This window comes from Mytilus trossulus, chromosome 6 (genome assembly GCF_036588685.1).
Source record: "Mytilus trossulus isolate FHL-02 chromosome 6, PNRI_Mtr1.1.1.hap1, whole genome shotgun sequence".
NCBI classification, from domain to species: domain Eukaryota; kingdom Metazoa; phylum Mollusca; class Bivalvia; order Mytilida; family Mytilidae; genus Mytilus; species Mytilus trossulus.
Genome location: NC_086378.1, coordinates 52,795,285 through 52,857,676, shown reverse-complemented (window position 1 = coordinate 52,857,676; position 62,392 = coordinate 52,795,285). Strand labels below are relative to the sequence as shown.

The 62,392-nt window shown below is 32.3% G+C and overlaps 1 protein-coding gene across 1 annotated transcript; it reads left to right on the top strand.

The window, feature by feature from the left end:
• Positions 1-2,039: 2,039 nt before the first annotated feature.
• On the top strand, positions 2,040-54,219 carry LOC134721522 (adhesion G-protein coupled receptor D1-like). The gene is made up of 6 exons (XM_063584602.1): positions 2,040-2,100; positions 2,757-2,842; positions 5,331-5,457; positions 7,410-7,451; positions 51,956-52,021; positions 53,742-54,219. Exons 2-6 carry the CDS (start codon positions 2,781-2,783, stop codon positions 53,826-53,828), a joined length of 384 nt encoding a protein of 127 aa, XP_063440672.1. The 5' UTR covers positions 2,040-2,100; positions 2,757-2,780; the 3' UTR covers positions 53,829-54,219.
• The last annotated feature ends 8,173 nt before the right edge of the window (positions 54,220-62,392 follow it).

Genomic DNA, 62,392 nt, shown 5'->3' with positions numbered 1-62,392 from the left:
TATAACACGGACAGAAATTAAGGTGAGAACAAACAAAAGACTTATTTTTATATAAAACATTATATACTGTACATTATGAAGTAATTACATTGAGTTTATTTCTAAAGTTTCTCCTTTTAAAATTTATGATAAGTTGTCCAAAAGTTAAATATGTTCAACATGAACATATCATTCTGGTTTGGATGCACAATACATGGGTTGACATAACCATCAGCAGCAACGCATGAGAAAAATTACCATGAACTACTTACATGCTTTATCTAGATTTTACCACTTAAAATATTTCAAAACAAAACGGTCCAAATCAGAATAGCCGCAATTGCAGTTCACCTAAACGAATTCTCAGCACAAAGATAAAAGCTATTCATTTTTAGTTTAAAATGTGTAACCTTCTTATAACTTCTTAACCATGTAAATATCACAGAACTAGCTGCTGTTGTATAGTTTAGAAATACACTCCCAAATCAACGGGACAATATGAAAATAATAGAACGATTTTGGATAAGTATAGTTTATACTCTTGTGAGATGATACACTGTAGATTGAATATAACTCGTTTTAAAAGCAGTCGATTTACAAGATCAAAAAAAATAAAATAAAAAAAACAACCAAAAAAAGGACAATTTTATCTGAATAACAATATCACTCAATTTAAATTTTAGCATGTCCATGTTAGAACTATTTACACTCATGGCACTTTACCGGCAGAAAACTACACTACTTAATTGCGTATGTCAACAATTGAAAATTTGAACAAAAAATATATGATTCTGTGTCTTTTTTGAATTAGAAAACCTTCGTGGATAATCTTTTAAGTAATATAAAGAATGAAATGTTTTACTTTTCAAAATGAATGATTTAGTATATAATAATCAATGGGCACTTGGTCTGTCTTATTCAAAGGGAGTATGTACAGCAATCGCAGTTGGTTTACACTATATGTTCCTAACAGACTTTTGTTTGATGCTAGCTGAGGGAATTCAAATAATGAGAATGGTTGTCATTGTTTTTTCAACAAGACCTATTGTACATTGGCTCTTGCCTCTGTGCTGGGGTTAGTATTCTTCTTCTTGTTTTTATAAACGTCGACTTATATTCGTGATTCTTGACCTGTAGTTTCTGTAGACTGTGTCTGTTATCTCTAAGGTTTGAAAACATGTCTATATTATGTGTATATTCAGGAAATTTTATTTTCGTATTTAAAAAAACACCAACGAGGAGAACTAATTTTCATATGAAACAAATAAGTATTGTAAACAGTACTTTATTTTGTCAAAAAAAAAAAAAAGTGGATATATAAAAGTATAAGTCAAAGACAAGACAGCTTTTAAACAAAACAGTTTAAAACGATTAATAAGAGTATTTTCAAATCAAAATCAAAACTATTAAGCACAATGGATAATAAAGAATGAAAGAGTAAGTGGTATTTCACCATACCTTTTTTTCCATTTTTCTCTTTAAACAACCGCTGAAATAATATGCTAAAATTAACTTAATTTCAATAGAGTATCATCCTGCAATACATGTATATAGCATTGGAGCCCATTATGTGTCTTACGTGACATTTCTTAAACATCCACTGGACGTTTTTGAAAACGCCTTGATTAAGTCACTTCTATCTTGTAAAAACAAATCAAATCTTTATTTTCAGTTGTACCTGGTATCATTGTTGGAATATCTGTCGGCGTAACAGAACTTAAAGGCTATGGCAACCAACAGTTGTATGTATCTAATAAAAATATTCTTGCTATTTTTTTTTTAAATATCATTCAAAGTAAAGAAATACGTGCACCCGAGATCAATCTCGGTTGAATAGGATTGTCATTTTGCATACCTAAGTTCTTAGGTTCTCTTATGGTACTCCGCCTTACTACATTGATAAGAACTGACCGCCACGATATAGCACGATAGTGTTGAAAAACAATATTTAATAATAAGATGCATAGAAATCATTAGTACTGACAACTCAAAATAATACACAGTGCTATAAGTTGTCTGCATGATTAAAATATCTCTTTCTTTTAATAATTCAGTTGTTGGTTGAGCCTTGAATCAAGCCTTATCTGGGCGTTTATAGGACCGGCATTGCTTATCATTTTGGTACGCATTGGAATTAAAGAAGGGATATGATTTAGACAATTTTACATCGTCACGATGACAAACGAGATAACAAATAAACAAAAATCCTACATCACTACATAGAAGCGAAACACTGACAAACACGTATTATCCACAAATGACTGTCAGTTTAAGTTCTCTGAAGGGTAAAAATATCCTGCTCCACTTGTGCAAGAAGACAGTATTGTGGTTACTACAGTGGACCATATCCTTCATCATCTGTGACACAGACATTTTATAACGACCAACCTACTCGATGTGGTGCCCGTTAATATTGCAAAATAATGTCTGCTACATTAGCATTTTTAACCTTTGGTTACATAGCTTCATTGTTAGCAACAACTTTCTATCATACGCAATTTCTAGAACATCGTTGCAAATGGGTGATAAATATTCCATATGCAGTATCTGTTAAATTTTTACTACATAAAAATAAAAATGTAACAATCGAAAAGCTTAAATAATGCGTTTGTGATAAAGCTGTGTTCTCAAGTAACCCTAATTGTCAACTAATAAATGAAAGAAAAATAAAAATAAGAACATTTCAGCAACACTTGACGTCAACATTTATTTTAGATTTGCATGCGTTTGTAGATAAAAAAAAAAGATGCATATTGTACTATAATTGTATATTGCAGATTAACTGTGTTATATTTGTCATTATGGTATACAAAATGATGACTATTAGGGGAATAGCTGGCAAAACGCTAAGAGAAAAGGCAAGGTAATTTTATAATTAACATATGTGTTTTTTCTCTTATCAATTAAATATTTTGATAAAAAGTTGAATAATTTCGCTAAAAATAACAATTGAAATTTAACAAACCGTGCACAATCACAACAAATCTACAGACAATTTAATTACTTTCAGTGTGCAAACGTACTAAAAAAAATCTTATTAAAATATTGACAGGGAGATGATTGGAAAACAATATTTCCACAGCGAATGAAAGAAAAAGTAGAAACACAGTTTCTTTGTATACTGTCAAATAAGGAAATAAACAAAAAAGAAGATTTCGCATTACACATAATACCAGTTACACCTGAGAGATGAAAAAACATAAAAAAATCAAATAGTTGTCTCCTGTAACCAATATAATGAAACTGTAAAGAATTTTTTTTTTAAGTTGATATTATATAAAAATGATGTGAGGATGAATTATAATTTAGAATTGAAATGGGGAATGTATAAAAGAGACAACAACCCGACCATAGAAAAAACAACAGAAGAAGGTCACCAACAGGTCTTTAATGTAAAGAATTCCCGCACCCGGAGGCGTCTTTCAGCTGGCCCCTAAACAAATATATACTAGTTCAGTGATAATCAACGCCATACTAATTTCCAAATTGTACACAAGAAACTAAAATTGAAATAATACAAGACTAACAAAGACCAGAGGCTCCTGACTTGGGACAGGCGCAAAAATGCGGCGGGGTTAAACATGTTTATGAGATCTCAACCCTCCCCATGAATAAATATTTAGATTCGAATTAACAATCAAAACAACACAATGTTATGGAATGTCAATGGTATATGTAAATATATAAAATGCATTATGTAATCGGAATTGAGTTTATGACTAAAGGAGTATGTCCAGTTTTTGGCCCCAAAATATAGCAGTTTTACAAAATTGTTAAAATGTTAACTTTTAGTTTTTATTGGAAATTAGAATGATTCTGTTACCTAAATATGGGCTGTTTTTTACAAAACAATGCACATTTATCGGTTACTAGTATGATAAAGTCAGGCTAAATTACTGAAATCTTCACAATTTTAGGATTTTAGTTGAGTTTTAGACGGTTTCCTTCTTAAATGAAAATGGCCGCATTTGTGTTCATTCGTAATATTGAAATGTTAGTTGTATTTGATGATAATACATAACATATATAAAGGTTGAGGATGAACATGATTTTTTTTATATTTAAGCTTGAATCGGAGCGATTTAAAAAGTAAATCAGTTAAAACCTTTCACAAAAGTAATTGAATCAACTGAAATAGACAATTAAGTGTATAAAAAGTATCCAAAATTTTTCGGCAGATGAACATGAAATTTGAGGCCTAATCGGCCCTTACAGGACCTACTCCTATCAAATCACAACTTTCTTATATGTATATGAAATGGCGAATCATTTTAGTTTAAACAATCGGTTTACTTCTATGACTTGTATCTCTCAAACTTCGTTTATAGTAGACAATTAAAGGCAACAGTAGTTTACCGCTGTTCGAAATTCATCAATCAATAGAGAAAAAAATCCTTTTTTAATAACGACAATGACAAGAACATGTTTATATTCGTACGTTTATAGTTATATATTTTCAATGTTTAGAAAAGTTGTTCTTTAATATTGGAGGACCACGGTGGTCTAATTAGTTATACTACTGTAATCACTAGCTAGTGGACACTGAAGTTGTGAGTTTGAACCCTGCTCGTGCGGGTTCACGCGACTTTAATCTTAATTGACTAGAAATGTCAGTTTTCTATCGAAGGTTGGTGTTTTGCTCCGGGCATTCCGGCTCCGTTCGCCCATAGAAACTGACCGCCATGAAATAGCATAAAATTTGTAACACCAACAATCCATCAATCGTCAAAAATTGGAAACGATTAAAAAATACTCTCAGTCCGCATACTAATGATAAACACTGTTCATTGTAGACAAAAGATAGCTATGCAATAAGCATCATATGATAGTAATTTTCCTAAACCACTCCTAAACCGTCGTGTTTTGCATTGAAGGCCAATCAAAACATAGAGAAAATGCATTTCTGTTAAATCAGGTTTATATATATGCAATGTATATTCAGTTTCTGTTACAAATTTCACATGAACAGTAATAAACAGACAAGTATTTTATGTCAACATGAGTTCCATGTAAAAGAAACAACGAACGAACAGACGAATTCACTCCAGAAGCGGCATCTGCATCAAATTAGAGATTAAAGGAATTTATGTTGCTATTAATACAATAAGAATGAGTTCGTATTATTGTGTTGTAAAGTTACGTATAAATTGCATAAATGCAAAATTAAAAATTGGATAACTTTTAATGTGATTATATGCTTTATTTTCACTTTTAACACAGCTCATGTATAAAGGAAAACAAACTTAAAACTTTATATCACTTATTTATTTGTGATTCAAACATTAAAAAAAAAATATTTGTATAATTACAATAAATCACTACTCTTTCATGAATATATTTGTCTGCTCTAGGATTGGATTAAAAAGTATCTGCATTATTTTACCGTTGTTTGGAGTAACTTGGGTACTTGGTGCATTTTCGGTGAACGATGACCTAGTCGTGTTCCAATACCTATTTGCTATTTTCAACTCTCTCCAGGTATTTTTTTTTCTATTTCTATAAGTTTTTCTTTGAACAAGTGTGCGTTTCATTTTTCTATCAATTTGTATTATACCAATTCTGACGGAATAGAAAATAACAGAACTCTTAACTGATACGCGACGCTCGTGCATGTATACAATGAATGTATTTCGTTCATAAAAAACAATGCTACAACAACGAGAAAAACGACTGAAACTGCCACTGCATAAGATTAAAAAAAAAAGAATGATTGGTGCATTCATTAATGAAGTCACTGTGTTTTTTTACAATTCAAATAAATGTCCTTTGTATAGATACATGTATATAGTACACACGCATTGAAATTGTATTTAGATAGATCGATGAATTATAAATACAAACCATTCATTTGTAAATATCGTAAATCAGCTCATATATTAAGAATAGAAACAGGCAGATATTATAATGTTGAAAAAAATAGTATACTATGTCTAAATTGTTATACTAGCTCTATTGGAGAAAAAAACCATTGTATACTTGAATATAAAAAATATCGTCAAATTCGAGAAAAATATATAAAAAAGTATTATTGGTGAAACATTCTACATTTAATTTAATTGCAGTAAATAGTATATTTGTTCTCACTTTATTTAAGTATTATATCATTCTCCGCTCGTATTTTGTATTTTGTATTATGTATTATGTATTACATTTTCTTTCATGCACACCTCTTTTTTTGTATATATTATATATCTCTTGTAAAATTCTAATATTGGCGCAAGCAAAACTATGTATATGTATTCTATAAAAGAGGGACAAAAGATACCAGAGGGACAGTCAAACTCATAAATCTAAAACAAACTGACAACGCCATGGCTAAAAATGAAAAAGACAAACAGAACAAAAATAGTACACATGAAACAACATAGAAAACTAAAGAATAAACAACACGAACCCCACCAAAAACTAGGGGTGATCTCAGGTGCTCCGGAAGGGTAAGCAGATCCTGCTCCACATGTGGCACCCGTCGTGTTGCTTATGTGATTACAAATCTAGTAAATAGTCTAATTCGGTAGGTCACATTCATTAAAGGGAAGGGGATTGTAGTTACGACGTAAGGAACATATCCGATTTTATTTGTGAAATGGTTATTCCATAACGGTCAACCAACTCGTGATGGCGTACGTAAAATTTACGAAGGTATGATTTCAACTTCACCATTTGGAAATTTTGGTTTAATAGCTTCCTTGTGAGCACCAAACCTCTTTAAAAAAAAATCATGATAGGAAATGCAAGCACGGGAATATCGTATCAATTGAAAGATATATACCCCGTATGCAGGTGCTGGAATGTTGCTACTTAGAAATTGAAAGTTCACAATTGAAAAGCTGAAATCATCTCTTTTGTCGTAAAGTTTTGTTTTCAACCGACCCTCATTCTAAATATCTAGATGTAAGTCAAAATATAAAGCCGACTTAACTGTATCTGTAGTATCCTTTATCTCTAGTTCGATGGGATAGATGCGTTCCACATAGTATACGCTGTATTGCTTTCAGATAAAGTATTATTATTATTCTAACAGTAACTTTAAAGAACTTCATGTAAGATACGATATAACTGTTTAACATCAGTGTTGATTCACATGTCGGGTTATAGATATAATAATGTTATGGATCTGCAGCAGGCGATTGCTACTTTATCTACGCTCTTAAGTCTCGTTCCTTTAGGAGTTCAGCTTTCCCTTCAATCTGTGTTTGTTAAGTTGTTTGGTATTACCTTAAACGATAACGAACATTTCAAATCTACAGTTACCAGTTTTTAAAGATATGATATGCTAAGAAATACAACTTTATGCAACAAGTATTGTTCGATATAATATGACCATCATAAAGCGTGGATAGTACTGGCTTTAAAATATTAAAATTCATTTAAGTTTTTCCGACTGATAGAAAATATGGGTAAAATGATTTGTTTTTTGTTCTTTTAAACAGGGTCTTTTTATTTGTGTGTTCCAATGTTTTCTTAATAAGCAGGTGAGTGTTATTCTAGAATTTAATACATATTATCATTCGGGGAAAATTGACTATTTCTAACAGATACCAATATTCGTTTGACCGCAATCAAAACAAGCTTACTTACAAGATGTAAATTATTACATCCTCTGGTATTGCTAAATTGCAACCCCTTGTACCTACCAACTAATCATATTGGTTTATTTCGGAGTGCGGTGAGACACAAATGTTCATACATGTTATTCATAGGAACGGAAAAATAAGTTTTCTCCAAAGTAGCATTAAATATTTAACCACTTATCATTGTCAATTAAGTCTGAGATTTGGTATTTATAACATAGTTTTCTAAAATAACACTGTAAATTGTAAAGAGTACAAGACGAATGCAAAACTAAACTTTTGAAAATTGTCTGGTCTCTTTATTTATGAAATCGAATCTTAGAACTACTTTACAATAATATCAAATATAATTATAAAGCCTAACAATGTAGTTTTCAATACAACAATCAGTTTATAGATGATGGATCGACAAGTATACGCAGACTGATAAAGTGTTACTAAACTTTTCTATGAGAAAAAAAAAATGTTAGCAAATAGATATAAGTGCAAAATATAATGATGTGTTATAACAATTACGGAAGTGGCGGAAGTGACCAAGTTGCATAGCTGTTGTTAGGCACTGTATACACGGGCCTTCACATATTATTTTTCACCAATATTTTTTGTATAGAAAAAAATAAGAATAAGAAAAACTTATCTGTAGTTGCACGTAAAGTTATATAACACTTTAATTATCAAATGGCATGTGTACACTAGTCTATCATTATTAGTAAATGAAATGTTTGATCGACTTGTTTCTCGAATTCTTCGTAAATGTATCTCTTTCTGCACCCATTGTATAAAAAAATAAACCAACGTGTGGTCGTTCGATCTCAGTTCTTCGTTGGTTAAAATCCGATTATGACGTCAAATTGTCTTGCTTTCCTCTGAATTTCCTATTGTGACGGCATGAAAAAAAGGCAACCATGCTTGGTGACGTCATATAGAAAGAAAACACATATGTTTGCAGATTATTTGAAAAGGAATAAGTTTGCCTGCATATTGTTAGAAAATCATCAGAGAAACAGATTCCACCACCAAATCTCGTGTAAAACGATATTTCACTCTCGACAGATAAATTTTAAATTTGACAGTTTAACTGCCTCTAGTGGATAAATATCGTATCACACTCGATGCAGTGGAAGCATCTTTATATTTCAGTATGTTCCACCTTTAATATTAACTAAAAACTGGAACTTTGTTTGGATCATTTTACTTCTATCAATATATATTGGAATAAATCTCAACATGATCAAAACCCGGACTTTCTATTCTTAAAACATGATATTTTTTATAATTTGTCGTTGACTTTTAAATTGCTCTCCACTTGGTCTTAATCCAACCTACAATTAGCAACAAATCAACAAATCAAATAGCTTTCAGTAACTTCGAGTATTCTCAGATAAAAAAATAAAATTGAGAATGTGAATGGGAAAGGTTTCAAAGAAACCACAAATCGACTGAAGAGCAAAAGGAATTCCCTTGCAATTCCAATTGGTCTTCTTTATAGCGAGACAATCCAGCACTCGTACGCGGGTTTCAGTTTTGCTCTTCAACTAAAATGTGTACTAGTTGATTGAAAATGGACGACACGCTAAACGCCAAACACATAATGAACTAGAATCTAGAATTATAAAAAAATACTAGACTAATAAAGGCTCGATGCACCTGATTGGAATAGGCAAAAGAATGACCATAAACATCTAAATTCTTAGCAGGATATTACAAAGTATGAATTTTTCGGAATTTTTTAAGATAGTGTGGTCAAAACAGAACTTCTGCATGAGGTATCGACTGTGTGTATATGTGTTTGTATGGCGTGGGGATGATAGTGGTTTAATAGTAAAAAGATGAATGATTGATTTGTAGTCTGAAGGATAGTATTAGATTATAGAATTCTCGGATTTTACGTGTCTATTTGTTAATGACGGATCGTTGTGTACAAGTTATCATTTTGTACAAATTGTAATTTGTACAAAAATATTGAACAACTTATAATTTGTATTTTGACTTTGTACAAATTGTAAATTGTACAAAAAGTGCTTGTACAAATTACAATTTGTACAAAATAGGACAAAAATTCACTTATAACTTGTACAATGTTTTTTCATATGGATTTTGGCGAAAAAGCACTGATACACTTTGAAGTGCTACTAAATAACCAGACAGTACACCTAAGTTACAAAATTCAAAAGTAGTTCTTTATCATTCGTTTGTGCATGGAACTAGTGATTTATGGAATCAGGTATTGCAAACCATCTTTTGACTCTCAAATCGATAACGACCTGTTTTACAGGCATTTTAACTGTTGAAGCTCAGGAACCGTTGCTGTGAATAGACATGTGTATTTAACTGCTTCAGTCAGACTTTTAGACAAAATAAATATCCCAAAAGATTAAACACCCCATTTGGTTAGGAATATGACTATGCTAAAGTCAAGAATATGTCAGTTGGTTTTTTTGCCGTTTTTTTATCAATGTTTATTTTTCAAAAAGGATCTTTGTTTTATGACTGTACATAACAATTAACGGAAATCAGTTGAGACATTCTAAACTTTAAAAACAAAATAAAATTTATGCAGACCATACAGACGGACTTTTATTTTATAAGAAAACTAGTTGATGCAGTATTATAAAATCATCAGACCCAATGGCATTGAACCATCAATCATTTTACAAACAAAAGTGAAGCGGATTAAGTCATGTAAATCCAATCTTTTTATGTACCAATTACAAATATAAATTAAAAACCGATTGTTCAGAGAACCATTGATGGTCTTTCCACCAGTAAGGATTTTTTTTATATGAAAATATTAAAATTTGGTTTCAAATGTCAGTTGTAGCCTCAAATGACAGCTTGTTAAACATTGATTCCAAAAATGTATGGTTTCTATGGAAAAAAATATAGATAATGGAAATAATTGTTTACTTCCGGTTCAAATTATGTTATTTCCGGTAGAGTTTGATAGTTAAATTGACACTGATTCCAAAAATATATGGTTCTACATACTTTTACATTAATTTAGAACAAAAAATAGCTACTTTCGGTAAACAAAAGGTCACGGTTGGCTTTTAGAAGTTCACATTGCTCTCAACCTATTGCAAAAAGTCCCATGTCTTTATCATGTAAACATATGAGGTACAAGCAAAGGTCAATATCTGGAACGTTTATTTTGTCTATGACCTTGAGCTCAATTTCAAGGTCAACAACCAAGGACCTAAAATCAAAAGACCCCAGGCCTCTACTTTATATTGTTAATGAGTTATATTACCATACAACTAATATAAGATATAAAAGGGGTGAAAAGTCGCATCAAATGTTTACGTACCCTTTCAACTAAAATTTACGTGTTACGCCATGTCGCAACACACATTGTGTGAAAATATGTTGTCGATATCTTATATCATTTCTGAAAATAAGAGATAACAAGCCAAAATCATATTTTAAACATGACCTTGACCTTTGACCTTGATCTCATTTTCATTTTTTTGGACCAAGGACCTCAAATCTAAAGACCCTAGGCCTCTATCACTTATGGGTTTCCAGTAACAAATTTATTTCATTTACTTCAATACAAAAGGGGAAATAACTCTCATATGGAGTCTTTGTAAAGCTTCGGTGAAAATAAAACGTAACATCCTGAGGATATAACGAGCAATTTGGAAAAATAAATTTGTCGCTTTCTTTTACGGTTGCAGAGGAGATCTGATAACAAGAAAAACAGTGTTTGGGGAGATAACTCTTACAAAGAAAAGTGTTCGGTTAAACAGGGTCAGTTTCAAAAGCGTATAGACTGTATGATATCATATACAAAAAAACTAAGCGAAATCTTTTGAAACATTTTTACACAGCAAGAAAAAAATTAGGCGGAAGAAAAAAAAGAAAAAAAAATTAAAAACCAATTGTTCAAAGAACAATAATTATTGAAGGTCTTTCCACCAATAACGGACTGCAATAAATTTTGATACTCTGCAATATTCGTTCTCAAAATGGATTGTTTTGAATCTTTGCAAATTGGCTAAAATTCTATGTTTTTTGCCTGAAATCTAATGAATTTCTTTTTGTTTAGAGAAATTGCATCAAACTTTTAAATACTACAGCTTAATTCAATTTTTCTTAGAAAAAAAAGACAATTCTCAGCTACCTTAAAATTCTTCCTGCAATAACAAAAGAAAATAAATAATATACATACTAATATTTTAGCATTTCCCTGTTCTAAGTCATATTGTACTTTTAAATTTAAGACAATAAGGATCTATTTTGATATGACAATATTAAAATTCAGTTGAAAATGTCAGTTCCTATGGCTAAATGATATATAAATATGAATTTCAAGCAAAGGTCAAAATCTAGAACGTCCAATTACCCTATGACCTTGACCTCAATTTCAAGGTCATAAACCAAGGATCCCAAATTAAAAGACCCTAGGTCTGTATTATGTATGGTTCATGAGTTATATCACTTTACGCATAATTCTTAATATAACAGGGGCAAAAATCCCATTTATTCTCTTCGCACCCTTCCAATCAAAATTTATAAGTTACGACATGTCGCAACTAACAATTTAGTAAAATTAATTTGTTGAAATCTTATACAGTCGGGGCACTTAGCGAACTCCATAATATTATGGAATTGGCTAAATTTGACTGCTTTATGAAAATCCATAATATTATGAGATTAAATAATATTTCCAGTAATATTATGCGTGTCCATAATTTTGAATATTATTGAATTTCATAATTATGCATGAAAAAATAAAATTTGATGTGTCCCAAAAACAATGTTTTGGGTACTGCTAACAAGTTCCGTAATTTATTAATCTTAAAATGCTATTTTTATGATCATCTATTGATCATATTCATTCGACAATCGTCGCCTTGCTTACGTCATCATTATAAATGCTTCCGTCTTCAATGTCTTTTATCGAGGACAGTATTTTTACAAGGGAGACAAATCGTGTCGTCTTATAAGCCATATTTTTCTGAAATGTATTATCGTTCCTTAAACAATGAATAAATCGTGTTTTAGAAAATAAATGTAGAAAATAAGTGTGTCAGTTGACCTCGTTTACAATACATTAGTTTTATGAAGGGGAAAAGTAATAAAAAAATAGTACACATCCTTCAGACGTCTTTATAAATTATAAATGACTATGTACACAATAGGTATAGAAACACATTACTTTCGCGTGTTTATATGTCCTGATTTGACGAAATTTAATTTAACTTTAAATTTAAAGTTAGATCCACAAAAATGTATTACCTGCAATTGTTATTGTTTCAATTTCAGTTTATGTTGCAGACCGTTTTAATGTTGCTTATGTGTATTTGTGTATATTGGGTAAGGAGGGTACATTAATTCGAATACACATACATCGTATTTTTTCTGTCACCTTCAAAATTGAAATGTTTCTTTTCAAATCCTTTAAAATTAAAATTGTGCCTGTTAAAGAAAAGTCTCTTGCGTTGTCTTACATGTTAACAAAAATTACATCTTAGAATAAAAATCGAAACATCAAGACAGATTTAAAAAAAACCATAATCTATAAACATAGGCAGGTAGAAATTAGATATTCATTTTGATGTATTACCAATTAATATTTATTTCGACGTCGGTCAATATTTGATGATAGATACACCTGAGTATTTAAAACAGCACATTGGCATGTATGATTGTTGTTTTCCTTCATAACACGTTGCATATCAAAATTCAGTTATTGTCCATTTACTCAGTACATTTGACTTCTATATATCTGCAGAAAAAAATTCTTAAAAAATTAAGATAACATATTGGTTCTCGAGAACCACAAAATTAATGTATATACAAGTATAAAAACAGCAAAAGAAATAAATTGTAAATATTAAACTATTTCAACGCGAAGCAAAGTCATGTAATACAATATTATTTAGTTCAGCAGTATGATCAATTGGTATGAAACAGATGACATAATTTGCGTTTGATATGAAAATTTATACACATTGCAGAATGAACTCATAATATTAATGCCTAGTTGAAATTATATCACAACGTACTAATGGGAGTGCAACCTGTCAAAATAATCTTTTGACAATAAAGATATTTTAGTACTGTATGAAATGTGGATGATGACTTATGCATGACGACATTTATAATAGACTTTTATTTTTGTTTGTTAATATATAATATTAAAATCGAAAAAAAAATATTCTATTTCTAATTATCCAAATTTATTCGTTGACTTCTGTGCACATCATACTAGTCAAAACACGAAGTTTGTTAGTCAAAATATAATATAGAATAATATAAATAAATATATTAAATATTTATAATATAGAGATTTTAACACTCCAAAGGAAAACAAATATCAATCACTACGTGTTAATCGCAATTCATTGAATGGTAAATCAGTTATTTCAAACAATCCAATATAATATAAAAGCTACGAGAAATGTTGTATAAAGGTTTAAAAATTGTTCTATTATCTCGGCTAATATTCTAAAACTATAACACCTGTATTCCTTAATTTCCAAATTAAGTAGTATTTTTTTATTGAGGGTAATGACTTATTGCTCCGGATTCACAATAATATGTCCGAGTAGGACGTCATGTCTAATTACATAAAATTGAGATCGAAATAGGGAATATATGTAAAAGAGACAACACTCCAGCGAGATAGCAGACAACAGACTGACGCTTTGTGAGCTAGCAAGACTTGAATCCTGGTCAACATTTCAGACTAGTAAAAAAAACGGGTTGATATGGTATTATCGTGTTTTGTCGTAAGGAAACTGTTTTTCTCCAATTTAAGTTTAAACGAGTGAATTCATATAAGATATATGACGTCCCATTGAATTGCTTTAAACGAATACAATAATAAATTACATAATATATGAATGTTACTACCTATTAAGTTTACAAAAAAGTCGCGCTTACAAAATACTAAAACAATATAACCACTCTCTGTGAAAGATGGGCATCAGATTCCAGAGGGACAGTCAAACTTATAGATCGGAAATAAACTGACAACGCTATGGCTAAAAAAGAAAAGACAAACATTCAAATAATAGAACCCAATACACAACACAAAAAGGTAAAACCTGAGCAACACCAACCCCAACGAAAACTGTGGATGATATCAGGTGCTCCGGAAGGGTATGCTGATCCTGATCCACATGTGGCACCCGTCGTGTTGCTCATGTTATTACAAACCCGGTAAATACTTTAATTCGGTATGTCATATACGTGAAAAGGAAAGGGGATTTTAGTTATGAAATAAGGAACATATCCGATACCATCTGTAAAACGGTTAATTCATAAATATCATTTATCATCTACAAAATACCACATTTAATAACCATACTCTATCGACACCATTCAAACTCTCGTTAATGGTCATCTTTGGAAAACTAAAGCTAATGATTGAAGAGTTTTGAAGAAGGCTTATTTTCTTTGGTAAAGTGCTAGTTACATTACACCATAACGAATATTATGGTACACCATAATTTAAGATTTAGTATAAGAATCAATAATATTATGAGATAGCATAATGTGTGGATTAATATTATGAAATTAAATAATTCTGGAAATGCTTATAATGCATCAAGATATTAAAAAATCGAACATATCGTGAAAACGATTTTATTGGAATTTGTTTTTGTTTCGGTAGACATATCTATCATTTGGTGGTCTCATAGGATAAACACTGGCAAAGTTTTGAATTTGACATACTTAGGTAACAATTTATTCAAAAATAAACCAATCGTCCAACATTTCTTTTACTTTAAAAACAAGTGAAACTGCGAGCTACTGCTCACTGAGGATACCCCCGCCGCAAGTGGATAATATTAATAGTGTAAAAATATGCAAGTGTTCGGTAAACAGGAAGTTGTCGAGTGATGAATCTGAAAACGCATCACACGGTATAGCTGACTTATATAAATCCTGAAACCAAATTTCAGAAATCCTTGTATTGTAGTTCCTGAGAAAAGTGTGACGAAAATTTTCAACTTGGCTATCATGGGTAAAATCATACAAGTGTTCGGTAAACAGGAAGTTGTCGAGTGATCAATATGAAAACGCATCACACGGTATAGCTGACTTAGATAAACCCTGATACCACATTTTAGAAATCCTTGTATTGTAGTTTCTGAGAAAAATGCGACGAAAAATATTCATGGGACGGACGGACTGACGGAAGGACAGACAGAGGTAAAACAGTACATCCCCCCTTTTTTAAAGCGGGGGTATAAAAATCATAACTAAAAAACAGGCAGAGGATACCCAGAGGACATAAAAACCCACAAGTCGAAAATAAACTGACTAAGCCATGGCTAAAAAATAATACAAAAAACACTCTGAAAACAGTACACATTACAGAAGAATAAAAAACGTAAACAATTTCATCTAACATTTACAACATACCCCATTTAATAACCATACTCTATCGATGTACTCTTCGATTCTATTATATAAGTGCATTAATTTTAAAGCTGAGCAATGCACTGATTCTTTCATTCAAATAAAGCAGTCAATATAAAAGTTTCGGCACAATTCAAACTCTGGTTCATGGACATTTTTGAAAAACATAAGCTTATGATCGAAGAGATTGGAAGAAGGCTTATTCTCTTTGGTTAAGTGCTACCCAAAGTATGTTTTCGTGAAAGCAGCATACCATCCGTATATACATTGGACATCCGTTCTGTCCGGACATCTTTTTTTTCATCCGTTAGGCGTCCGTTCGTGCTATCGGTTAAGATGTGACCGAAGCACGAACGGAAGCCTAACGAATGAAAATAAAAGTTGTCCGTTGACAGAATTGTTATCCGTTGGGAGTCCGTTGATGTACTGACCGAATACAACAGACGTGTAACGGATGCCTAACTGACACATACCGGTTATGCAAAGTACGAGAAACGGAAACGTACCGGACAGAACGGATGTCGAACGTACATCCAACGGAAGAGTACCGCATAAAACGCACACCTAACGGAAGCGTACCGGATAAAACGGATAAACAATATATACGAAAAAAATAAAAGGCAACAATAATAATACATGTACATCTCATAAATATTCAAAATGTTAAGGTGTAACTGTTTTTGGTTTATTCTTCAAACTACCGCAAAAGGTCAGTGTCTGACCTGAATAAGAGCTGCTTGATAGTGAAGAATCGCCCTTACTCTAAGGTTGATTATGAATAATAAGAATTCATGAACCTTAAGAAGTCTGACATACCAATAATTGGCCTTTCTGACGCAAAATGTTCAAATGGCAAATATCCGTTTCAGATCCGTTTATCATCCATTTTATCCGTTATACGTCCGGTAGAAGTCCGTTTCTCATTCGTTCAACATCCATTGTATCCGTTAAACGTCCAGTTGAAGTCCGTGAGTTTATCATCCAGACCACCAACGGAAGTATAACGGAAGTATAACGGACACGTAACGTATACAAAATGGAAACGAAACGGACGAGTACCGTACAAAACGGACGCATAACGGACGTTCAACGGACATTTAATCCGTACGTTCAACGTTTTAAATATGCTCAAAATGTTCCACCGGACAGAACGGACGTCGACGGATAAAACGTACGCTTAACGGACATGCAACGGATATGGACGGACGTCTTACGAATAAGAACGGACGTCTAACGGACATGAACGGATTGAAAAAAAGTTTTTCGTTAGGCGTCCGTTCGAGCTATCCGGTAAGATGTGACCGAGGCTTTTCTGCTTCCTTTTTTGCAACACACTATAAAACACGATTTTACATTTCTAGCGATAGGCTTTACATCTACAGCGCTTGAATTTACATCTTCAGTGCTTCACTTTATACGGATTTTGCTATACTTTTTGGACCTTTTGTATTATAGCTCGTCATCTTTTTATAAGCTTTGGATTTCAAATATTTTGGCCACGAGTATCACTGAAGAGACATATATTGTCGAATTGCGCATCTGGTGCAAGAAAATTGATACCGTTAATTTTATTATATCTTCAGCGCTAGACTTTACATCTTCAGCGGTGGACTTTACATCTCCAGCGCTGGACTTTACATTTCACGCGCTTGACCTTACATCTCCAGCGCTAGACTTTATATCTCTAGCGCTTGACTTTACATCTCCAGCGCTTGATTTTACATCTTCAGCGCTAGACTTTACACATCTCTAGCGCTAGATATTACACATCTCCAGCGCTAGACATTACATCCCCAGCGCTAGACTTTACATCTACAGCGCTTGACTTTACATATCCAGCGCTAGACTTTAGATCTCCAGCGCTGGATTTTCCATCTTCAGCGCTTGACTTTACATCTCCAGCGCTATACAGAATATCTCCGGCGCTTGACTTTACAGCTAGATTTCCAGCGCTTAACTTTACATCTCCAGCGCTTGATAATACATCTTCAGCGCTAGACTTTACATCTGCAGCGCTTGATTTTACATCTCCAGCACTTGACTTTACATCTCCAGCGCTATACTGAATATCTCCGGCGCTTGACTTTACATCTAGATATCCAGCGCTTAACTTTACATATCCGGCGCTTGATAATACATCTTCAGCGCTAGACTTTACATCTCAAGCGCTTGATTTTACATCTGCAGCACTTGACTTTACATCTCCAGCGCTAGACTTTGCATATCTTCAGCGCTAGATTTTACACATCTCCAGTGCTAGACTTTACATCCCCAGCGCTAGACTTTACATCTTCAGCGCTTGACTTTACATATTCAGCGCTATACTTTAGACCTCCAGCGCTGGACTTTACATCTCCAGCGCTAGACATTACATCTTCAGCGCTCGACTTTACATAACCAGCGCTCGACTTTACATCTCTAAAGCTAGACTTTATATCTCCAGCGCTAGACTTTACACATCTTCAGCGCAGGACTTTAAAAGACACTTTATAATCTGTGTGAGACCAACAGGGCTTCGTACTTTAGAGCCTCTAGTTATCTTTTATAAAGAAATCGCATGTACAGGCGCACCTGTATTCTGGATATTCGCATGTGTTACGGAGAATATATCTCCCAATTGAAACTATATTCCGCGCTTGTATGACAGTTATGAATATTTTTATATTTTTCTCATAGTATTTGTTGTATGATATATTTTATAACAATTGCATTAGGATTTTTTGTAATTTCAAATTTAAATTTGCAAAAGTATCACCTCCTCTAAAACAGTGACATCAAATGTTTGCTTATAACTAATTTTTTTATCCAATATTTACAACATTTTTGTATAATTTCACAACAGTGATTTCGCTGTGATAAAAGCGAACTGTTTACGTCTGCAACATTAGACAGAAAATTTCACACTAAGTTAACCTGATTCCCAGAGATGATAAAAACAATGTAATTAAATAGCCACCAGCTGCATTTGCAGACGACTATTATTTGAACTCTTAATGACTAGACTGACCTACTGAAGGTGCCATAACATTTAGGAATCCCGTTAAGATTAACCTTCAACTTTCTACACTGTAATAAACTATTTAAAAAGTACTGTTATTTTTAATCGAAATTGTAACTTTATTTCAACATAATTCATATTACATGTACTGAAAAATAACGATTAGATTAATTTAACTTGCAAAATTAGAAGTAAAACTATAAAAACGAGTTCTACTCTACTTAAATTCAATCATACTCCTTAAAACTATTTAAAACTATTAACTATTGTTTTTCAATAATTTAAAACTACTTAAGTTAAGATATCTAAAATGTAAAAGTGCAACAACACTATCTACACACTTAAGATTTAGCATCGTAAATATCCCCATTTATACGGGTGAAACACGCAATGTTTTTTTTTTCATTCAGGAAATCACTTATTGTTATAAAATATTATTCTTTTATTCTCCCGGGACTTTTTTTCTTCCTCGGGCGCTTTTTCTTTTCTCGGGCGCTTCCAAGCGCTGTTTGTAGGACAGATCTTATCGTATTATCTATTTATCGTAGGACATGTAGAAACAAATCCGTCCTTTTGGATAAGTAGTTTTATACATATCAACCCAAGGTTATCCTAGTAACGTGTCCAGTAACGAGTAGCAGCACAAAAACAATTAAATGGTGGTGTCAAACTGTCAAATTCAATGTATCTGTGTTTTCCCCAAAAATGTTTTTATACGGAGCTCTCAGGGAGGACTAGATAACCTCTTTAACACGGAAAAAAATATATGAGAAAAAAAAAATGATATGTTTTAGAAATTGTAATCACAATGACTGACATGCTTGAAATCCTAAATTGGATGCGCAGTTGCTTATCATTATTTTTTCTTCAATTTTTACCCCACCCCCTTTTTTTTAAGAAATGAATATATTTCATAGATTAGACTACATCCATTTTTTATAGTTCTTTAACTTCTTACATTAGTAGAGCCTTCAAACACCAAACCCTGGATCAGTGCATTTAGTCTGTTATGATTATGACAGTAGACATGCAAAGAAATTACTAATGACCAGTGCATTATAGGATTTACATTTTTCCTTTTGGTCAATCATCTTGCAGGGTCCACACGAGTTCACCTGTATGTGTGCCATTTGTTTTTTTAATTTCTTTATCAGCTATTGACTTGGTATCTTCCTATCAAATAATGTGGGTGAAATTTAAATCTCATTTAGATATACATGTTAGTTTTTTACCCTTTCTACTTAAAAAGCCATTTGCCAATGTAATAAAAAGAATAACTAATCAAAGAATTCAAATAGGCTGCTCGCATTAGCAAATTCATGTGTTGTTCGGTCACTCGTTGAATATTTTTCTTTTTGGATTCTTCGATAATTTATTCTATCAATCTCATTTTAATTTTAATTGTACGTACATGTACATGTACTTATGTATATATTTTTGTTAACTGGAAAATATTTCTCGGTCTTAAAATCAATTATACGTATACTTTTCTATGTTAAACTTATATAATTAGGCACTTTTGTTGTATGTTTATATCACTCGTTTTTTTTAGACATTTATTTCTTCCATTAGTTCACTGTTGTAGCCTAAACATATGTTCAAAAGGCTAAGTCTAAGAAATCAAGTTGAACCCCATCATGAGTTGAAACATCAATATATATAGTCTTAGATCTATACTTTTTATATTTTGTTGTAAGAGATGTATAAATACTCTGTCACGTCCGGTCTATGTTTTAGTTAGTTTTTTTCTGTTTGTATCGATCTGATGAGATAAGCCATTTTCAACTAGTTTCTATAGTTTGTTCATATGTTAGAATGTTTAGCGCTCACAAACATGTTTAAACCCGCCACATTATGTATGCGCCTGTCTTTTGTATAGAACTGCAATTTAGTGGTTGTAATGGTTCATGTCATTAATTTTTGTTTTTCCCAATTGATTCGTGAACTATGCCGTTATTTTTCTTAATTTAATTGTTTCACTTTTTATTTATGTCGTGGCCTTTCATAATCGATTTTAAGGTATCGGTTTTTGTCATTGTTGAAGGACTTAGGTCGTACCGTTACCTCTTATTGCTAACATCTACTTAATATGAACTTTGGTGAAAAGTTGTCTCATTGGCATTCATACAACATCGCCTTATATTTATAATCTTAAGAAAGGTATAGGAAATAGTACGGAAGCCGATAAGGGCCATTCAAAAAAAAAAATTATGTCGTAATTACGACATAACATGTCGTTATAACGACATCGCTTTGTCGTAATTTCGACATAACATGTCGTTATAACGACATCGCTATGTCGTAATTTCGACATAACATGTCGTAATAACGACATCGCTATATATAAAAAAATATGTATTATGATTGCCAAGAGACTAAATGACACAGATATTAACACCTATACGTCATTATAATGCCCCCAATAATTAGAAAAGCCCCCGCATAGTCAGCTATAAAAGAGGGAGGAAAGATACCAGAGGGAGAGTCCCCGAAATGCTGTGTTGCAGACAGTGTTATTATTCAATTATTAGCTCCCTTGGTAAAAATCCAAATTTCATATTTAATGCATTTTATTGTTAAATAATTTACATGAAGCTTAATAAGTATATATTTGTTAATTGCATAGCTTTTGCTATTTGAATTCATTGGTTAAAGATATTTATTTATATTGTAAAGTTTAATATTGGCATCGTCGCAAAATCTTTGGATACCTTCTTTGAATACCTTCAGTGAGAAACTTATATATTTTATAAAATACCATTGAGGTCAATAAAATAACTTATGATAAATGGCTGTACAGACAGATTAGATTAATAATACAATGTGAATATGCGAGCCCAACTTGCCAGCTAAGCATCCCATCGCCCTCTAAATAAGCGCATACTACATGGCTTCTTGTAATAAGGGTGAATTAAAGAATCAACTGTTCAAATGCTACTTTCAAAGGTTGGGCACGATATTCCTACAACACGTTACACTTAAAGTGCGATGCGACGTCGAAGAGGGTCTTTGACTTCTATTATTTTTTGCAAGTTTTATCTGGTTTTTTATATTGTTGTTTGATTCTGGTTCTGTTCGTTTTGTGATGTCATTTTATCAAAAAATTACCTCGAGTTGTGGAAATCGATATAATAATGTTTACCCTTTAAGTTATTTCAACTTAACATGCAGTACTGTCGCAAGTAATGTAGGAAGGAACGATGGGACGGAAGTACATGTATACGGTTTTCATTTTTTTTTTATCAAAGGATGTTTAACTTTCAAGTTGCATTTCATCTGTCATCGTAAAATTTCTATATCTTAATTCATCCCCAATACAAATATATCTGACACTCTGCAAGTAAATCGAACATTTTTTACCCTTGGTTAAATTTGAATACAATTGTATTTTCCCTGACACATAAGTTGTCGAAATACACCCCTTCAATTACTTGAACCTTGGCTTGAGAATTATTTCCCAAGTCATCTTCAGATATATACATTTTAAAATATAGTAATCTACTCCTGGGTCGTCCGCGAAAACGGCAAATAAAAATATAATCCCGGTTTTTTTTTTAATTCGATGAAACGGTTTTCGTTGCTGTTTGGGATTCGTCTTTCAATTACCTCCATTTCATGCACAAGCTTATTTTGACGAAAAGTTCATACTTCGCTAGTACAGGAATTACTTTCATCACGAAATAGCAGGACAAATCGCGAAGTAAAACATTCCGTGAACTGGTATTAATTGTTTTGATATTGGTGATTGCACCTAATTTAAGTGGCGACTTTAAATGATCTATTTCGGAGTACTTCCGTAACATAAATTTCAATTTATTTTATAAAATGGGATTTTTTCCCCCATTTCCAAATTCTTTTAAATAAATCGTTAAAAGCTATACAATTAATAAAAATTGCAAAATTTAACCTGTGTCGAACGTATTTCCCCGGGCGGAGTCTTTAGCAACATGCAATATTTTTTTTCCGGCAGCAATCATTAACATCTTTCTCCAAATTTCATAACACGATTTGTTTTAATTATCATAAACATTTAATTGAAACTTTAGCACATCGTCTTAAGGATTTTAGACGTTTTCAGACATTTGGAAAAATTGGCTACCGTTTTGTAATGTATGGGAGCATTTTATTCCTTTAAGACCCAAATATGTAGTTAATAAGGAAAGAATCTTGGCATTTTTTACTCTTCGTATATCTAACTTTTGTTTTGATCAATTATAAAAATATACGCCTTAACTGCTTTGAAAAATGAAATATCAACTTGGACAAAATGGCTACCGTTTGAAAAAGGACTGTGTAGAGAAGATTTTATTGAATCAGCAATATTTGAACTCACATGAGGCAAATATTTGTACTTTTGTTAGATATTATAATTGTCTTACTATTTTTATTCATTTTCTACTATAATTTGCAGTCGAGTCAAATGAAATTTGGTAAAATAACGGCTTTAACGCCACAAAGAACCGACACATGTCGTTGTTCCTGTCAAGAATCAAGAAGATCAGAGAATAAGAAATAGGATCACTATACATAAGAGTTAAAACAGTTTTTCATAAATGTAACGTTGGATGGGGACATCCGTTTTTTTCACATAGCTTTCTTTTTTTAATCCTCAAATATACTAGATATTACTTAGGAGATGATCAAGAGCTGTAAAAACATAATTCAAAACATATATTGATCATACGTTTTTTGATTGAGTTAAGTCTGCTAATTGATATTTTATCGTATGTTTTTATATGTTGTGATGTTATGCTATTGTTTCAGAAAAAGGGAGAAGGTTTGGGCCCATTAAAACGTTTAATCCCGCTGCAAATGTTTGCACCTGTCCTAAGTCAGGAATCTGATGTACAGTAGTTGTCGTTTGTTTATGTAATATATACGTGTTTCTCGTTTCTCGTTTTGTTTATATAGATTAGACCGTTGGTTTTCCCGTTTGAATGGTTTTACACTAGTAATTTTGGGGCCCTTTATAGGTTGTTGTTCGGTGTGAGCCAAGGCTCCGTGTTGAAGGCCGTACTTTAACCTATAATGGTTTAATTTTTAAATTGTTATTTGGATGGAGAGTTGTCTCATTGGCACTCACACCACATCTTCCTATATCTATTGAATTTGTTTTAACATTGGTTCGTGTTTTAAAACATTTTTATTTTGTTTTGCGGATGAAATTTCGAAGATTCTGTTTTAAATCCTAGGGGTTGTAGGAACATCGCGCGTGCCCAACGTTTGAAAGTAGAAATAGAGCTATCAATACTTCAATACACCCTTATATCAAGAAGCCATGCAGTTTGCGCTTATTTAAAGGGAGATGGAAAGCTTGGCTTGACTTGGTTATACAATTTCAGTCCTCTAATTCCACATTTCATTCTTCCAACATGTGTAACTTGTTAATCTAAACGACTTTGTCTGACTGTAGAGGCCTAGCACTTAAAATGGTATCTATAACATATATAAGTTTCTCACTGAAGGTATCCAAAGAATGTAACCAAAGATTTTGCGACGATGCAAATATTAAACTTTACAATACAAATAAATATCTTTAACCAATGAATTAAAATAGCAAAAGCTATGCAATTAACGAATATATTAGGCTTCATGTAAATTATTTAACAATAGAATACATAAAATATGAAATTTGGATTTTTACCAAGGGAGCTAATAATTGAATAATAACACTGTCTGCCACACAGCATTTCGGGGACTCTCCCTCTGGTAGCTTTCTTCCCTCTTTATAGCTGACAATGCGGGGGCTCTTATAATTATCGGGGACATTATGAGGACGTATAATTGATAATTTCTTTGTCATTTAGTCTCTTGCCAATCATAATACATATTCTTTTAAATATAGCGTTAAAACGACATAGTGATGTCGTAATTACGACATAGCGATGTCGTTATAACGACATGTTATGTCGAAATTACGACATAGCGATGTCGTAATAACGACATAGCGATGTCGTAATAACGACATGTTATGTCGAAATTACGACATGCTATGTCGTAATAACGACATAAAATTATTTTTTTTGAATGGCCCTTATCGGCTTCCGTAAAATAGTAAGGAAATTGGAAATGTATATGCACGCCATTTAATAAAATTCATGCTAATGCTTTATTACAGAAAATAACATGCAAAACATTAAACGTTTGAAGTTGTAAATTGTGTTAAAGCTTGCGGAAGAATATCTCAAAAACGTTTTACGACACTCCTGGTAAGGACCGGTAACTCTGTATTTTTTGGCGGGAAAATATGAATGGCTTCTCATATCTAATCTTTCAGAAAAATCGATTTCTTACAAGAGAGTGTCCACCATGCACTTACACTGCACTATGGAAAGCATAGTAGAATATATTGATATACAAATGGATGAAATATAAAAAAAAAGAAGATGTGCATGGTATGATTGCTAATGAGACAACTATCCACAAAAGACCAAAATGACACAAACATTAACAACTATAGGTCACCGTACGGCCTTCAACAATGAGCAAAGCCCATACCGCGTAGTCAGCTATAAAAGGCCCCGATAAGACAATGTAAAACAATTCAAACGAGAAAACTAACGGCCTTATTTATGTTAAAAAAATAAACGAAAAACAAATTTGTAACACTTGAACAAACGACAACCACTGAATTACAGGCTCCTGACTTGGGACAGGCATATACATTAATAATGTTGAAATTATATAAACAGCCCTTGGATGGTGAAAACTTCCCCAGAAAAGTGTATAGTGTACTGGTGTTATGGTGTAATGGTGTAAGGTGTATGGTCATGTGGTGTATGGTGTAAGGGGAATGGTGAAATGGTGTTTGAGGAATGGTGTGATTGTGTAACGTACGATCGGGAATGGTGTGAATGATGGTGTACGACATCTCATTGGTTGAAACGAATTTCTTTTTATTTTATTTTGTTGAATTGTAAACATAAACAATAATAATAATCTGAATATTTGAAATTTAATTGCATTATGGGTAATTTCGGATCGTGTAGATAGAATGAGGAATTGTGCATGGTGTAATGTGTAAGGTGTATGGTGCAAAGGAGTAACGTGTATGGTGTAATGGTACAAGGTGTATGGTGTAATGGTGTATGGTTTTAGTGGGAAGGTTTACACCATCCAAGGACTGTACATGTAACTGTTATATTAATAATAAAATAACAACAAACCAGTGCATACTCTGTGACGTTTATTATATTAGTATAATAGTCCCAGGTATACTGATTTGTATCTCAACAATATAATAGTTATAACGGTGCGGTTGAATTTCCTGTCATTTATCCATCATCCGCGCAAGAACTTGTCTCAGAAAAAAATATACTCTGTACATTAAACTCAGTTTCAGGTATAGCAAATGTACAGACGTGTGATCTTTTTCTGTGACATCTGCTTTTGACCATCCACATGAACTTGAGTCATCCGATGTTCAGTGGTTCAGTACTTTGATTGAGTTGGAAGTTTTCTGTTCAAAATCGATTCATGAATTTTTTTGGTGAAAATAAGATTTTTGAAATATCAATTATTGCAACAACAGAAATCGCGTATGTGTCTTCAATAGTTTTAATAAGAACATAACACTTTGTAAATATAGGAGTCCAATCAAATCGTTTCCTTTGTTGACTAGTATATATAAATCGATTGAAGCTTGTTTATATCAAGTGAATAATTACATGTAATATTTTTTTTATAAACTGTAGTATCAAAGCTCCTCTATGCACACAAGACGTAATTTATTATTAATTATGGACTTTTTCCAGTAGTTATTTTATATCTATGTTAATCTTTGGTACACCATTCTTACATGTCAGTCCTCTCCCACCATAATACCACTCGATTTTGGTTAATAAGTTGAAAAGTTAAATTTCGTTTATTGTAAGTGTGATGTATCAAGAAAACAATAACGGGTTCAAACAGAAAGGCTTTGAAATCAAAGATAACTGTGCACCTTAAAATCAGCATGGGTTTATTAGTCGTCAATACGTGTACTTAAAGTCCAGTCTAAAAATAAGCATACTAGGTACTTTGATTCAAGGACGAAACCACGATGTCTAGTCTTACTAAAAAATATAATCAATATTCAAACCCTACTTAATATGAAGATTAGAACAGATTATACCCATGTCATATTTCCCCCTCCTTTCATCGAAATAGACAGAAAATAGTATGGTTCTCACAGTTACATTTGTATATGTATCTAAAGGATAAAGTAGTCCTTCACCTAGCTCCTCTCGCCAGTATGAATTGCCTTTTTGGGATTTACACTCCCTTTTCACATTTCATGGATTCTCCCTGATTGTACTAACTATTGTACAGAAATGAGTTAAATCAGTCTATAAAATACTTAAGGTGGTATGGGAGTCTAAAATAAAAATGATAGAATTTGTTCATACTTTGCCAAAACGTAGTATCTATTGATACATGTCGAAAAATATAATAAAAATGATAAGTCAACGCGCATTTTCTCAAGCTACAGGACGGGACAAAATGACTCATTTTGTATGGATTATACAGGAAAAAACACCATTTTGTGATTAGAAACTAAACAAAATGATAGAATTATCAAATACCTTAGAAAGGTTTCAGACACTGCTTTGAGAATATCAAAAGAAAAGATAGGGTCACCGTACTTTTTTGCGGCTAAAATACAAAATAGGAAAATTCCACGAATCCTTCAGAAAATGCACTGTTTTAGAGACACCTCCCCCTAAAATGGCAATTAAAAAAACCTTAAAACAAGTCAAAATAGTTAACATTTGCAAAAATATTAATATTTATAAGTTTTATTCTTATAAATTGGCTCTTATAAATGAAAATTCACATTTAATATCTGCATTCCTGCATCAAATTTTGCTATCTTGATGGATAATCTGGATCTTTGGTTCTCTGTTTTTTACAATCCAAGATTGAGGAAGACACTAATACCACCTTAAGACTTGATCATATTTTATTCAAATTTTCTAAACTTGTAATTTTTGAAAAAAAATATGCATTTTTTCATATCATTTGCATATGTACTTTTCAATCAAATTAGTATTATCACAACTGCATGTGACCATGATGACTTTGTATACTTTTGAAAATTTTACAATTACTGTTACACAGTAGCATATCAGATTCTAACCTTATATATATTTATAGATGAAGGTTATTCATTGGGGAACCGTCGTGTATTGCATTAAAATTTTGCTCGCGTAATTAACTTAATTTAAAAAAAGATGTGAACAGACAAAGTGACACAAAAATTAACAACTTAAGGTCACCGTACGGCCTTCACTAATAAAAAAAAATACCAAATTAACTGCAAAATCAGTTACAAAGTCCCGAAATGATAGGTAAAACAATTCAAACAAGTTAACAAACAGCCTGACTTATGGTTTAATTGGTGAACGACAAAAAAATGAATTATACTTCATATGAAAATGCAATATTTTGATGGCTGATACGAGGGTGTTAATTTACTTTATCACATGGCCGAGAGAGTGACAATTTTTTTTTAATGTTACTTTTTCGTCTAGAAAATCGATAGTTTAAAGGACAATGGGTTGAATATACATCCAGTAAATAAAAACAAGGCTAAAGTTCCGCTACGTTTTGGCTCAGATTTTATCATTTGACTGTCAACCAATAAAAAAAAACAAGACCGTTGGTTTTCCTGTTTGTATGGTTTAACACTAGTAATTTTTAGGACACTTTATAGCTTGTTGTCCGGTGTGAGCTAAGGCTCCGTGTTGAAGGTCGTACCTTGACCTTTAATGGTTTACTTTTATAAATTGATACTTGGATAGAGAGTTGTCTCATTGGCACTAGCACATGCCACATCTTCCTAAATATATGTATACTATATAAATAGAAAAACTGATTACCAAAACAAGATGAATAAAAAATATCAAACAAGAATTACAAATACATCATTTAGTGAAGTATTCCCTGTGGAACACCTAATAAAATTTTATTATTTAGCGAAACAATATTTGGAGGAGCATATATTAATTTGCATATAGGGAAACACATTAAGTTAACATTAAATACAATGTTTCCTTGAGGATTTTATATTAAATGGTTCTCAAGTGAAATGTGCCAATTTTCACCATTGAAGTGTTCTGTTAGGGGAACATACAATTATCACACGAAGAACACATTTACATTGTACAAGTTACAGTATGGTAAATAATTATCTAGGGAACCCACACACCTTTTAAAAGACACATATTTATGGTAAACACATACACGTATCACTTAAAAATGAAGCGATCCCATATAACCCGTTATTTCCTGAGAGACGGACAGAGGTAAAGGAACATGGGACGGGAAGCGGGGGTTAGCGGGCGGGCAGTTGGGGTCAAGGGATTAGGAACTTGGTGAAGAGAAGAGGTAAAAGATGAGATATTTTGGTGAAAATGATTTGACGGATTCTCGTATAGAGGTAACGGGGATCAGAAAATTGAAAGTAGGAATCATTCCTCCTTTCTGTAACATCAAACGTATTTTTCATAAATAATTTAACGACCTAAAATAGCAGATTTTATATAAACATGTACATACATGTTTGTTATAAACATAAACATGTTTACCCCCGCCACATTTTTGCGCCTGTCCCAAATCAGCAGCCTCTGGCCTTTGTTAGTCTTGTATCATTTTTAATTTTAGTTTCTTGTGTACAATTTGGAGTTTAGTATGGCGTTCATTATCACTGAACTAGTATATATTTGTTAAGGGATCGACCAGGACCAGGTGCGGGAATTTCTCGCTACGTTGAAGACATCTTGGTGACCTTCTGCTGTTGTCTTTTCTATGGTCGGGTAGTTGTCTCTTTGACAAATTCCCCATTTCCTTTCTCAATTTTATGAACTTCAAGTTTAATAAACAAAATGGAAAACAATTTTCATGCGAGTAACTTATGTAGATTTGTAAATTAAAATTTTACTACAGTTTGGGGATTCCGGAGTTGAGGTGGGTGAGGTTCTGGTTTTTTTTTTTTTTTTTTTTTTTTAACTATTATTGCATTTGAATTGGGACATATGGTTGGACCCCCCCCCCCCCCCTTTTTTTTTAAATGGCTGGATCCGCCTCTCAAGTATTTCAATAAATCGTTGTCAAAGCCTATCCCAGCACCCCAACTCCATAGATCATAAGGTGTTTCGAACATCTATTTAGACCAATTAGAATTAACTAATTGATCATGGCCATGTCCATCGTCAGGAGCCCAAGCCATTGCATAGTGACACTTATTATAAAAATACTGTAATTTTTATTAGGGGCTCGACACCTCATGATCTGTCTGACTCATATTTTTCTATACTCTTTATCTACTTAACCTTGTTTATCCATTTAACGAACAAAGTATAGAATCTTTTTTCATAGTCTGCAACATATTAATTATTCAGAGTTGCTGATGTTACTATGTCTTTCAAGTTTTTATGCCTACGGAAGGCAAACAGAGGTCTTTTATCAAATAACAGTTTTGCCTCTTCGTCATCCTTTAATTTATCCCAGTGTTTTAAGATATTGTTCTTTATGTGTGATTTCTGTCTTGAAAACACTGTGGAGAATACCAAGGGAGGCGACTGTAATACAGATTTGGGCTTTACCATTAATGTGTCTATTCTTTGTTTTGCAGTCACTTCCTGCATAACAGTTTTAATTTCATTTTTTGGATATCCCCTTTTAATAAGGCGCTCAGAAAATAACGCATATTGTGTTTGCAAATCTACTGGATCGTTCGTACATCTCTTAAAGCGAAGCATTTCTCCTTTAATTATGCCTCTGAAAGTAGAGGATGGGTGGCATGAGGATCTCTCTAAATACTGATAATTTTCAGTCTTTTTTCGGAATGTCGTGAGGTCTAAGATTCCTGTTTCTCTAAATCTTAGACCTTTGAATACCAGCACATCTAAAAACTGCATTTTAGTTTGTGATTTCTCGTGTGTAAATTTTAGAAGTGCATGTTGTCTGTTAGCATGTTCAAAGAATTGTGATATTTCATCATCTGTACCTTCATTGTAAATAAAAAAGCCATCGTCCCTAAACCTGTAGAGACTTGATATTTTCTGTTTATGTTGAAAAGTCCTTAAAATACTATTTAAGACTTCATAAACTCTCAGATCCGTAATTTCAGGTGATAAACTATTTCCCATTGGAACTCCAGTTGAAGTTTTATAAAATTTACCATTGAACATAAATTCATTATTTTCAAGAACTATCTTAAGAAGTTCCAATATATACCGCAACGGAGGCAAAAGTATCGTATGTTTACATTTAATTATCGTAGGCCAAGCATGCTTGACTGCGTCAATCATTTCTACATGGGACATATTGTTGTACATTTCTTTTATGTCAAAACTGACTAAGTAGGCGTCAGGTTTTACCTGCAATTTCTCAATAATATTTATAAATTCTAATGAGTCCCTAAAATGTGTTTCTTGTTTTAATACTGCTGGAAGCATGAATTTATCCAAATACTGCCCTATTCTCTCTAAAACAGTACCCGATAATGAAACAATAGGCCTTCCTTGAATTCTGACATTTTTATACAGCGTAGGATTCTGTTGAACGCTTTCTATTAGTTCAGGATCAAGTTTGTGCAATTTAGGCAGAAGATACAACCTTCCTGGTTTGAGATCTCTCTTAGCAGAAAGATATTTAAAGGTGATTTCATCCATGACCCCTTTTCTATGCATTTCAAAGATAATAGTATTGATTTTCTGGTTAATCTCTATAATGTTTAATTTTGCAATTTCCATGAAGTGAGTAGCACTACTTAATTGCCTCAGACCTTCATTTATATATTCTGTTTTATCCCAGATCACTGTGGTGTTATTTTTATCTGCTTTTCGAATTACTATTTTTTCGTTTCGTTTGAGGGAAGAAATTGCCTTTCTTTCCAGCGTAGTGAGATTGTCGTGTGCTTTATTAATTGTTATATTATCTATCTCAACCTTAGTTTTGAATATATATGTCTCAATGGCATTGTTTGCAAGTTCCGGTTTATATCCGGATTTTGTTAAAAAGGGATGACGTTTGAAAATATCACCCTTGTCAAAATGATATTTACATCTTAGTTTTCTTGCAAATTCATTGAAATCTGATGCAATACTAGATTTTGCAAATTTCGTCGAGGGAGACGGTATATATTTTAATCCTTTACTGAGTAACAAAATTTCATCGTCTTTTATTTTTTCAGTGGTGAATATTTTAACATATTCACGTGCTTTTTCAATTGATTTTTTCCTCTTGAGAGAGCGAATCTTTATCTTTCTATTTATCTGATAGAAGGCCTTTTTCATGATAGCCTTTTTTGTTTTTTTCGCTCTCTTAAAGTGTCTGTTAGCCATGCTTACAGATCGGAGGAAATCGCCAGAAGGCAGTGTGCAATTTATTTCTTGATGTAATATTGATTCTTTATCAAGCCTGCATGAATTCACCAACCAATCAGATATCAGTTACTCATTAGGAAACTAAATAAGGGGAAGAGGAGAACATCCCTCTAGACATTGCAACCAATCACCATTCATTGCTCTATAAACTGACACGTATACCAGATGTATTTTGACAATTTGACCTTTTAATTTATCAGACACTCAAAAACCATGCATTTTTGTTTTGCAAATCTCAGCACTTATTATCAACTTATTCCACTCACTAAACTCTGACGTATTGGTTTTTACATTTACTTTCCCTGTATTATATAGGTATTATAATTTTAATATTTCAATAAATAATTAATCAACCTTTTTAGCTTTCGGTAAAGATATTTTTCACATTTAATATCTATTTTGACAGAAATAAGAAACATATTGGCAATGAACTATTGCTTTTGCCGATAATAACCGTTGCATTTAATTATAATGTATTAATTCTGACCACTTAACGTGAACAAAATATCAAAGATTATCTTTGACAGCTTTATTTCTCAACTTTAAATAAAGATATATTTGTAAACATTTGTTTATCATCATAATTGCATTGGGTCCATTGATAAACTAACCTTCTGTGTTCTGCTATATCAATTATCTATAAATTAAGCGTAACTCAAGAACTGATAAGATATTACACTTTTATTCACACACTTTACAGCTGTTTGTCAAAATACATCACTAACTAAGTGTATAGGCACACGTTAAATGTTTTATCATCTTCCAAAGACTTATCTGATGTTACACAGTTAAGTTAAATCATATATTTTCCGATAAAAGTTATGAGTTATGTACATAGTCATTTCAATATTGTTCGATACTGTTTAATTCTTAAACGGAGGGAAATCTTCTTCCTCCCCTCCCCCTTCCACGATTAAATCGACGTCCGCCTCGTCCTCGATGGGATGGTTCAAGGAAGCCTCTCAGCTCTCGTAACTCATCCTGGAGTTTAGATATAGTATTTGCTTCAGTTTCCGGTTTCTCGGTACTAGATGTCGACATATTTTTAATAGCCCTCAGATATCTTTCATTCCATATCTCTTTCTTTTCCTTTACTAGGAATGTCAACCTTTTTAGACAAGCGCCTTCTTCTGCACTTCCACGACCTATCATTCTCTCTGTGTCCTCAAGCAAGTTGGATATGCTGGTTAACATGCTCTTGTGGTGCTCCTCGCACATTTCAATAAGTCTATTTAGAAATTGTTCACAGAGTTCACTTTTAATTATATCCAGATTTTCGTTAAAAAACGAATTAGATCCTTGGTCCAATGATGGTATGAAATTAACTGTTAGTCTGATATAACTTGGAAGTTGTGTCGAATCGACCTTACCAAGACTGTATTTTAAGGTAGCTACCTGGTGTTTCTTTCTGAGTTTGTTTTCCAACTCCTCCAAACACTGCGTGACTATTCCTTCCCTTTCAGGATTAACATTTGAAATATTCGCACAATCCATTTTAAAGTCAAAAGATATTTCTCCCAATGATGGAGTTTCTTCTGTCTTAATCACAGTTCCACTGCAAGAAATAAATTCCTGCATGCTAGCATCTTCTTTTTCAAAATTTGGTCCTTCAGAGGGATTTTTCTGTTTGTTAAGACTTAGCATGTTTAGTCTTTCCATTGCTAGTTGCATTTATGTAATTCAAGTTTATTTATAAAACTGTATAAAATATAAAGTCATATCAGATCACTGGTGTGACTGCCCTTAAAGTGTCAGATTGTAATTTGAGACGACGTGGGTAAAACCCAATTGTTTTTGGCATTGCTGATGATAGATATTTCCTCCGGTGAATATGCAAATACAGGAAATTTCAGCACTGTTCAAATTGCACCAAATAACCACTTTATTGTGGTACGAGGAGATCATAAAAGTCAACAAGATGTCAACTAAACAATTCTCAGGCTGACAACGTGATAATAGCTCAAATATTTCAATAAATCGTTGTCAAAGCCTATCCCAGCACCCCAACTCCATAGATCATAAGGTGTTTCGAACATCTATTTAGACCAATTAGAATTAACTAATTGATCATGGCCATGTCCATCGTCAGGAGCCCAAGCCATTGCATAGTGACACTTATTATAAAAATACTGTAATTTTTATTAGGGGCTCGACACCTCATGATCTGTCTGACTCATATTTTTCTATACTCTTTATCTACTTAACCTTGTTTATCCATTTAACGAACAAAGTATAGAATCTTTTTTCATAGTCTGCAACATATTAATTATTCAGAGTTGCTGATGTTACTATGTCTTTCAAGTTTTTATGCCTACGGAAGGCAAACAGAGGTCTTTTATCAAATAACAGTTTTGCCTCTTCGTCATCCTTTAATTTATCCCAGTGTTTTAAGATATTGTTCTTTATGTGTGATTTCTGTCTTGAAAACACTGTGGAGAATACCAAGGGAGGCGACTGTAATACAGATTTGGGCTTTACCATTAATGTGTCTATTCTTTGTTTTGCAGTCACTTCCTGCATAACAGTTTTAATTTCATTTTTTGGATATCCCCTTTTAATAAGGCGCTCAGAAAATAACGCATATTGTGTTTGCAAATCTACTGGATCGTTCGTACATCTCTTAAAGCGAAGCATTTCTCCTTTAATTATGCCTCTGAAAGTAGAGGATGGGTGGCATGAGGATCTCTCTAAATACTGATAATTTTCAGTCTTTTTTCGGAATGTCGTGAGGTCTAAGATTCCTGTTTCTCTAAATCTTAGACCTTTGAATACCAGCACATCTAAAAACTGCATTTTAGTTTGTGATTTCTCGTGTGTAAATTTTAGAAGTGCATGTTGTCTGTTAGCATGTTCAAAGAATTGTGATATTTCATCATCTGTACCTTCATTGTAAATAAAAAAGCCATCGTCCCTAAACCTGTAGAGACTTGATATTTTCTGTTTATGTTGAAAAGTCCTTAAAATACTATTTAAGACTTCATAAACTCTCAGATCCGTAATTTCAGGTGATAAACTATTTCCCATTGGAACTCCAGTTGAAGTTTTATAAAATTTACCATTGAACATAAATTCATTATTTTCAAGAACTATCTTAAGAAGTTCCAATATATACCGCAACGGAGGCAAAAGTATCGTATGTTTACATTTAATTATCGTAGGCCAAGCATGCTTGACTGCGTCAATCATTTCTACATGGGACATATTGTTGTACATTTCTTTTATGTCAAAACTGACTAAGTAGGCGTCAGGTTTTACCTGCAATTTCTCAATAATATTTATAAATTCTAATGAGTCCCTAAAATGTGTTTCTTGTTTTAATACTGCTGGAAGCATGAATTTATCCAAATACTGCCCTATTCTCTCTAAAACAGTACCCGATAATGAAACAATAGGCCTTCCTTGAATTCTGACATTTTTATACAGCGTAGGATTCTGTTGAACGCTTTCTATTAGTTCAGGATCAAGTTTGTGCAATTTAGGCAGAAGATACAACCTTCCTGGTTTGAGATCTCTCTTAGCAGAAAGATATTTAAAGGTGATTTCATCCATGACCCCTTTTCTATGCATTTCAAAGATAATAGTATTGATTTTCTGGTTAATCTCTATAATGTTTAATTTTGCAATTTCCATGAAGTGAGTAGCACTACTTAATTGCCTCAGACCTTCATTTATATATTCTGTTTTATCCCAGATCACTGTGGTGTTATTTTTATCTGCTTTTCGAATTACTATTTTTTCGTTTCGTTTGAGGGAAGAAATTGCCTTTCTTTCCAGCGTAGTGAGATTGTCGTGTGCTTTATTAATTGTTATATTATCTATCTCAACCTTAGTTTTGAATATATATGTCTCAATGGCATTGTTTGCAAGTTCCGGTTTATATCCGGATTTTGTTAAAAAGGGATGACGTTTGAAAATATCACCCTTGTCAAAATGATATTTACATCTTAGTTTTCTTGCTTAACTACCGAAACACGAAATTGATATTTGTGTCGGGTCCTATCAGCAATATGGGATGCGTGGTTGCATGGGTGTTTTATTATAACAAACTGAAAAAATAAAAGACGATGAGATTTTGTTACTCAGTATAGGATTAAAATATCTACCGTCTCCCTCGACCAAATTTGCAAAATCTAGTATTGCATCAGATTTCAATGAATTTGCAAGAAAACTAAGATGTAAATATCATTTTGACAAGGGTGAAATTTTTAAACGTCATCCCTTTATAACAAAATCTGGATATGAACCGGTAAAGACCTCTGTTTGCTTTCCGTATGCATAAAAACTTGAAAGACACAGTAACATCAGCAACTCTGGGTAATTGATATGTTGCAGATTATGAAAATAGTTTCTAAACTTTGTTCGTTAAATTGATAAACAAAGTTAAGTAGATAAAGAGTATAGAAAAATATAAAACAGATCATGAGGTGTCGAGCCCCTAATAAAAATTACAGTATTTTTATAAAAAGTGTCACTATGCAACGGCTTGGGCTCCTGACGATGGACATGGCCATGGTCAATTAGTTAATTCTAATTGGTCTAAATAGATGTTCGAAACACCTTATGATCTATGGAGTTGGGGTGCTGGGATAGGCTTTGACAACGATTTATTGAAATATTTGAGCTATTATCACGCCGTCAGCCTGAGAATTGTTTAGTTGACATCTTGTTGACTTTATGATCTCCTCGTACCACAATAAAGTGGTTATTTGGTGCATTTTGAACACTGCTGCAATTTCCTGTATTTGCTTATTCACTGGAGGAAATATCTATCATCAGCAATGCTAAAAAAATGGGGTTTTACCCACATCGTCTCAAATTGCAATCTGACACTTTAAGGGCAGTCCCACCAGTGATCTGTTATGGCTTTATATTTTATACAGTTTTATAAACAAACTTGAATTACATAAGCGATGGATATGATTTAACTGAACTCTGTAACATCAGATAAGTCATTGGAAGAAGATAAAACATGTAACGTGTGCCTATACACCATGTACACTTCGTTAGTGATGTTTTTTGACAAACAGCTGTAAAGTGTGTAAATAAAAGTGTAATATCTTATCAGTTCTTGAGTTACGCTTAATTTATAGATAATTGATAGAGCAGAACAAAGAAGGTTAGTTTATCAATGAACCCAATGTAATTATAATGATAAACAAATGTTTACAAATATATCTTTATTTAAAGTTGAGAAATAAAACCATCAAAGATAATTTTTGATATTTGTTTACAATAAGTGGTCATAATTAATACGTTATAATTAAATGCAACGGTTATTATCGGCAATAGCAATAGTGCATTGATAATGTGTTTTTCATTTCTGTCAAAATAGATACTAAATTTGAAAAATATCTATACCGAAAGGTTTAAGGGTTGATTAATTATGTCAATTTCATGTTAAAGTTGTAATACATACATGATAATACAAGGAAAGTAAATGTAAAAACCAATACGTCAGAGATTTTTTAGTGAGAGGAATAAGTTGATAAGAAAGTGCTGAGATTTGCAAAACAAAAATGTATGGTTTTTGATTGTCTGATAAATTAAAAAGTCAAATTGTCAAAATGCATCTGGTAAACGTGTCAGTTTATAAAGCAATGAATGGTGATTGGTTGCAATGTCTAGGAGGGATGTTCTCTTCTTCCCCTTATTTAGTTTCCTAATGAGTAACTGATATCTGATTGGTTGGTGAGTTCATACAGGCTTGGTAAAGAATCAATATTACATCAAGAAATGAATTGCACACTGCCTTCTGGCGATTTCCTCCGATCTGTAAGCATGGCTAACAGACACTTTAAGAGAGCGAAAAAAACAAAAAAAGGCTATCATGAAAAAGGCCTTCTATCAGAAAATAGAAAGATATAGATTCGCTCTCTCAAGAGGAAAAAAATCAATTGAAAAAGCACGTGAATATGTTAAAATATTCACCACTGAAAAAATAAAAGACGATGAGATTTTGTTACTCAGTATAGGATTAAAATATCTACCGTCTCCCTCGACCAAATTTGCAAAATCTAGTATTGCATCAGATTTCAATGAATTTGCAAGAAAACTAAGATGTAAATATCATTTTGACAAGGGTGAAATTTTTAAACGTCATCCCTTTATAACAAAATCTGGATATGAACCGGTAAAGACCTCTGTTTGCTTTCCGTATGCATAAAAACTTGAAAGACACAGTAACATCAGCAACTCTGGGTAATTGATATGTTGCAGATTATGAAAATAGTTTCTAAACTTTGTTCGTTAAATTGATAAACAAAGTTAAGTAGATAAAGAGTATAGAAAAATATAAAACAGATCATGTCACTATGCAACGGCTTGGGCTCCTGACGATGGACATGGCCATGGTCAATTAGTTAATTCTAATTGGTCTAAATAGATGTTCGAAACACCTTATGATCTATGGAGTTGGGGTGCTGGGATAGGCTTTGACAACGATTTATTGAAATATATAACTCGTCTAAACATCAACCAAACAATGTTAGATCTGTAAACTTGCTTTCGCAAATTTTTTGTTCTTCCCTCGCCGGGATATCAAATCGCCTGCACTGCCGCCGTCCTGCTAGACCTCAATTTATATATAACTTGTTTAGTGAAATCTGACCCCCCCAAACCATGTATACACACAGCAATATGCCTAGTAAAAAGAAGTCCGGAACCGATCCTAGAATAGGTAACACAAGAAAATTTTAAGACACGTTCGAAAGGCGGCTATTGTGATTGTTTCAGCTCGACAGGGACACATTCAAATGTCTGAATGTTGCAAAACTGCACGAAAAACGTATCGCATGTAACACACCCACGAAGAGGATGCTCGTGACAACGGAAATAAACCCTAATACTGAAATGTATTAAAACTACAAAAAGACAAAGAGTCTACACAAAACAATATTAAATACTGAGTTACAAAACACCTACAAAAAAAACCCAGAAAAGTAAACAGATGAATGCATCTCTCACAAAAAAAATAATTGTTTAGCTCTACCAAGATTTATTCTGAAAGTTATAGATATTTTTTGTGAAAAAAGATCATGGATTCAAGACTTGTGCCTGATCAAACATATACATTTAAAATCAGTATTTGCCACTTTTCTGCTTGACAGGTGTAAAAGAAAATCTTGTCTGCCAGGAGTCAGAATAATGTATTCGAGTAGAAACTCTTCAATTTCGAACTTTATTCGATCGTCACTGATGAGCCTTTTGTAGACGAAACGCGCGTCTGGCTCAAATTCAAAATTTAAATCCTTGTATCTACGATGAGTTTATTAGGCTTACTGCGAGTACTCTCATATTTGTACTTAGTGTCTATTTTTTTTTTTTGGAATGTACAAGTACCCAGACACGTCCACGTGTATTTTCATGTAGTATTTGTATCTTTAATCATCTGTCGAGTTAAGACTTTCAACTGATTTTTATAGATCGTTCTTATGTTGTACTATTACGCCACTGTCTCGTGTCAGGGAGTGAGTTGCAATCACACAAACATGTTTGACCCCGCCATATTCAGTATGTATGTGTCTCTCCCAAATTAGGAGCCTGTAATTCAGTGGATGTCGTTTGTTTCTGTTACATATTTGTTTTTCGTTCAATTTTGGGACATAAATTAGGCCGTTATTTTTCTCTTTTAAATTGTTTCGCATTCGGGTAGCAATCAGGGCTCAATCGGAAAAAAAAAACGCAATGGTATATCTTTCTAAAGCATGCCCGTTCCACATGACACTGTCCAGAATATAGTTATCAAAGACACCAGGATTATAGTTTTGTAAGGCAGACGCGCGTTTCGTCTACATAAGACTGATCGGTGACGTTCAGTTCAAAATAGTTATAAAGCCAAACAAATACAAAGAAGAAGAGCATTGAGAACCAACAATTCCAAAAAGTTTTGCCAAATACGGCTAAGGTGATCAATTCCTGGGATAATGAAATTCTTAGTTTTTCGAAAAAATGAAAGTTTTGTAAACAGGATATTTATATATAAAAAAATACCATTTAATTGTCATTCGTGTCAATCACAGGTCATTGTTACGATTTTGATCATCGCGATTCTAGAGAATTTGTCACGACATAATAACGATTGTAATTCAACTAGACGAAATTGATTGAGACAATTCCCGAATGTTAAGGGACGCACCTAACTGTCGGGGTGCTTGTCCAAACTCTCCGATCCGTATGAGTCTGAGTGTTATGAACGTATATTACAGCGTTCAGGCAATAACAGGACATGCCATATCATTGAGGATAGTAATACGACTTTTTAACTTTTCGAGTCTTAGCGCAGTCAGATCTCAAACGGGAGCAATAATCGGCACTGTGTAAACCCCGCTTTAAAGATCATAGAACGATTCTAGCACGCTCATGCCGTCCTAATCATGCACGTCTTTCGACCTTACTACGTTTATACTACAACCATTTTTACTTATAGCCATGCTCGGGCTCATTCTCATTGTCAGATAAAGCATGTAAAAGCTCTCCAGGTTTTGTTCGTCTGTATATAATTTGGACCTAATGTCGCTAGTCTCCAACAGCTCAGCCATGCTTGACACATTTGTATCATCCCACTATTAATTGAATGAAATATCTTCATTTGATCTTGATAGTGATCTTGATAGATCAGCAATATACGTTGTGATAGGTTAATCCGACATCTCATCTGGATCAGGATTCGTATCAGAGGCCCCACTGACTCTAACTCTATCCCTATCATGCACAAATACAAAATATTGTAGATTTTGGTGGCCTGTCTGTGTTGTTATCGAGAATTCTAGGTATTAATGAAAATAAGGAGGAATGGAACAGTATTTATATTGACTCCGAAAACATGATATTGACGTTATTATCGAGAGCGTAGTAAAATCGCCATATGAACATGGTAAGATCGTAGAATGATCGTGATAAAATCGTTCTTCAATCGCAGAAGAAATGTGCTAAGATCGTTTTTTAATCGGGTAAACGAAGTGTAGTATAATCGTAGTAAGAACGTGATTAGCGTAGTAAGATCGTGATTATCGTAGTGAGGTCGCAGAACAAGCGTGGTGAAAACGGGGTATACTCTTGATGGAATCGTTGTAGAAAAGTAATGAGGTCGTAGTATAGCATCGTGAACACATCTAAAACTTACATTTTCATGCAGCCCATACCGCGACCTCAACACAATCTGAATACTTTTTAGATCGCGCTGAGCGTGGTGCGATCGTGGTCTAGTGTACGTGACTTGATCATAAGATAACAGCGGGCAAGCTGAAGAGATGTCGTGCATTTACATTGATACATGTATACATTGTATATTTAGTATTGACTATTTACTGGAATAACTATCTATCTATTCTGTCTTTTTGGATCCTTACCATTAAACTTTCATTGTAATTCTTTTCCACTATTGAGGAAGTTATATATAAAACATCGTAAAGCTTAACTTATAGCTGTTTTGTATCGCAAGCCGTTTTACTATTTATTCGAATTTCAAGATATCTCCTATAATATATAAGATATCTTATATAATATATAAGATATCTTATATAATATATAAGATATCTTATATAATATATAAGATATCTTATATAATATATAAGATATCTCCTTTAATATATAAGATGTCTTAAATATAATTTCATTTAATAAGATATCTCATATATAATATAAGATATCTTTAATGTTATACGAGATATCTCATAAAGTTAATATGATATCTAATATACTTTATAATATATCTTCAAAAGATTATAAGATATCTTATAAAGTATATGAGATATTTTATAAACAATTTTTATATAAGATATCTTATATAATTCATGACAATTATATAAGATATCTGATAAATTATATGAGATATCTTATAAACTATATAAGATATCTTATAAACTATATAAGATGTCTTATAAACTATATAAGATATCTTATAAACTTTATAAGATGTATTATAACAATATAAGATATCTTATTAACTTTAGGAGATATCTTATAAACTATATAATATATCTTATAAGTTTTATGATATATCTTATAAACGAAATGAGATATCTCCTATAATATATAAGATATCTCCTATTAGATATACGATATCTTATATAATATCTTTAATGTTAGATAAGATATCTTCTAAAATTTATAAGATATCTTCATAAGTTTATAAGATATCTTCTAAAGTTTGTAAGATATCTTATAAAGAATATGAGATATCTTATAAACAATTTTAATATAAGATATCTCATATAATTTATAAGATATCTTAAACAGTTTATAAGATATCTTATACAGTTTATAAGATATCTTATATAGTTTATCAGATATCTCATATAGTTTATAAGATATCTCATAAAGTTTATAAGATATCTTATATAGTTTATGATATATCTTATAAACTATATAAGATATCTTATGAATTTTATGAGATATCTTGAATTAAGAATAAATAGCAAAACGGCTTGTCATAGTTTTGACTTTAGCCAGTGGCTTTACTTCCGAAATCTTAAAATAACAGGAAAGACGAAAACCCCTGTTATGTATATTTACCTGAATGTGTGATCTTTGATTGGGTATTAAATAATAAAAAAAAATCTGTTATTACTGTTACTATTACAATATAAAAAAGAAATGAATTTCATCTTCAAATTGTTTGCAGTTTTTGCTTAATCTTTCTTCTATATATATTTGCGTTCTAAGATATCTCCCTTTTTCTATTAAAAAATTATAATCTCTGATTCTGAATTTTGTTATCAGTTTTCTGAATTAAAATTTTGAGTAAGTTTACTATTTTTCATTTGTATTATCTAGTCTTTCATGTTTATAAATAGTGAGTTTGCTGTTATCCTTCATATATATCTAATATTTTATCGTTTACTATCTTTTCATAAAAATCCTTTAATGTTAATTTTATTTGTTCTCTAATAGTTTTAGTTATATTATGAGAGAAATATTTCTTGAAAGTGTATAAATCCACACCAGTTTCTTCTGATACATGTTTCACATATGGGAACCAACTCACTCGGGCAACTGAAGAATAAATTCGCACAGAGTCTAAGTTTTGAGACAAAATAAATGGTTCCTTCACAAGAGGATAAACGGCATGAGAATATAAACGTACATGTATACCATACATGTACAATATAGATTGAAATTTAATATTTAGTTCCAGGGGAAGTCTCTCAAGATCAGCTCTTATATATAGGAAGATGTGGTGTGCAGTGCCAATGAGACAACTCTCCATCCAAATAACAATTGAAAGAAAAGTAAACCAGTATAGGTCAATGCACGGCCTTAACACGGAGCCTTGGCTTACACCGAACAACAAACTATAAAGGGTCCCAAAATTACTAGTGTAAAACCATTCAAACGGGAAAACCCACGGTATAAATTTGCCATTGCATTAACCATGCATGAAGAAAGACTGTTGACAGCAAAAATGTTCAGCAAAACAAGGTCTACAACAAGCAGTTATTGCCTTTTACAGTTAATTTCCTACAATTTGTCTTACATTTCGGTAATCCTTTGCCAAAAAATTCTCCTCTGAAACTACTTGTCCAAATTAAAACAAATTTTGCATAAACAATCCCTAGGGTATCTAGTTCAAAAAAATGTATCCAATAACCAAACATCAACCAAGATGGCAGCATGGCTAAATAATAACCAAGCGGGGATGCAGTGTTTGATTTATATCTCTGAAACTAAAGCATTGACACTGAACACACTTAAATGACCGGCAATATAAGATAAAAAAAAAACATATTTGTTTTTGTCATTAATACTTTTCTCGTCTACAATGTTGGAGTGTGTCTTTGTCTAATATGATATAGACCACGGTGAGCAACACAGGCTCTTTTGAGCCTCCAGTTATTATTTTAATGGCGTTTTTTTGTTGTTTGAACTCGCAAAATATTCCGGGACAGTAGTGAAAATAGAAGTAATTCGAATCTTTCATTACAGTGCAGAAAATGAATGAATAAATAAAATTGAAAGACTTTGTCTATTGCTGCAATATTCCTGTTTTCCTCTTTCAGATTATGTTTACGATGACGAAAAAATGATCTACGACACACAATCAGTGCATGCTAAGAACTCAAAAAAGCACACGAACCGCGCTTTAATTGCTCGTCTTCAACTTGAAATATATTTGTTAGGACTTCGATATGGGGAAAAATTCACTCACCTTAAGTTCAAGAACAACAATTTCCACTGTGTAAGAGATTCTTGATGTTGAAAGATTTCAGAAAATCATGAACTAAACTTTATCATATAAAAAAGACGTTGTATGATTGCCAATTATACAACTCTCCACAAGAGACCAAATGACATAGAAACCTACAAATATAGGTCTACGTACGGTCTTCAACAATAAGCAAAACCCATACCACATAGTCAGCTATAAAAGGTTCCGAAATGACAAATATAAAACAATGCAAACCTAAATTACGTACAAAACAGTGGCGTAGCTCGGTCATTTTTACGTGTACACCCAAACCTTTGCGAGGGATATGAGGGGTGCCAACCGCCCAATGATAAAGCACCTGCTGGTAGTAGGTACGAAAGGGACAAAGCCCCAAAAAGCTATCGAGAATCAAATACCATAATGTTTCCTGTCAGTAAAAAGTCATTGATAGCAACACACTTTTGAATCTAAATGGTTTATTTGTTTTGGTTAAATCTTATAATATGTTAACTTTTTCGTCGTGTTAAACTGGAAGCTAGCCAAATGGTCATTGGTTTTAGAGAAAACGTCCAAACCAATATTACTTTTAAGCAAGTTTAAAGGGTGCTGTGAGTGAGTATACAATCGACAAAAGCACCTTTTAATGAACACAAAAAAAAATATGTCTTAGAGGTGCAATATAAAAAATTCTGGAACACCTTGTATTTCTTTCCACAAAAAGTTTATTTTCTTTGGTTACATCTTCTGACATCAGACTCGGACTTCTCTTAAACTGAATTTTAATGTGCGTGTTGTTATGCGTTTCCTTTTCTAAATTGGTTAGAGGTATAGGGGGAGGGTTGAGATCTCACAAACATGTTTAACCCCGCCGCATTTTTGCGCCTGTCCCAAGTCAGGAGCCTCTGGCCTTTGTTTGTCTTGTATTATTTTAATTTTAGTTTCTTGTGTACAATTTGGAAATTAGTATGGCGTTCATTATCACTGAACTAGTATATATTCGTTTAGGGGCCAGCTGAAGAACGCCTCCGGGTGCGGGAATTTCTCGCTACATTGAAGACCTGTTGGTGACCTTCTGCTGTTGTTTGTTTATTTGGTCGGGTTGTTGTCTCTTTGACACATTCCCCATTTCCATTCTCAATTTTAATCAATTTACCATTCCTTTAAAGGGATTTACAAAAAATCTTAAATTTTCCTTTGATATTTTTTTCTTGATGTGGAATATTTCACAACAATTTATGAAGGTTTACAAATTGAGCATGTAAAACAATTAATTGCATAAAGAAGAACCCGGCTATCTGTCTATCAGAAAAGACTAGATAAATGAACGAAAACAAATGCTTTCAAAATTTTAGTTTTAGACATTAGTCATAGAAAAAGCTTCTTCGGTATTTTCATAAAATTCGATGAAGGTTCGACAAGTAGTAAATGTAATTAAAAATAACAAAATGTAAGCCCAAACTTCAACCACTAATTTGTTGCAGAAAGAAATACATTTTGTCCTTAAAATGCGGGGAAATTAAAGATATTATAATTGCATTATTATATTGCTCTGAATACTCTTTTGATCATAAACAGTTTCTGTCAAACTTTCGTAAAATTTCACGGAGAGTCATTTAAAAGACTTTTTTTATTCACATTTGGAACCTAAATGTTGACGCCAATTCGTCTCGCTTTTCGGACATAAATCACAGACTCGACAAAAATCCAAACAGCATATTGAATCTGAGCAGATAGTAAGTTAATTGATTTAAATATAAGAAAAGGACTTAGAATTTATAGTAAATTCAAACTGATACAAAAGATTAGAACAAAAAATATTAAATGATCTACTTGATTAAATTAAGTCCCTTTTTATTCAAAAGTACAATCCATTGAAAAAGAAGCACAATGCTGATGTGCTTTTGGCCAGTTTTTCTTATTCTATGTCGATCATTTGTTTTATTTTAAAAATCCAAGTGTAGGCCCGTGCGCTTTGACGTAAACGTAGCTACGCGCATGCACAAATGAACGAAAATCAAATATGTAATACAACAACAAACGACAACCACCGAATAACATGATCCTGACTTGGGACAGCTTATTTGCAGTTCCTTTGTGTGACGAATGCAATAAAATAAAAGGTCGACTTGTTACTCATTTTTGTCCTGCAGGAAATATTACTTCTCTACCGAATTATTAGAATATAATTAAGCAAAAACTCCTCGAAAAGTTAAATAAATTAATTTAACATATGGACAATACAGTGCTTATGTTAAAAAAAGATTACATTAAAAGTATTGCAATACAATTAAATGTGTCATGTCATGTTCAAACCGACCCGTCAGTTTCGTGCTGGCATAGACGTCTTTCGTATGAGTGATATTTTTCGAGGCAATTAATAAGAACTATTACATTAGCGGATCCAGGGGGGGGGGGGGGGGGGGCTGGGGTTTGAACCCTCCTCTTTTTTGCCGATCAATGTATTTGAATGGAAACATATAGTTGGACCCCCCTTTTCTCCTGAGTTAGGAACCCCCCTTTTTAAAATTGGTAGATCCGCCCCTGTATAATAAGTCAGAGGAAAGACTGTAGTGCTAGCGGAGTCATATTAAGTTTTGTTGACTATTTAAATCTACATGTACATAAGCACGTAAACAAAATACAGCGCTGCTTCCCAGTTTTGATAGTTGAATATGACATAACATTAGTCTTATAATTCAAACAAACGAGAGAGAAAAGAGTTCTAGTACTATTTCATAACCTTTTAGCATTTTTTATAAATTTAAATTAAATTCCAGCAACCTTTCACGTTGAAGTCCGTGAAAGTTAGTACATACGAAAAAAAAAATCAAACGAATTTTACATTCAAACAAACTCATAAATTGTGAGTGGTTTTCTATTATATAAACTTTTTCAAATGATTAATTTAGTTTTATTTTATTTTGTGTCGTCGATTAGTTTGTTTTCCTTCAGAAGCATATTAACAATTAAAGTTAAAACAAAAATAATAATTTATAACTAATATCTATGTTTGTGTATTTTGATGCGTTGTATGTTTTCAAAGTTGGCGATTAATCTCCAAACTTTTATCACAAAATAATATTATATATTAAAGTGGCAAGTGCAATTTGAGGGATCAACGTACCGATGTGACCTCTGTTTCTAGCTTAAGAGGAATGTCAAATCGTATGAACTATCACTAGTTATAATGAGGTTTCCTGATGCACTTGAGCCAGTAAAAATCAAATACCTTGTTGCTGTAGCTTACAGTACACAGATGTATTAGTATCGTATTTCACTTCATTGATAAAACACAATATTTTGTAGCTTAGACGATTTATAACTACACAGCAGATTATAATGTGTTTATAGCACACATATGGAAACAGATACGCATACGTCAATGTGATTGCATCAACAATTTGTCAAGGTACCAGTCTTGTATTACAACTCCAGTTTCATGTCAAAACATGGAGGGAAACAAAATAGTGCATTTTTTTCTGAACTTAATTTTTTCTGTTTGATTATAGGTTTATGCTTAATTGAAACATATTTATAGACTTTAAAAAAAAATCTTGCACCTTTGGGGGATATCAATCCAGGAAAGTATTTTTCGATAGACTGCAGAGGCGGATTAAGGGGGGGGGGGGGCGGGGCAGGGAGCCCGGGTCCCCCTTTCTGGGGAAAAATTGGTTGCTTATATAGGGAATCACTGAAGCGTGACTGAAGCGGGGCCCCTCTTAGGTCAGTCAGTGGGCCCCCACTTATGAAAATTTCTGGATCCGCCACTGGACTGGTCTCCTGTTAGAATGTTGTTGCTTTCTTTAAAATCTTAAACAAAAAATGAATTTATTGAAAGCGCCTCCCGGGAAATTAAATATTAATTAAGATTAATAATAATTATGAAAATACGAATCGAATCTCCCAAACAAAGGTACAATGTATGCCATGAACAAGACACTTTTCAAAATCTTATATTTTAAGCTAATCTTAGTCATTCCCTCACCATTTATACCGTCAGAGCATATATTTTCATCAGCAGGACTGTTAGTTACAAATACAGTTGAGAATAAGTCTCATCCAAGGCACAGTTGTCAAGATACTACTTTTAGATCAGACAAATTCAATGCACCTTATGTCGACCCTCAGAAAATTATTAAAGTCATCAGTTAGTTCAAACATTACCCTTTTGTTGATTATTTTGAAAATGTGGTTTTTACGGTCCCTTAATACTGCATGTTGTTTAAATTTTTTTTTTTATAGATATCACTTAATTATTAGATTAGATAATTGTCAGTTTACATAATTAGTACATGTATTAAATAAGCTTATTTTTAATTATGATTTATCTGGTATATAATTCATTGGACTATTACCTAGTCCATTGTTCTAATGTTGAGGGTTTTACGTTTATAAGTCCTTAAATTCTTTATTGAAAAGCACTTTACGCCCATATGAGACAATGGCTTAAAACCTTATACATAATATACATTTTACATAAATAAAACAATGAAAAATACAACGACCCACAATACAAAAAATGGATATAATTTTGTGTTTCCATTTTGTAATTTTTTTTACCAAGCGAGTACTCTTCACCGAGGTGACATCCCTGCATGTTATTATGGTTTTTTTTTTCATTGAATTTAAGAAAACAATAAATAGATTTCATTTGTCTCCCTTTTTTTTAAGAATCAGTTTCAAAATATAGTTATCTCCCATCTTAAATTTAGCCTGTTAGTCAAAGGGAGACAACTTTAATTTTCCACAAAAATTACGGAATTTCATAATATTATGGAGTTCGCTAAGTGCCCCGACTGTTATAAGGTACATGAAAAAGAGTGAAAATAAGCCAAAATCAAAATTTAGAATTTGACCCTGACCTTTGACCTTTACCTAATTTTTATTTTTTAAGACCAAGGATCTTAAATCAAAAGACCCTAAGCCTTTACTTTATAATGATAATGAGTTATATAACCATACAACTAATATAAGATATAAAAGGGGGAAAAGTCGCATCAAATGTTTACGTACCCTTTTAACTAAAATTTATGTGTTAAGCCATGTCGTAACACACATTTCGTGAAAATATTTTGTCGATATCTTATAGGATTTCTGAAAATAAGAGATAACAAGCCAAAATCATATTTTTGAACATGACCTTGACCTTTGACCTTGACCTCATTTTCAATTTTTTGGACCAAGGACCTCAAATCAAAAGACCCTAGGCCTCTATCACTAATGGTTTTCCAGTAACAAATTTATTGCATTTACTTCATTACAAAAGGGGAAATAACTCTCATACGGAGTCTTCGTCAAGCTTCGGTGAAAATAAAACGTAACATCCTGAGGATAAAACGAGCAATTTGGAAAAATAAATTTGTCGCTTTCTTTTACGGTTGCGGAGGAGATCTGATAACAAGAAAAACAGTGTTTGGGGAGATAACTCTTACAAAGAAAAGTGTTCGGTTAAACAGGGTCAGTTTCAAAAGCGTATAGACTGAATGATATCATATACAAAAAAACTAAGCGACATCTTTTGAAACATTTTAACACCGCAAAAAAAAATTAGGGGGAAGAAAAAAAAAATAATCAGAACAAATTCAATAGGTCTTTCCACAAGAAAGGTGGAAAGACCTAATAATCACTTGCTTAAAGAAAGATTTGATTGTTTCCATGGACTTTTAGAAAAAAAAGAATAAGTGGCAACAAATCTTTTGAGATCCTTTTCACGATCATCAAAACGATCTTTCACGATACAAAATATGAAATTTTACAAATATAATCGTTTGCATAGTTTCTGAATAAAATAATTACCTCAAAATAACGATAAGAACTAATCAAGCAGTACTATTGAATGATATTTATTTTTTTTAAGAAAAAGACGTTTATGTATTCAAAATTTGAAGAAAAAAACTATTTGTTTACTTTTTTTTCTCGAAGATGAACCTGCCTTATGTAGGTGTGTATAAACGGCGGTGTATTATGTTAATAAGGTTTAGTGTGTGGTCAGTTAATTACAATTCTATTGTGTGAATCAATGCATTTTTCACCAAAATTCGTATTCAAAACTGTTGTACAAGTTATAAGTGAATTTTGGTCAAATTTTGTACAAATTGTAATTTGTACAGGCACGTTTTGTACAAATTATAATCTGTACAAAGTCAAAATACAAATTATAATTTGTACAATATTTTTGTACAAATTATAATGTGTGCAAAATGATAACTTGTACACAACATATATATTGATTACCCTAATTCAGAAAGTAATGGATATGAAAACACCTAACATGATGTGTTCCTTAATCAAAGGGATACGTTAGGCAATGCATATTGTAATTATATTCTTTCCGATTGTAGTTCCAGTGAATTCATCAGTCAGATTTTATAGTTAAACTATGTACAATTCATCGAACTTCTCATCATATATATTATCATGATAAAATTACGAGTGTATTTTTGCTTTTTGCACACAAAATTTTGCAACTAAACTTCTAAAATCTGTTTTTCCAACATTCTGAGGGCATTGTGCGGCGGTGACCCCGAGTGCCAATTTGTGCCTACGATTACTGTGATACCTATATACGCATCTGGTTACCAATTTCTGTACCAGATACGTAATCGTAATAAACTCATCGAAGATGCCAAAAAATATAAAGCAGTGAATAGCATTGCTAACAGCATGACGAGTTTTTGAATTTCATTCATTTATTTCTCAAATACATATATTTTCCTCACTGCATAGATCAGGAAAGATTTTTTGTAGGGTATGTCAAAATCAAATCGATTGAATCAAAAACTATGTACGGTAAATGTACGGATTAACTAAATATCGATTATATATACAATAATTTTTTTAACAATATGGACGAGTCACTGTTCGCATGTCTGGTGATTACATACAGTTATTGGAAAAAACAATTGTTTTATTATAATTATGACTTTTGATCCTTAACCAATTTATAGTATTTGCTCAGATACTTACTACATTTAAAATTTAACATTGAGCATTCAGTTGTTTTAGCTTAATATGTCATCTGCTTTTGCCAGTTTTTGTTATTCGAATATTTAATTAAACTTATTAAAAAAATGTACACACATAAAATAAGAGGAGAAAAATTACACCGAAAACAAGAAAACAAAGAAAACATATGGTAATTTACAAGACGTAAAAAAAAAAGCGCGTCATTGAAGTTGCCTTGAAACGTCTATATTTAGGTACAAGGTATTGTTCAAAAACTTATATTAAACTCTCGTGATTTAAGCTGCATAGAAAATAATGATTTAACAAAGAGGATTTCCTATGCTATTAGCAAATGAGGACACAGAAAATGTATAGTCATATAATAACATATCTTGGTATTTAAATAAAAAATGAAATATGATATAACAACAATATCATAATGAGCTTCCATTAGTTTTTGCATGTTTTAATTCAATATTATTCTTACGGTTTTCATGAAGCATTTTGTATTAAAATCACCTTGCAAGCTTTAATTCAAGTTGTGAATATTTCAATGTTATACTTTGTTCAGATCAGGCAAGGTTACGATCACTATCAAAGACGGCTACATTCAAAATCTACAAATTCTACTACTACTGTAAGTATATGAATATTTGAAATGTAAAAGTTTGAAAAAAATCATATTATTTATTGAAACTGACAGGACATGGATATTAATGCTGACTCAAAAAAAAAATATTCTGTTTTATTCATTATTATTCGTTTGAAACAAATTTTCGAGGGTTTCGTGTATACAAGTAAACAAAAAATCTAACGGTTCAACGAATCACAAACTTTCTATACGCTTTGTATATAGAGATTCGTAAAACCATGCAACCAAATATCCAAGAATATCCAAGTTTTTCTCAATCCACGAATATCGATACCAACGAAAAAAATAAAAATAAATTTGTTTGCTTTTATAGTGATTACAATTATAACACAATGTTGATGTATCCCTATTTTTAACATTTTTAACTATTATATCGATATAAGAGAAAACGAGTGCCAATGAGACAACTCTCCGTCCAGGTAACAAGTTTTTAAAAAGTACGGCGTTAAACCCGGAGCCTTGGCTCACACTTAAAACAAGCTATGAGAAAGTAAAATCACAAAAATAATGTACTTCGGGGAAAAATGAAAACGAAAGTTAAATGACAAAACACATCAAACGAATGGACAACAACTGTCATATTCATGACTTGTTACAAGTATTTTCAATTGTGGATTGAACCAGGTTTTATAGCGCAATAAGTTCCATTATATTGACAATGATGCGTGAACAAAAATGTCACAAATATGAATACAAGAACAACACGAACCCGATCAGAAACTGGGGTTGTTTGTCATATGTAGAAAGTGGTGGATTGACCTGGTTTTGTATCGCTAAACCTCTCACTTGTATGACATTCGCATCAAATTCCATTATGTTTACAACGATGTGTGTTTAATTAACTATTTGATACATATATAAATGTCTGTACCAAGTCAGGAATATGACAGTTGTTATCAATTTGTTTGATATGTTTGAGCTTTGCCATTTGCTTCCGCTATCATTTTTCCTCAAAGTTCATTTGGTTTTTTTATTTCTTATTACTTAACTTTGACGTAATATATTTTTATATTTTAGAATTGATAAAAATGCTCTTATGTTGATATTGCGATAATAAAAACTATCATTTCTTACGTTGGTATTGTGGTTTTTTTTTCAAATTGGTTCATTTATATGTTTTGGAGGTTAGTGTGGCGTCGATTTTGCTGCACCACAACACATCATTGTTAAGAGGCAAGCCGAAAGACGCCTCCAGCGTGTGGAATGTTCGCGCTTATGTCGATGGGCTGATTTCCGATTTTTGGTCGGGTTGTTGTCTTAGAAACATTCCCCGTGTCTATCAGAAAATGAGTATTGATATTAATACAGAAAATTTTGTAATATTTGTTTCTTTCTGTTTTGCTTTGACCTTATATAAGCCTTTTATGAAGATTCAAAACGACACTCTGCACGCTAGCTTAAGCATACAAAAAAATAAACAATTGGATTTAGCCGTTGAAAAGGCGACACCTAAAACAAGTTGTTTTTTTTTTTGTTAAAAAGAAATCAATATATATATAAGATCGCTTTTCGAAAGACAAATAGTAAGAAGCTACGTTGAAGTGTTCCATAAGATGCTAAACTTTGTGCTGAGAAATATCATTATTCATGTATGTTTGGCTATAAAATTGAATTGACAATTTTCCTTTGTGTAGATCATTGTTTTGTAAAGTATTTGAATATGTGTCTGTGTCATCAGTAAACATTTCTATGTTTTCAAATGTAGGACAACACAAAAAGGTCATCAAGCCATCGTCAAAGATTTATGTACAGAAAGGAAGAATCACTGAAAAGAACCATCTCAACCGCATAAGGCGCATTCCAATATTTTATTCTTCGATAAAATACAAACCAATTTTATATAATTTATCATTTGGAAGTAGGAGAGAGAGAGGGATAAGATTGGTCATCTGAAATAATGGTATACTGTACATAAGTTAAACAAAACATTTCGACAGGTTTAATGTTTATACAATGTAAAACAATCTTTTGTTCGACTGTTTATCGTTATGCTTTTTATTCTCATAATCAAATAAAACATATTTTATATATTTTCAATAAGTCTTGATATAACTTTAAGATCACATGTTTTTAAATTTGGATGCATCTAACAGCATCACATCGTGAATGGAATAAACAGTACAACACGTAATGTGGAATTGAGCTTGCCTCTAGTTGAAGCAAATTTTACATTTGATAATGATTGCATAATTAAATAAAAGGAATAGCAACGAGTACCATAAGGACATTAATTTATTAGTTTCTCGTTTAAACATTGTCCTTTTCTTTCAAATAATTAGCTTCCTGAGATTGCCCTCTGGGAAATTGAACAGAAAAACACTTCATAATTATGGCTTTTCCCATGATTGCTCGAAATTTTGGAATGAAATGTCTCTGAAAACATGACAAAAAGCATTAACAGTGAACTTTGTGAAGCCGAACTAAAGTATTGATGGTGAACTACAATTATGTAACACCAAATTATAGTGAATAGCATAATGTTTAAACTGAATCATCAGTGAATGTTTGATTTTGGATAAAATTTATAGCTACTTATATTCAAAAGGTGTTTTATTAAATGTTTAATTATGAATTGGATAATGGTTTACCTAATTCTTGAATTTAGTCATTGAACTATTTGTTAAGTTATGTAATACATCTCTTCCTTAGTTCTAGAAGATAATCAAGGACTTAAACTTAAATGCATAAAAGGAATATATCTCAAAGTTGATACGATATGCCTTATTATTATTTAATTGATAAAGGCTTGCTGTTTAGAAAGCAGATATTCAACCAATATTTCTAATTGATGACTTTCTGGTTATTTGATTTGTTGTAGGAGGAAAGCAAAACAAGTGTTTTCTTCATCAGCTATTGTTCTCATAATCATTTTCTCAGTTTTGATGATAACAATTTTTAAATTTACGTATTACATCTAACAAAATTATTTAAACTGCAAATATGTAACAAAGGTACAAGGCTTATTTAATACACAAGACGTGCATTTTGTCTACATAAGACTCATCAGTGACGCTCAGATCATATTAGTTAGTAAGCCACACAAGTACAAAGTTGAAGATCATGTATTACCCAAAATTCCACAAAATTCTGCCAAATACGTCTAAGCGTTATCTAGCTTATCCTTTGCAAACATTTTTATAATGGTGTTTACCTTTTTATCCGCTTTAGGTAGATTTCGTGTTGCTCTGTCGTTAGTTTTTGTATTATGTTGTCTGTCTTTTGTGTATTCCTTTTTTGCCATATTGTTGTCAGATACTGTGGACTCATTATTATTTGTTGGATACCAATTTGGGGGTTTCGTGGGTACAGGTGAACCACGAAATCAAATATCCTCGAATATGCAAGTTTTCAGCAATCCACGAAAATTGATACCCACGAAAAAAAAAGGAATTCACAGTACTTCGACTTTTGAATTTAAATATTTTTGTACTGTTTTTCGCTTTTCTTTAATTATCATAATGAAGTTTTACAAAAGGCTTCATAGCATGATATGCATCCAGTTATGACTTCTTTGTATTGTTTTTACAATAAAACCAACAAATTAACCTGTTTCTGATAAATAAGTTAGAGTTTGACCTTTTGTAATGATGACACTTAACCGCAAGTATATTATGATGCATCATAACCAGGAGTTCAGTTTTCGCAATTGAACTTATTGTACCGAAATGTAGATCATCATTCCTATGATGCCTGAATGTTTAATGTGCAAAAATTTCGTAGATCATGGTTCTTCACAGATACCCGATTTTGTAGGAAAATATAGCTAGACATGCAACCAATTTTAAACTTATTGTACAGTGTTTTTTTGTCTGTTACTAGTTTGTAACATCATTGTTCAATGTAGGAACACATGGTTATTAAAGAATTGCAAATGGTGAAGTTGAAATAATTCCTTCGTAAATTTTACGGACGCCATCACGAATTGGTTGACCGCTATGAAATCTGTTTCACAGATGCTATCGGATATGCTTCTTGTGTCTTTACTGCAATCCTTTTTCATTTTCACAAATGTGACCAACCTTATCAAACTATCTACCGAGTTTGTAAAAACATAAGCCACAAGCTTAATACTAGTGCACAATTTGGAGCACTATCTGCTTTAAAACATTCCGGAGCACATGAAATCACCCCAAGTTTTGTTTTGTGGGGGAGGTCCTTGTTGCTTAGTCTTTAGTTATCTTTTTTGTGTCTTCCGACTATATGTCTGTTTGTCTTTTTCTATTTTAGCCATGTCGTTATTTTCGATGTCTGAGTTAAAATGTCCGTCCCTCTTTCATTTTTAAGTGGTTGTTGTTGGTATAAATTTGTATTTAGAGAATATTATTTTATAACTTAGATCGTTAGTTCTTTTTTGAGTTATTTAATATGTTGTCATGTGGTGTAGGAAATTTTACAGCTAACCATACGGTAAGAGATGTGCTCATAGTTGAGACGTAAGGACGTGATCTGAAGTATAATCGCTAGCATTTTAACATTGTTGGATTGGTGTCTCGTTTGCAACTGAAGTGCATTACCGTTTTTTGACTTATCTCCATTATTGCAGTATCTAAACAAATATAATTGTCATCTAAATGTGTGTCAGATAGGATATTGATTAAGGATTTATGTGTAATTTAGCAAAAAAATGTTAGCTTCTTTTGAAGAAATTCGTCATATTCTGGGGAATCTGTCAACCTATTCACTATATAATGAACGGCTTTATAGCTCCGTTAATTGTCTACTCCTTTTAGGAATGTGTTTGATGGCAACACCCATTGTTTTAATTTTAAGATGTATAGGTGCTTATTGATTCATGTTTTGCTTACTTACACAGTCACATGAAATTTTAGATAACTTTGGTGTAAATCATCAGAAGTACTGTAGTCGACTTAGTGCTGTAAAAATAAAAACAACACGATCTTCATGTCTATTGTTTGAAGTGCTTATCTTGATTTTCCTTCAGCAGGAACGCGCAAACCGAATATTTGAAAGCCAATGACGTATGAGTACCGAAAACGTTGCAGAGCTATAAACCAAAAACGATCAAATCCATCAAAGGCAAGCTTTGCGTTTGAGAGCTGAAACGTTATTATATTAGTGATATCATTAAAATAAGAAAAACAAAACTCATTCAAAGATAAATTACTTTAAAAAAATGTTTGAAAAGAACTGTCAATTCTATTGAACTCGCCTGGGCAGTCGAAACAGAAAACTACCTTATCTTTTCACTTTCGGGATTAAACGATTGAAGATAGAATAATCCGGTTATCACAAACAACTTTGTTTATACGCTTTTAAAAATGACCGAATGAAATTTTTCATCTTTCTATAAATGAGGTTTGTTCACATTTCGATATTTTTGTATACCGACTAATCTTTCCTTTTGTGAAAAACGTTGTATTATTTTGGGTTTTTATGTTTGGCAATGACGATTGATAACAGTAAACTGTAATAAAACATGTAACGGCTATGATGAATCCAGACAAAAAAGAAAAATAGAATGATCTGACTGGATGCAGCTTCAAAAAAAGGAAAATAAATATTACAAATATATTCCTTTAATTCATCAAATAGCTTGCATAAAATAAAAGGCAACAGTAGTGTATAGGTGTTCAAAAGTCATAATTCGATGATTGAAAGAAATAAAAATCAGGATGACAAACTAAAACAGAGTGAAATGCATCAAATATTAGAGAAAAAACAGCGGAACATAAAAAAACAAACGCCAACATACATAAACAAGAACTATTTGAGTACACCTACCATAATTCTGACTTGGTTCAACGTACATGTCACTTTCAGGAAACATCATAGGTTGAACATTGTTTAAATGGTAGCCCAACTTCACACTTCATGACAATATTCAATTAATTAATTGATCGTTGGTGTTTTAACGCAACTTTTAAGCTACCCTTTTGGGCTATTTCGTGGCTGTCAGTTTTTATGGTGGAGGAATCCGGAATGTCGGGGGAAAACCACCGACCTTCGGCAGAAAAACCAACCATCCTAGTCAATTGAGATGGGAAACGCGAGCGGGGTTCGAACTCACAACCTCAGTGTTGACTGGCTAGTGAAGGCAGTAGTAAAACTACTTAGACCACTTGGCCAATGAAGCATTTCATTACAATGTTTAACATATATTTAAAATGACAAATTTAATTGACATAAATACACCACTGTAAAAATCACTGTTTCTTATCAAGACAAAAGAAAGTGTAAATATATCTAATTTGTGGAATCAACGATACAACGACGGTGCTCGTTGGACTTATCAAGGGAAAATAATTACTTTGTGAGAAAAAAATCGTCCTGATAATTGTTTCAATGATTAAGAAGTTAAAGGTTGTGAGTTACAATCTGAAAACAAGAAACGTTTCGAACTTCTAATCAATGCATCCGTGTATTAGGAAATTGAATAACTGCAATTAAAATTATATAATGCTTTCAAGAATGTTTCTTGATAACAAGTTGAAACTATTTTACATGTTAAAGGCTCCTCTGATATTTGAGATATCTACCGTCAAAAGCATTTGAAAAAGTACAAAAATACTATATGTATGTAATTGAAGGTAGGAACATACTTGTTGGCAACGGCACAATGCTTTAAATGTCTTTTTGTTTCTATTGTTCAAAAATCAATTAAAAAAGCATGCACTAGTTCACACTAAAAGTATATACAAATGCAACAAAAAGCACAATACGCTCATTTTAAACTAATTTCGAGAAAATCATAAAAAAAAACATAACAAAAATTAATAACATGAATGATTTAGATAAAAAAATCTGAAGTTAAAATGACAACGTCATTATGTAAATTATCAAAAAGGTTTAATTAAAGAAAAAAAGGTAAAATATAGATAGGACGTGTACAGTTTCAAGTATAACTTTGTTTAGGCAAAATCAAAACGTATTGGTATAGCGTCGGTTTGTTATGAATTAGTTCCATTTCTAAATTAACATGTGTGCACTTATCTAATATTAATTTACACAAAATATAAGTACGTGTTTTCAACTAACACATTTTCATAAAAATAAACAGGAATAAAAGAATATGATTACATTTATTTGTATAACTGTACATATAATTGATTCTACTCATGACAATGGAAGGTGCACACATATCTACCTGTAATGTTTGGCTTGAAGAAAAATAACAATTTTATTTGAAATCTGTAAGCATGGTTAGCTTTTATCGCATTTTCGTTTGATTATATTCAGTAAACAGTGACGAGATAGTACCATTGATGTATTATGCTTGTACTTGTACTTTTGAAATAAGAAAATATTTCATCAACCTATCGTCTGCCTTTGTTAATTAATAAAATAATTGTGAAATATATTCACTGACATGATGAATTATAAGCGAGTAAATTTTGAAATCTACAACACTTAAAACAATGACTGAAGTCTTTTAAAAAAAATCCAATTAAAAACTTACAGCCTTTGTATGTTAATGTGTAAACCTAAAGAAACTACCTAAATAATAATTAGTCTTTGACTTGGTTACAGTTATAAATTCCCATAAATATTTATTTATATAAAAGATGATTTAATAAATATGACAACGTTCTACCATAGACCAAATGACACAGACATTAACAGATATAGGTCACTTAACGGCATTCAACAAGGATCAAAGACCATACCGCAAAGTCAGCTATTAAAGGCCACAAAATGTAAAACAAGTCAAACGGGCAAAAACTAACGGCTTAATTAAGGAAAGGTTTGCGTACACAGGGAGATAACTCGAATTCAAATAATTGAAAAAAGGAGGGACCCGCCATTTTGAATTGCTTTGATTAACCAATGTTTGATAACTACAATATTATCGAAAATAAAACAACACCTACCTCAAAATCGTCGTTTTGATGATATTTTATCAAGATTTTAATCATACAAGTAACGTTATGGCCGTCAGTTTGTTAGTGTTCATTTATATGACGTCACGTTTAGCCATAACGTCTTTGTGCAGAAACAATTCATAAAGTTTCGCGGAGTTTTATTTTATTTCATAAATGTACATTTTTATGACCCCGCCGTAGCAAATGGGGCATTGAGTTATATCCTCGTCTGCTTGTACGTTGATCCGAATGTACGTATTACAGTGTACGTCCGTTTTTACAAAATTGGTTTCCATACTCTAACTTTAGTCCTCCTCAACCAACTGGTATATGAAAACTTATGCACAATGTTGTTGCCACAAAACCACAGAATAGATTTATATGCACCCCGGTAACTTTTTCACTGACTGCTAAGCTGTCTTTTTATTGAATTTGTAAGTCTGATGCACGCCGTTTCCGATTTTTTTGCAGTCTGAATACAAATTATAGAAACGCAGGCTTGAATGAAAAACGGCACATTTTTGTGACATTTTTAGTCAATTTAGTTTAAAAATTTACATAATGCGCCGTGTGTTTTACTTATAGAGGATTCATATATAAATTCTCAGATATTTTTATTGCATGATTTTTACGAATGACAGAATGATGAACTTGGTTTTTTACGCAATTACGCACACAACCCACACATTTACATCATTCGAAATGTATTTTATTTTTATCAATCACTTTTACAACTGACGGACTGTTCTAATAATATTTGTTTATGGATGCATTAAGACACAACTATTGTATTGTGTCGTCCTGAACATGCCTGAAGTATTTGCCACTGGACATTTACAACCTCTACACATGCACGGCCTCACTATAAAATCCGGGAAAGTGTTAGTTTTTAGTTTTTCACCGTATATAAGAGATCATAATAAAGTAGCAACGACGCTCGCAGTTATTTTATGAGGTCGTTTTCTGAATTTTTCGTTTCTGTTCTCCAACTTTAGTTTGCTTTAACCAAATGATATAAAATTTATACGGAATGCTTTATAATGTTTCATGTTTATGTAAGAGGGGGCATCATCAGTGTCCCATAGACACATTATCCATGTATTCCAAGCTCAAACGTTTCATCCAACTGCTGCATACAAATAATTTACCAAACATGGTGCAATGAAGCATTTTTCATTTCTTTTAATGGCAATTTGAATGCTTTTCTAAGATTTAAAATTTACAGTTTGAATATAAAAAAGATGTGGTATAAATGCCAATGAGACATTAACAACTATAGGTAACCGTACGGCCTTCAACAATGAGCAAAGCCCATACCACACAGTCAGCTATAGATAGCCCCGATAAGACAATGTAACGGAAGCACGGAAAGAATATAAGTGTTTCCTTCAAAATCAGAGTCTTGTACATGTATTGATGCACCAGTATGACCAGAGTTAAACACCTCCCCTTCCGACTGATAGTTGAAAATTTAATGAAGAATAAAAAAAACTTAATTAACATAGTTAGTTGCCCCCCCCCCCCCCCCCCTCCCTTCATAACTTAATTTGGGAAAATTGTTTAACCGATATGGATATATGTAAAATCGATGTCAATTTAACAAAACTTGCAGAAACTTTGATCCCCCACCCCAAAAACGGGGGACCCGAAAAAGGGATATTTTTGGCTTTTTGTTGCCATGGCAACGGGATTTTTTTAATCCAAAAATACAAAAAAAAAAAATTTAAGAATTTTTTTATGATATTTTTAAATAAAATGTATTATTAATGAATGGACCACACTTATTCATGCATGTTTTATTTAGTTTTATTTTTTAAAAGTCACTCGCATACATTATTATTTCAGAAGAATTCAAATAGAATATTCCCTAAAAATCGTAAAAAATCGGAATTTTGAGCTTTTCACCAGACAAAAAGGGACGGGCGATATTCGATTTTTTTTCATTAAATGATTGGGTATCCCTCACTGAACAAAATTTTGTATCGTATTGATATAATATCACTAAGAAAAAAATCCAGGTTTTACATGTTTTATGCAAACCTTACCTTAATGTACAAAATATGAACAAAAAACAAATATGTATCACAGAAACAAACGACAACCACTGCATTACAGCCTCTGACTTGGGACAGGTTAATACATACAGGATGTGACGGGGTAAAACCTATTAGCGGGGTCTCAATTTTCCACATAACATGCGACAGTGGTGTAATATTACAACATAAGAACGATCTAATAAAAACCAGTTGATACATGCATAGCAGATGGATACACATAGAAATACATAGAAAAAAACATAACCTTGTGCAATGACAAGATTCACGAGTACATAGATTGTAGATTCATGACAGCGCATATAAATATAACAATGATATTAGTTTGCTTTACAATTTCTGGTAACAAAATAAATATTACTACCAGTAAAAACAATATTCAAAGATCTAATGACGGTGTTGAATTTTGTAACCTTTTAGAATAAGTTTATTTAAAGGCTCGATAAGTTTCGCAGGGTCGTTTCAGAATATTGGGTACGGTA

Bases quoted from the DNA above. Each gene is read 5' to 3' on its own strand.
- LOC134721522 (XM_063584602.1), top strand. From the start codon at position 2,781: ATGGTATACAAAATGATGACTATTAGGGGAATAGCTGGCAAAACGCTA. The intron at 5,458-7,409 runs GTATTTTTTTTT...TCTTTTAAACAG, and splicing joins CTATTTTCAACTCTCTCCAG to GGTCTTTTTATTTGTGTGTT. The intron at 7,452-51,955 runs GTGAGTGTTATT...TACTTTGTTCAG, and splicing joins AATGTTTTCTTAATAAGCAG to ATCAGGCAAGGTTACGATCA.